Below are 72089 nucleotides of genomic sequence, written 5' to 3'. Positions count from 1 at the left end.
CAACCTTAGCTAACACTATCACACGGGTGCGATGCAGGGAGATAGGCTGGCGTGGTTGCGAAGGTGGATGAGGACCTAAATGCAGGGAGGCGTCGGGACAAGGAATGAGTGAAGCGATCCTTGTTTATTACAACAAAGGGCTGGCAGGAACAAAAGCAGGGAAAAACAGGACAGCAAAAAACTTAAACGAAAGGCGCAGGGAAAACAGAAAACAACCACTAACGGGCAGGTAGACGGGCAACCCGGGACTAGACGGGACTGACAGACAACGGGTAAAACACGACGATGAGACGACAATAATCCAACACGGGCTGTAACGAAAACTCGGCTTAAATACACACAAACTAATTAGACAGATGCGCGACAGCTGGGAAGGGAGCAACAGGCCGGGGAAGCGGCTTGATGGACACGCGAGGAGCAGGTAACGCGGACAGGTGGACCAAAACAAAACGAACGCAGGGAGATACGAGATGAGTAGAAGCGGGAACTATATAAACAGGAACGAACAGAACCCCTCAAAATAAACCCACAACCCAAAATCCAACAAACCATGACAAACACGAGCTGTAAAAGGCATTGATGCCTACGTCTTACTACTCTCTTTCGTCCCTCTAAGGGAGTTATTGTAAGTAAGAATGTGGCCAATATAAAAATGCACATCAGTGCGTCAACAATCGGCTTATGTGGCTGACAGATCGATCTTCCCATGAATGTATAAAGTCATTCTTGGGAGAAAAGAGGCTATGGGCAGATGGATATTACTAAAGGTGCCCAACGGGGGTTATTAGTATTGGGTATACGCAATGTGTACTCTAAATAAAAGTGATTATACGCTGTATCCCGTCGCATACAATCCATTACGCCACTGTGCTAGCACAGTTAGCTTCCCGTAATGTGGGATGAAAAAACTGGTTGCGTACATAGCTACATAAGTTTCAAGCTGAGATGACTTGTTTTTGGTTGCATTCAAATCAGACAGAGTTACAATACCAATACGGAGGTATTAGCAGCTCCACAGTCCACCGATAAATTACAATATTAATTAGCCATGTGCTTATTGATTTCCTGGAGAACAGTGGGCGTTCCCAACACGGCAAGAAATTACCATATTAATTAGCCATGTGCGCATTGATTGAGCATTGTAGCAACAATGGAAAGCCTGCGGTAAATGTGACAAGTGGCTTTTGAAAATGGACGGATGGAAGGAAGCGTTTCATCTGCTGTTCTTTTCCCTGCTTTATTTTCGTAGTACTTTTAGTGGCAAGTGGCTTTTGAAAATGGACGGATGGAAGGAAGCGTTTCATCTGTTGTTCTTTTCCCTGCTTTATTTTCGTAGTACTTTTAGTAAGTACAGTGCAGTCGGCATCCGGTTTACGAGCATGGGCCGCGGAGGCCCTTGTCCCCAAATTAAGTACAAACCTTTCGCCTTACAAACAATTCGACATGCCGGCCTTTGTGTACATACATATATTTTTGCTTTTCGCTTGGCTACGTCAACATAATGAGCAGTTGACACTTGTCATGGCAACGTGAATGTTATTGCTCTTACAATGTCACAGTCACTGTCTCAGTCACGGTCTCACTCACGGAGATGCTATTGGCCGTCAATCACAGAAATGCCGATATGCTATTGGCCGAACGCCTTTATCTAGCTTGATGGCACAGCTGGTCGGGATGGAAAGACGGAGAGAAAATGAGTGAAAAACGGAAAGAAGGAATGTTGTGAAGACTTTGCAAACTTTATCTGTTAGACATGGCTTCTAAAATTGCAAGTGGCGGTAAAGGAAGAAGTAAGAGGATGATGACAATAGAAACCAAGCAGGAGTTAATAAAAAAAATACGAAGGAGGCGCATGCATAGTTAACCTTGCTCGTGAGTATGGACGGAACCGCTCGGCAATCTTCTAAGGGCAAGACTTTCCTTGCCGGGGGACAGACCTCGCTCGACAACAAAATGGAGAGGCTTCTTCTATTATAGTTTAAAGAGAAGGAAATCGCCGGTGATATGTTTTAGTTTGAGAAAAGTTCTTGTTTAAGAAAATAAATAAATAAATTCTGCGGGTTGGTCTCATCTCACCTCCGTCTCCACTCAACTCAAGTCACGTCACCCCAGAGGAAAATGTCATTTACCCTTTGTTTATCCATATTAATTTAATTAACTGCACAGTAGATTATGGTTCTAATTTTAAGTATGTGTGTAAAATCGTGATGGTTGTTATCTATGATCTCACGTTGATACATCAATGAAATCATCTACTCACGCACAACACTGTAACGCTGATATGCTATTGCTCTTACAATGTCAGAGTCACTGTTTCAGTCACGGTGTCAGTCACGGAGATGCCGATATGCTATTGGTCGAACGCCTTTATCTAGCTTGATGGCACAGCTGGTCGGGATGGAAGGAAGGAGAGAAAATGAGTGAAAAACGGGAGGAAGGAATGTTGTTAAGACTTTGCAAACTTTATCTGTTAGACATGGCATCTAAAATTGCTAGTGGCTGTAAAGGAAGAAGTAAGAGGATGATGACAATTGAAAAAAAGCAAGAGATAATAAAAAAAAATACGAAGGAGGCGCACGCATGGCTCGTGAGTATGGCCGTAACCGCTCGACAATCTTCTAAGGGCAAGACTTTCCTTGCCGGGGGACGGACCTCGATCGACAACAAAATGGAGAGGCTTCTTCTATTATGGATTAAAGAGAAGGAAATCGCCGGTGATATGTTCTAGTTTTGAGAAAAGTTCCCGTTTAAGAAAATAAATAAGTTCTGCGGGTTGGTCTCTGCTCCCCTCCGCCTCAACCCAGCTCAAGTCACGTTGCCCCAAAGGTAAATGTCATTTTTCCTTTGTATATGTTATTTAATTTAACTGTACAGTAGCTTATGTTACTCATTTTTAATATGTGTATTAAGTCATGATGTTTTTACCTAAGGTTTTTGCACGCGTTGCACGCATTCACTAATTAACATAGGCTTGGATTGCTTGTCATACGAGCAGTTCAAGTTACGAGCGTAGCCGCTGAACGGATTAAGTTCGTAATACGGGGGCCCACAGTATTAATATATATATTATATATCCCCTTAGCCATATATATATATATATATATATATATATATATATATATATATATATATCCCCTTAGCCATATATATATATATATATATATATATATATATATATATATATATATATATATATATATATATATATTAAAATACAGTGGGCCCCCGCGTTATATATGAAATGGCATGTTGTAGTGCACTTCATTAAGTGGTTTGTCCAAACGTGTGCATCTCTCATAAAAACATGCAACTGTGTTATGAGTCAAATATTACCAAATCAATTTCTTTGTGACTACAGATTCTGCTATAGGACTGTTCTTCTGATCCTGAGGTATGTACAAATCGCCTACCGATTTACTTAGCCTCATTTAATTTTAAAGAATTGTGGCAATTTTGAGATGACCTGTCATTGAAAAGCTTCTGCTTTATTAAAAGTAGATTTTGCTCCTACGTTGAATGAGTGTTCAGTATTAAGTACAGATCGGTTTGATGACACCTCGTAAAAGTATGAGTGGTCTCTATTGTATTGATTTGGAAACCGTCAATTATGCAAAGCCTTATGAAATAGCCACACTAGGGACATCTTTTGGTCAAATACAGTCATAGCTTCTAGAATCCTCAAAATAAATTCAAAGTATTTTTCTACGTGTCAGAATAATTGTGCATCAAATTATTCTAACAAGACTATGGGGTAGTGGAGTTGACCATCCATTTAGTTATGTATATATTATATATTTTAATAATTGCAGAAAATCTAAAATAAAAATACACATTTTAAAAGTTCTCTTAGTAGCACTTTACATCTGCCACTTTCAATTTTTCTTTTTAACTCTCATCCTTCATGTAATCCCGGAGTACATATAAAACTATTGGAGAAATAGGAAGCCAAGCATGGTTTGAAAGTTTGGCCGCCAAACTTTAAGAAATTAACAGTCAGGAGATGGATGAGTTTAATATCCTGAAACACAGGTGTCGAACAGAGCTTGCTAATGAGCTAATTATTTGAATCAGGTGTGTTGGGGAAAGAAAACCGGAAAACATGCAGGATGCCGGCCCTTGAGGACTGGAGTTTGACATCTATGTCCTGAAAGATGGCAGAACTATCAGTATGTTAAAACAGTACGTCAGATTTACATAAATAAAAACTAATGACAAAACTTTATCTTGTTCATTTGTCAATTCTCGTAAGTGATTTAAATAAACAGTTAAGTGCATGGGACTTGAATAATGGTTGTAACTATTTTTGTTGAATATTCTATTGAAATATCCCACATTTTGGCGGGTTAACAATAAGTCTAAGATATTACCATTCCGGTGTGTTGCTGCTTTTATTATTTGTGTAAAACCAAATGCATCGATTATTGCTTGAAAAGCTACAGTAAGTGGCTCCATTGGGGAGTTCATATGAATATTGAAGTCACCCATAATTAATATATCATCTGTGTGAATTATTAAGTCAGCCATAAGTTCAGGGAATTCATCTAAGAATCCAGAGTATGGACCGGGAAGACAGTAAATAACTACCACATAGAATGGTGGTGAGGAGCTCGATCGCATGACGAGAGCCTCAAATGTCTTGAAAGTGTGACTAGTGCTCGTGCTAAGCCTAAAATCAGATTCTGAAATTAGGGCGACACCCCCCCCCCCTTTTTTTACACGGACGGGCAACATGTGAGCCCACAAAATTTGCGGGTGAGGCCTCATTTAATGATAAGAATTCATTTGGTTTTAGCCAGGTTTTGCAGAGACCAAGTACATTAAGATTTTGATCTGTAATAAGATCATTTACTAGAAGGGCTTTTGAAGGGAGTGACCTAATATTTATGAAGCCGAATTTAAACTGGGAAATTTTTCCTGGACTATTCTGAGTCCTCATGTTGATAGTACTAATACCAACAAGACTTTTATGGCTGGGACTTGCTCTTTATTTTGAGTAATTAAAACCTCGTCGCAATGTTAGTAAAGTAGGAATTCGATTGTTGATGGCTACAGCGCGCATATTAATATTAATATTCCGCCTAGGTACTTTGTCACTAGTCTTACTGATTCAAGAGGCAGGGCTATTTTCCTTAATCAACACCACCTCAGCAGAAATCTTATCATTAGGGCATTCAGCATTAGGTATTGAAACAGTGTGTGGATTGCAGTGACCTAGACTAAATATGCTATGTGTGTTTTAGCAGTCCAGCCTAGTGCCGGTTAACTCTAGCCTTAACGACTCCACACCCGTTCTAGCAGGCTCGCTACTCGCCTGCGACCCGACATGCTCTAGTGTGGGAAGTCATGGAAGGCTCAAACAGTAATCTATGTTGCTAGAAAGAGTGATGGCGCCTTCCCAGTTAGGGTGAAGGCCATCCATCCTCAGCAGGTCGGGCCGGCCCCAGGAAGAGGGCCAATTATCTACTAACTGGAAACCCTGCTCTCTACAGAAACTAGCCATCCACCGGTTAAGCGAGAATAATCTGCTAAACCTCTCATCATTGCCTCTCGCAGGCAGAGGGCCAGAGACAATAACTCGATGCCGACTGATCTTTCTAGCGAGATTACAAGTCCTAGCTATGTCTTCTTTGTAATCTCAGACTGCCTCATTCTAGTATCGTTGGAGCCGACATGTATCACTATGTCCGAGTAACTAGTATTGTTTGCACTAAACTGGTGTCTAGGCCTCTAGCGTGTCAGCTCCCTAAGGTTAGCTTCAATGTCGGGTGCTCTGGCCCCAGGGATACACATTACGGTGGCTGGCATTTTAAGCTTGATGTTACGGGTGATGGAGTCCCCTATAACTAATGTGTGGGAGCCAGTAGACTGAGATGGAGTTTGCCTAGCGAGGGGGCTAAAACGATTATGCGTCCGAACAGGCTCGCCGCGGCTAGCAGGCTTCTTAGGGCTAATGCTAGCCGGACTATTGGGTAGGCTACGACCCGCACTAGCCGACACTAGCGGCATTGCGGGAGGGCTATGGCCCGCATTGTCACTATCAGATGTGTCCGTCTGATCTACGATTATCAGACTACCCTGCTCTAGCTGACGGACACGGCCCTCTAGGAGAGAAAGCCTCTCCATGAGAATAACGCAGGTGTCGCAAGTGACAGATGAGGTGGAGGTGCACGGAGCCATGCTTACCTTAGTACAGCCGAGCGAAATACTTACGCTAGCAGAGCTGCACGAGGACGAACAGAGCTAGGAGCTGTTCAGAGAAACGGCGAATCACTAGCTATCGAAGAATGGAAGCAGTCCTCAAAAATGAAGGATAAAGAAGAAAAAAAAACACCGAACACAGGTCAGACGGGTGGTGGTAAAATAGAAAAATAGAAAAAGAGAAATATCGTTCGTCTCTCCAGCTAAGGCTAAAACAGCGACAGCAGCAAAACACTCCCCCGGAACCGGAAGTAGTCCTGGCCTGGTCGAGTAACAATTCCACAAGTAGTGCACAATTAGTGCATCACATCACTAAACAATGAATATCTGTTCATGTCTTTTTTTCAATGGTTTGCACTTTCAATTTTTGCCAAGCTTGTTTGATCTTGAGATTTGTTTCTATTCATTTAATTTTGTTTTGTTTATTTAAGTCTTTGTGCACCTGTTCACCGGCTATTATATCAATTCTTTTTTTAAGAAATCTTAAAGCGGTTATTATGAGATGACCTTTAGTATTTCCACTGTATGATACACCCTCAGCTAAAACACCGTAATGGACTCTATGACGGAGCACTTCTGATTTAGGTTTAAGGTGGCATTTAAATGTACGGTCACAAAACGAAAACGCATTTAGAAGACAAAAATCAATTGCACACCGTTTCTGCTGTTATCAAGCCTATTCTACCAACCACTTTCCTGATTCTTCTTAGTATTATTTTTCAGCTATTGCCAACATTCAGTTCAGCATCACTCAGTGTTGCATGCATTACATCTTAATGATGCCAGTATGCTTGAGTCCTTTACAGTTAAAAAATGAAAGTGTCATACAGTGGAAACAACTGTTGATGCTTTCAGACCAGATTTGTCTCCATTCACTTATTTTTTTAATTATTACTCTGTGCATCTACTCATATATGCAATATCATTAATTCTTCATCGTAAAAAATTTACAGCAGTTAGGATGATGACTTTCCACTGTATCATACTCCCTCGACTAAAACACTGTAACAGACTAAGATGCAGCACTTATATCGTAGGTGTAAAAATTATAATATTTAAATGTGTAGTCATTCAACAGGAAACTCCTTGAATCTACAGAAAACAAGACACTGCACACCATCACTGTTTTTAAGGATATTCTACCAACCAGTTTCTTTCAAACCTTCTTCGCAATGATTTTTCAGCCTTTATATCAAACATCCAGTTCAGCGTCACTCAGCCCTACTTTGATTAAGGTTTTAAGCAGCCAGCATACTTGAATGCCTCATAGTTAAAAATAAATAAATAAAATGTGTCATCCAGCGGAAACACATTTGCTGCAATAGGACGAAAATTCTTCTTCTTCATTTGTTTATTATTTATCTGCATTTCTTATCTATTCATCAACTATTTTATCCTTGTTTCTTTATGAAGACATTTCAGCACAGTTTGTGTGATGGAATTCTATCTTTCCACTGTATGACACCACCTAAAACACTGTAATGGACTCTATGATGCAGCACTTCTGTTATATGTGCCAGGTGGCATTTCAGTGCATAGTCACAAAACGGGTTATGCGACACTAAAAAACAACAAACATATTGTGCACTTTTTCCCACTGTGTTCAAACATATTCTACCAATCAATATTGCTCCAGTAATTACTCTTCAAATTGCATATACAGCATCCAATTCAACACCATTCAGTATTACATCGATTATGCTGCCAGTATACTTAAGTGTTTTACAGTAAAAAAAAGTGTCATTCAGTGTCATACCTTTGATGTTATACGGCCAGGTTTTTAAATGCTGCGAAGACATTGCGTTCCCTCTGGATTTTTTTTAGGTATCAAATTTCAGGGATGTATTTTCCTTTCTACTTCCACCTGTTGTATTTCAGACAAAATGCTCTGTTACTTTAGTTCAACAGAAAATAGAATCAAAATGAATCACGCCTTTTGAATTCCCCCTTGCCCTCTTCAAACCTGGTACGGCAACCTGTTGCAACACCTGGACTACTCACACTCATCTACTACAAGAACCTTGGATGAAGCAGTCAGTACGACTGGGACCTCGTATCTTTTTCTCTTGAGTACTGAGCAGTGACTGTATGTTGCACTCAAAGCTCTGCAGTCTACTCACATTACAGCGCACAACTCTAGCAACACTTTTGTGAAGTAATGCACTTACAATGTAACTAATTCACATGATACCTCTGGCAATATATGGCACTCTGATAAACAAACTTGTGAACCTGTGTGTAAACATCATTTTGTCTAGTTGGCTTGACAACCTTTTGTTGAAAAAACTCATACTTTGGGTCTGAAATGTGGGGAAACAAGTAAAAAACAAACAAAAAAAAGTACTACAATGACAAAGCAAGAAAAAGAACAGCAGATGAAACGCTTCCATTTTCTCAAGTGCCACAGGCTTCCTATTGTGGCCACTAAGCGCAATCAATGAGCACATAGCTAATTAATATGGTAATTTGTTGACATGTTAGGAACGCCTACTGCTCTCCAGGTAAACAATACGTATTTGGCTAATTAATATTGTGATTTATCGCGTGGCACACACACACGTACACGCACACACCCGAAGGTGACAGGAGGAAGAAAAGTACTGTTTCAGCGACACTTAACTTTGTTTCGGTTTTCCCTAGTGAATGTACCTCTTTGTGAAATTTCCGTTTTAAAATCTGCAAATTACATTGGGGTGACTGGACGACTCAAAATGTATTAAAGCGACACAAAATTTGAAAATATTTCATATAGAAAGCATTGTTGCATATTATAAAATATGTAGTATTAGCTTTATTTTCCGTAACATTTCATTATGTTCTGTAAAAGCTGTTAGAAGTCGGTGGGAGCCTGTGGAAAATCAAACATCTCGGCAAGCTGGCACGTGGGGGATTAAAAAAAAAAAAAAAAACTCAGCTGGAGGAAAAATGACCTAGGAGTAGGGGTCATTGTAAAAAGTGTTTGGTGAAAAACTGCTGGTAGCCAATAAATAATGGGAAATGTCGATTTACTTAATGCTCTCCCAACCCACATATTTCACAATTACAATCTTTCATTGATTGCATTTGCCAGTCTTCTTTTTCTTTTTTTTTCTGGTGGCTGTTGTGGTGGTGTTTTTTTTTAAAATTCTGAATCAATTATTTTAATTCACATTAAACCAGTCCTAAGCACTAGAATATGTTGGTCACTTTTATTTTACATGTGCCCGAAAGAAGTGTTCTTACCGCGTCTTCACTCACAATGAACGTGATTGGCACGTGGAAGCTTCTGCTTGTGCACAGATCTGCTACAGACCTGTTGCGTTTTGTCGCTCAGCACTGACACCGAATGGAACCTAAAAATAATTGCTCTCAACTTCATTGACTTACTCAAACAACATTTTATTTCGTTGCATTAAAAATTGTATTATAATGTTAATATAAAACAATTTAATTGTATAATTAAACTGACTACTACATTGTTATTTAAATAGCTGCTTTGTGGTCTTCCCCTTAGCCATTCAAGTGGAAAGTGTCTTTCATTTTATTGCTACATTTTTAATGAGTTTGTCTGAGGCTTGGTTCTACTTTGTATTGTTTCAGCAACTTTCCACACATTTACAATGTATAAAAGAAAAAAAAAAAACGGGCTCTCACTTGTCTTTCTCTTTCTCTTTCAGAATGTCGATGCTGAAAGCGAAAGTGGTCGCTCTCGACCTAAAGCTACGGCGACATCGTGGAGCCTGTCACCAAACGGCACACTGAAAATGGAGGGCTGCCATAACAACATAGCTGTTGCCCTCTGTGATGGAGAAAACACTTAAAAATTGGTTCTTTTCGAACATTTGGCAGTAAAAGTCACAGAGGGCAACAGCTATGTTTTTTTAAATTGCGCGGTCAGCCAAAGCAGCCCCAACATGCTGCTCTGCAGGCGGGGCACAAAATAATCTGTGGGCTCCAAATAAACCCAACCCCTCAATTGGAGGATGAAGCAAAAACTCTCCTCTACCCCCCATCACTTCCATCATCCCCCCAGGAAGTTACCCATGCGCCAAATCACCTTAAGAAAAGTAAGTACCCCCATTTCAATCTTCCTGTTGCTTTTCACAAGTAAAGTATGATTTTTTAATTTTTTTTTTTTTATCAACCTATTGCAGGATGAGACGGCGACCAAGGTGACTCTGTGGAGGGAGGCCAACATGTATAAATTAGAGTTGGGGGGAACCTATATATCTACTCATCCGACCACAAAGGTCAATGAGTATGGTTTGAGCCTTCACACCACACAGTATACAGAAATTGATATGAGTAGATAACTGGTCCTATTCTGTGTCTCTTCTATTCAAAAGGTGCCTTCCTATTAATAGACCCCATTGTTGAGCTAGATGTGTACTAAGTCCAATAAAGATGGTCTTAAATCACGTGCTTAGATGTTAAGGCATTCAAATTTGTCTAAAATTCACCTTAACCGCTTGTTTTTTTTTTTGCTCATGAATTTGAATTTAATATTTTGATCTCTGGCTGGGACGTGGAGGGGATTGAAGTAGAGTTGCTCCAGGCTGGAGGGAAGACTTTAATGATGTCGGAGGTATGGCAGAAGGCCTTTCAGGAGCCTCCCCAAATCCCCTCTGATGGCCTGCCACTCTACTTAACTTTTTCCAAAGGTCAATGTACAAATGTGACTACGGATGAGTGATTTTTTTGTTTGTTTTTATTTGTTTTTTGGTTAATAAAATTGTCTTCATGTATGTCAATTGTTTGGGAGTGAGTTTGCAGAGAATTATTGTTACATACATAGCACAAAACCACACCGAAAATTTTGCAGGTAAATTTTGAAGGTACAATGTCTAAGTACACAATACTTTCGTTGTATCGTAATGAGCCTTGTGCATCGTTTGAAGTTAGACAGCAAATTCATGCTCTGTAAAGATTACTCTACTACGGCAATTTTAAAATTTCATCATTTGTAAGTATAGAATTATGAAAAGTTTAAAAGCCCATGGTGTAATTCTTCACCCAATGCAGGTTTTTCTTGAGGTTTTTTGATGTCACAGCAAAGAGCTTTAAAAAAAATAATTCCGTAGATTAACGTGAAGTATTTCAAAAGGGACTATTTTCTCAATTCCTAATGCTTAAATATGGGCACTACATTTTTAGTCTTGTGTTTTCTCTTGATCTTTCATTCTCACTCTTTCACTATAGCTAGCTGGCTGTTGGTAGACATGGTGTGTATGTGTGTGTGTGTGTGTGTGTGTGTGTGTGTGTGTGTGTGTGTGTGTATGTTATGCGGAGGAGGCTTTTTGACAATTGATTACATACGCCACAGATTGTCTGGGCCTTCGCACGGGTGACGGCCTTCTTGGACAAGGTATTAAGAACACCCCATATTGTCGCTCCTACGTTTCCAATCTTCTTACAAAGCAGCACCACATGCTTTGACATTTTGTATGGTGTAACTATTGTATTGTATTACTCACAGTTTCTATTATTCAAACCATTCAAACATTCCACATCATTCCACAGTTCAACTTTTTTCATTTTTTCAACTGTATTTTTCACATTCATATTATTTAGCCTATTCAAACTGTTCTTACTTTGTATTCAGTTTTTCTGATTCTTACCATTCATACATTCCACAACATTCCACAGTTCAACTTTTTCAGTTTTTCAACATAGTATTTCTCACATTTATATTATTTGGCCTATTCAAACTGTTCTTATTTTGTATTCATCACAGTTTCTATTATTCAAACCATTCAAACATTCCACATCATTCCACAGTTCAACTTTTTTCAGGTTTTCAACTTTAGATTTTTCACATTCACATTATTTAGCCTATTCAAACTGTCCTTTCTTAGTATTCAGTTTTTAATAATCATACTATTTCAGTTTTTCATCTTTGGATTTTTCACACTTCACGGAGTCACACCATAAAAACATTCCACATCTTTCCACGTTTCAACACCCCAACATTCAGCGGTTTCACCTTCACACGCAATTTCTTCAGGAATTGCACATATTCTAGTTTTTCTTATTATTATTATGTCCGTTTTTAGGTTAGTTTCTACTCTTTCCCACTTAATCCAATTCATTCCATTCACAAGATGGCGGCGCGTGTAGATGCAGCGGCCATTCGCTCTTCCGACAATGCGTTGTTTTGTTCGTTAAACAAGTGTTTGTCTGATAGTTTTTCCGGTCAGTTTACGCCAAAATACGTGTACAGTCAACGGGTCTTCTTACAAATCCGGAGAAGCAACATTTGCCAACTTTTAAACACGGAACTGGAGAACTTGCTAAGGGAATTGGGACTGCTACGCCGGCCTGCTAATTCACCGGACTCGCCTGCTACCCCTCCCCCGGAAAGGAGGCGCCGGAAGCGGTGCGCCAGGACGAGGAAGCGGGGCAAGCGCGGAGGTATTCGAGCTAGGCCAGAGGCTAACCCAACTCGCCCGGCCATACCATCTATCCTTTTGGCGAACGTTTGTTCACTGGACAACAAAATGGACGATATCCGACTTCTTAGATCAGCAAACCGAAAAGTGAGTGACTGTTGTGTATTAGTTTTCACGGAAACCTGGCTAAATAGTAACATTCCGGACTCCGCTATATATCTAGAGCAGCTAACATGCTACAGATCCGACAGGGTTCTCGCAGAGGGGGGGAAGTCGCACGGTGGCGGTGTGTGTGTTTACATCCGCGAAGCATGGTGCCGGGATGCCACTGTAGTATACAAACAATGTTCACCTCTGGCGGAATTCATGATCGTGAAGTGTCGTCCCTTCTACTTGCCAAGGGAGAGAAGTTCAATCCTGCTGGTCGCTACCTATATCCCCCCCAACTAACAACAGCAACAGAAGTGCGACGCTGAACGAGCTGTACCAGGCTGTCAGTGAACAACAAACAGCACAACCAGACGGCTTCATCATCCTCGATGGGAATTTCAACCATTCTGATCTCAAAACTGTTCACCCGATGTTTCATCAACAAATTCACTTTGCAACAAGAGGACATAACATTTTGGACTGTGTTTACACTCAGCACAAAGGAGCGTACAAAGCCACCCCCCTCCCCCACATCGGTGCCTCTGACCACCTCACTATTATGATAATGCCTGCATACAGACCAAGAGTGAGTCATCAAACCTGCACTGAAAGAAGGGTGTGGCCACAGGAGGCAACCTCAGCCCTACAGGACTGCTTTGAGTCAACAGACTGGGACCATTTTAAGGAAGCAGCCACCTACAACGGCATCACAGATATTGAGGAGTACACAGACTCCTCCTACATCATCAAATGCATGGACGACGTGACCCACATCAAGAGGATCACCACACGGGCCAACCAGAAGCCATGGCTAACAGGAGATGTCCACAGGCTGTTGAGGGCCAGAGACAAGGCCTGCAAAGCTGGGGAGAAATCAGCCCTGAGAACAGCGAGAGCCAACCTGTCCCGTGGCATCAGGAAAGCCAAACAAGAATACACAAACAAGATAATGTCTCACTTCAAGGACAGCAAGAACGCACACAGCCTATGGCAGGGCATTCAGGCTATCACAGACTACAAACCTGCACCACAAAGCTGTGAGAACGTCATCACTCTGCTCAACAACCTAAACAGTTTCTTTGCACACTTTGAGGAACAGAACACCACCTTCGCACGACCAGCCTCTGTGCCTGTCTGCTGCCAGCGTGAGGAGGACACTCTCCGCCATCAACACCCAGAAAGCAGCAGGTCCAGACAACATCCCTGGCAGGGTGCTGAAAAACTGTGCAGAGGAGCTGAAAGATGTTTTTACAGACATCTTTAACACCTCCCTGAGGCAAGCCATTGTGCCATCAGGCTTCAAAGCTGCCACCATCATACCAGTGCCAAAGAAATCCTCCCCATCCTGCTTCAACGACTATCGTCCGGTGGTACTGACACCCATCATCATGAAGTGCTTTGAACGACTAGTCCTTTCACACATAAAATCCTGCTCCCCAGCCTGGACCCGTATCAGTTCGCCTACAGGGCAAAGCGATCCACAGACGACGCAATCTGCTCTGCCCTCCACCCACCTGGACAAGAAAGACTCATATGTGAGAATGCTGTTCATAGACTTCAGCTCAGCGTTCAAAACCATAATACCCCAACAACTCACCTGCAAACTGGACAAACTAGGCCTCAGCACCTCACTCTGCAACTGGCTGCTGGATTTCCTCAGCCAGAGGCCTCAGGCGGTGCGAGTTGGCAACAACATCTCAGGCAGGATCACCCTGAGAACGGGGGCCCCACAAGGCTGTGTGCTCAGCCCCCTTCTCTTCACCCTACTAACACACGACTGCACAGCAACCCACAGCTCCAACCACCTCGTGAAGTTTGCTGACGACACAACACTGGTGGGCCTCATCTCCAACGGCGACGAGACCCACTACAGGAAAGAAGTGGAGCTTCTGACCGAATGGTGTAAAGACAACAACCTCCTGCTAAACATCAGCAAGACCAAAGAGATGGTCGTCAGCTTCCAGAGAGGCCGCACCCAACACCCCCCACTGACCATCGATGGTGCTGCAGTGGAGAGGGTGAGCAGCACCAAGTTCCTCTCCTGGACCACCAACACTACATCTCTGGCCAAGAAAGCACAGCGGTGTCTCTACTTCCTGCGCAAACTGAAGCGGGCAAGTGCCGCGCCACCCATCATGACCCCATTCTACAGAGGAACCATCGAAAGCATCCTTACCAGCTGCATCACCGTGTGGGGCAGGAGCTGCACTGACTACAACAGTTTTTCAACTTTGTATTATTCATATTTCTTCACAGATCCACATCATTTCACAGTTACACTTTTTTCAGTTTTTCAACATTGTATTATTCACATTTACATTATTTGGCCCATTCAAACTGTTCTTACTTTATATTATTCACAATTTTCTTGATTCAAACATTCAAACAGTTCTAACATATTGGATAAAGTTTTGTAAGCACGTTGTTCTTACCGTAATGAGTCATTATTAATTAACTTTGTTCACTATAGTTTTCACTTGATAATATGCTACTATGCTAAAGCCACGTGTGCTAATTTGGTGACACGTTTCAACTCATCGCTGCACTGTCCGTTTTTTGTTGGCGTGCACTCTGCACATATTGTGTGCCAAGTTTTGTTTGTTTTAAATATAATTGACTTATTTTCGTTCTTTATTGTTAATTTTAAGTGTCAAGCCTTGACAACTTGTTGATACACTGCTGGATTAAAATAAAATGCAATAAATACACGTTGGACTAAAGATGAGTACAGTGGTACCTCGGTACCCGACCATAATCCGTTCTGAGGTGGTGGTCGAGCACCGATTTGTTCGAACACCGATACCAATTTTCCCATAAGAAATAATGGAAAGTATGTGTGCACAAGTAAATGTGCACAAATAGTACATGATAAAGATAAATAAAGCATTATAAACCATTTTGTATAATTTATTTATGTTTTGGAGAGTGGTTGATGGCATACAGGAATGGATGTGGAGAGAACGGGAGGGAGGGTTACTCCTTGGAAGGGAAATCCCCTTCCATGATGACGCTGGATAACTGCGATGCGAGGTTGGACACTCGTACACCACTTTCATATTTTGCAATAATTTCCTTCTTCAGTTCCTCTTTGCCTTCCCCTTATCACTGTCTTTCTTTGGACCCATTATTAAGGGTTAGGGCAACACAAAAAAGTTTAAATCCGGGAAGAAATACTCAAACAAACTGCGTACGTCTTACTCCGCTGGCGGTCTGAATTGAACTGGCGCTTACCTGCTGGCCAAGAAGGGCCAAGGAGTGCGTTCGGGTCGGCTCGGCGAGTCGAGAATGGAAAATCTGTTCGAGGCCCGATGCATTTTCTACTTGAATTTTTTGGTCGGGCACCGATTTGGTCGAGTATAGAGGCGGTCGAGTACCGAGGTACCACTGTAATTGTGTTCAATAATTGTGAATTCAATCTTGACCAAAATATTCGTTATCATTATTTTGGGCATAATCATGAGTGTTTGATTTCAGATTTAGTGTGAAAATGTGTATTTTATACTGCAAAGGTTTACAAAAGGTGTATAACGGGTAAGCGCTACTGTTGGAGCCAAAAAGCTTTTTGTGTATTCTAATTTGTTTATATTAAGAGAGTTAAACAAATTGTCTGAAGACATACCAATCTATTATGGTGAGTGGAACCATGGTTGCCATGGTTACATAAATACGTGCCGGTTGGTGATTGCAGGCAGGTGCAACAGGGCAAGAGGCAAACAGTTTTCAACCGTGCGTGGACATTAAGGTAGATTTTCAGTTTGGTTTGTAACTCGAATTATTGTTTTATCAGGATATTGAAAGGAATGGTGACAAAATAAACGGATTGGCATATCCAACGCAACGCAAGAGACTATTGATATTATTTGATCGACGCACGCGTCCAAACAAAACCTTACCCAGTTGCCCTGCTGTTCAGCCTATAGGCAAAGGCTGTACAGCTACTAATGTGTAAATCATGTATTTTCATATAGATTGTGTCGTGTTTGTAAAGGAATATGCTGCCTGACTGAAAAGGTCTTCTATGTATCCCAAATCGATTCACTCTTTCTAAATTACTCTTAAGATATATATTTTAGCCGCGCAATTTTTGAGTTCGTGGGTTGTGTTCATCCTTCATATTTGACGGTGAAGTCAATTTGAGATTGCATCAACTGGTCAAAGACACTTAAAAATTTATGAAACTTAAAGGGACATTGTGTAAAATGTAGATTGTTTACTATCATTATGGACAGCAGGAGGTGCTGCAGGTGCTGTATTTACCATTGTCTGTAGCTATAACAAATATGGCTGCCTCCGGAGAAGTGCCACCCCGTCATGAAAATAATTTAATGATAACTAGACCTACGATTATATTTCAAAACTTACTGCTCGTTGTTAAGAACACATGTATTTGCAAGTTATTGTTCCTTTTTGATGAAAAGCAGTCTACATCTTACACACTGTCACTTTAATGCACGTTGTTGTGGAATACGTATTGCTCGTGACCTTAACATGATGATTTTTTTTTTGCTAAATTCCGAGCACCTCGAGTAAAAACATAAATCTGAAATTTGAGTCAAATATTTCAAAATCCATGTCTTTGTCTTTCGTGTATAGAGACCTTGCTCTAGGATTCTGTTTTTCTGACTTGAGGTATGTGCAATTTGCGAAAAGATTTACTTAAAAGGCTTATTTAATTTGGCAGAATTGTACGGTGTTGGTCGTTAAAACTTTGCTCCTTCCTTGACTGCAATACAAAACTCCGCTTTTTCTCCTAGTTACTGTTTGGCGTGAACGCAGCATCACTCAGCCTGTTGTACAGAATGGTTAAGGAAGCGTAGGACATCTCTGTTTTTATTATCGAGCCACGCTCATAACAACACTTGCAGCTCTATTCATTTACACGGTCAAGTCTTAGTTCATTTCTCCCATCACTGCTGGCAACAAATCTGGATAATATTCTTTGCATGTAGCTACACTGCAAAGGCGTTTTCACAATAACTTTCATTACCTAGAGCAGGGGTGTCAAACTCATTTTTGTCGCGGGCCATTTTGTCGCAAGAACTTCCTTCATTGGGCCGATATGTTGAGGAAACCAAGTTGTTTTTAAATGATCTCATAGTATTATTACTGTACACAACGAATTGATGGCTTAGTTGTTTTTAAATCAGAAGTAAAGCATTCTAGTTTGTTCATCGACAACGAATTGATGGCTTAGTTGTTTATAAATCAGAAGTAAAGCATACTAGTTTGTTCATTTATTGTTTATATTACTGTAACAGAACAAACCAAAAAATCTCAAATTTATTTTTCACTTTACACGACAAGCTAGTTTAGCAAGGGTCATGGAAACCTACATGATTTGCTTTCGCGGGCCACATAAAATGACGTGGCGGGCCAGATTTGGCCCCCGGGCCTTGAGTTTGACACCTGTGACCTAGAGTCAGTGAAAAAATACGAGGTTGGACCCTCATGTACTTAATCTTCCGGTTCAGCTCTTCCTTGGGCTTCTGATGTCAGGGCAGGATTTTAAGCAATTTTGATATTACTATTTGTAAATGTCCGATCTACACTGCTCTGACCTACAATGAACAGTAATGTTTATGTCTTATAAGCACATTGTTAACATATTTAGTCATTGTTACTCCAACCTTGTTCGCTATGTTTTTCACGTAAAAGTATGCCCTAGCCACATGTGCAATTTGAATGCTAGCATGCCAAAGCTCTGTGTGTGCAAATTTGATGATGCATTCGACTCGTTGTTGAATGAACTCCATGTCTGAAGCATTTTCTGACAACTGCGGGTAGAAACAGAGGACAGCACATATCTGTCATGCTCATCATGTTTTAGTTTGCCATAGGATTTCAAACATAATAGCCAAACAGCAGTTTTATATGATGGTACATATTTTGCGAAGGGCCTGTTTTATTTAGGGTGGTACTAGTAGCTGATACTACATCTATCCAAACTACTATTTTTGTATTTGTGAAAATAATAAACAAGTAAATGCATCCATAATCATATACAGTATATATATACAAATAAAATGATTATAAATGCATTTACTTTATTATTTTCACAAAGCGGTCCAAAAAAATGTAAATTTCATGATGACGGTTTATTTTTTTTATTCGCTCTTTAAGTAGTTTAGACTCTAAAGATGTGTTCAAATCCTGATGGTGCATATTTTTTGAGTGCATCAGTGCTCAAAACTTAAGACATTAAATGGCGATGTAAGTTTAAGATTGCATTATCTGGTCCAAGACAGATTAAAAATGTACGACTCCTAATAAAATGGCATGTGGTAGTGCATGTCACCAAGTTTTTAGCACAAATGTGTGCATCTCTCGTAAAAATATGCAACTGTGTTTTGAGTAAAATGTTACAAAATCAATTTCTTTGTTCTTTGTGTTTAGAGAATCTGCTGTAGGACTCTGTTCTTCTTATCTGAGGTATGTACAAATTGCTAACCAATTTACTTAACAGCCAGGCTTTATGGGGTAATGGGGTTGACTATACATTTAATGATACACACTCTCTCTCTCACACACACACCCACATATATATATATATATATATATATATATATATATATATATATATATATATATATATATATATATATATTTTTTTTTTAATTGCAGTATATCAACAATATTTACATATTTTAAAAATGCTCTTATTCACACTTTTTACATGTGCCACTTTCTTTTTTTTTCTAAACTCTCATGCTTCAAGTAATCCTGGAGTACATATAACACTATTGGAGAAATAAGATGCCAAAGTGTGGGTTGAATGTTTGGTTACTCCTTTTAGCAGTTGACAGCTTGACACTGCACCAAATATTTGATACAAGATGGTATCAAGACGGTATCTCACTTTTTGCCCTTTAAATCCCATGCATCATCTTTATGTGCAACGAGATTAATTAGAGGGTGGAATGGCGGAGTGGTAGCGCGTTTCCCGATCATGGTGATTATGATGAAGCATGCTTGAGCAAAACTATGGGCCCCATACCCCCCTCACATTTTACAGGGTACAAATTTCAGGAAAAAAATTTATATCAACATGTACTGTATGTTTTGTCAATTCTTAGTTGCCTAGTTTAATGGTGAAATGTTTGGTTTTTGGTAAGTGGTACTGTTTGGCATTGGTACAGACAATCTGAATTATTTATCATTAATTGTAGGAAAATAAAATGTTTTTGAAATTATTGGGGACAACTGAAAATGAACAGTTTTTATTTTTTACCACATAGCTATTGTATAAACGTGAAGGTTTGCTTTGAAGCCGATGTATTTCTGTAATGTCGTCGGGCATGTTATATGTGCAATTGCAAATGCTCTTGCTAAAGAACCTGGATATCTAGTTCTTTGAAAACCTTGCGCAAAAATATCACAGTATCGAAATTACAGCTGTATTTTTTTCTACGCCAATCGTATTTGATTTTTCCGCAAATGTATTGTATATTTAGTACATTGGGTAATATGTACCATGTTTAATACAAAATTAAATGCATAAACACTTTAATATACCTGTGTTTGTTCATACTTTCCCATCAGGTAAGCTGAGAGGCTGCACCGCACTGCCATTAATGTCCACTTGGAGGCATACTCGTTAAAAAAATTGTTCTATAAAATGTGATTTGTTTTCTAAATAAATTGGTTGTCACCTGTAACACTTAAAATTATACAGTATGCCATTTTGTATTTTTGGCTTGATCATAACTTTGTGGTGTGGATCAAATATGATCATTTCTGTTTGAAACAAGGATATCGAGATGATCCTGAGTTTCAAGCTCGGCAGCGCTTTTACATGAACCAAAGATATCGAGATGTTCCTGGGTTTCAAGCTCGGCAGCGCTTTTACGTGAAACAAAGGTATCGAGAGGATCCTGGGTTTTGAGCTCGGCAGCGCTTTTACGTGAAACAAAAATATCGGGATGACCTTGAGTTTTGAGATCGACAGCGCTCTTACATTACAAAAACGTATCGGGATGACCTTGAGTTTTGAGGTAGACAACGCTTTTACATTAAGCAAAGGTATCGAGACGACAATGGATTTAAAGCCCGACAGTGCTCCTACATGACAAACCGTTACCGAAATGATTCTGTATTCAGATCCAAACATAAGGAAATCATGAGACGGGCAATGAAAACAAAGTACGATTCATTGAGAACAAATGTGTTGTGTTGTGCAATTAGAATTTTAAAGAAATACAAAGTGATAAAGCAACTATCAAATGACAGAATCAATTGTGAAATCACTAAAGCTGTCGAGCTCTTCAAGAGGCAAATTACATTTGGACCCACTTTTGTCTGCACTGTCTGTCACGAGCATTATTTGCTTAACAAGTGCGCCTTTGTCAGTGTCGCTCTTTTCAGAAAAACATGTTGAAAGATGCCTCACAGGAAAGTTTGTTCATATTTGTCATCGTTAATGTGATCCATCATGCACGATACCAGAGGAAGGAAAACAAGAGTGGATTTGTCACATTTGCTTCACACATCTCAAAAATGGCAAAATGCCAGCGCTAGAAGTCGCTAGAAATCTCCAACTGGCAGATATTCCGACTGAACTTTGTGGGTTGAACATATTGGAGAGGCATCTCATATCAAAATATGTTGTTTTCGTCAAAAGATATTCCTCTTCGAAAGGGTCAGCAACGAGCCATTCGTGGAAATGTTGTGTGTGTTCCATCGGAAGTACAAGAGACAGTCAACGTCTTGCCACGACCCAGGAGAGAATCCCAAGTTTTGCGAGTGAAACTGAAGCGACGGCTTTGCTACAAGGGTCATCAGGTATTTCAAACTGTCACTTGGCCTAACCTAAAGCGTGCTCTTGTCAAACTGAAGCAGGTCCATCCACAGTACAACGACATAATTATTAGCGACCACCCTGACCTTTGTGACGCACACCGATGATGAGAGTAGCTCCTCTGAAGACGGAATGAATATGAGTGACTTTGATGAGGAAGATCTGGTCCAGTTAAATAGATATGAAAGTGATGCTCTCCGCGAAATAAACAATGACAAAGACAATGGTGAATGTGACAAACCACAGCAACATGCCCAATGTGTGCAAGGAGATGAACCCAGTGGTGTCGTAAAATTTGAATCATGTCTCCAACCTAATAATGTATCGGAGGAAATTATGAGTTTCACTGAGGGAATTTACTCCGTTACTCCTGCAGAAAGAAAAAGCCCGGTAAGCTTTTTCAAAACTCCCAAACTTGAGCCCATGGCTTTTCTGGTCCAGTTCTTGACCGGGGTAAACACTCTTGATGAAGAGAGGGAGATTAAACTCACGCCGAGCAAATATTTCAAAACCCGACTGTCCAAAGTTTTGCCAGAGATGCTAACTACTTGTTCTTTGCTCAGTTTGTGACTGAAAATCCACCAGGCCACATCAAGCATAAGAATATAGCTACGCAAAGGTAAACCTTTTACAAGAGACGGTCGACGAATAAACAATGCTATGTTGCAGGATAAACGGGAAGTTGAAAAACGGATACACAGCAAAGACGCCGTCCGCTTCATGGTGCCGTTAAGGAGCACCCCGACCTATTGGGAGAAATGTCTCAAGGACCTTTTTGCCATGATTCGGCAGCTAGGCACACCTACGTTCTTCTGCATGTTCTCGGCTGCCGAAATGCGAAAAAAGTCATCACTGCCATCAAAGCGCAACAAGGTGAACGGGTGATTTTCGCTGACCTCGACTGGGCCGCAAAATGCGAAATTCTCCGCAGCAATCTGGTGATAACGATGCGCATATTTGACAAACATGTAGAAGTTCTGTTTAGAGACCTGCTCCTTTCTCCGGCGCAACCTATCGGAAAGGTGGTTGATTACTCTTATAGATTGGAGTTTCAGCACAGAGGAAGTCCACACATCCATTGACTCATTTGGGTGGAAGGCGCCCCCTTTTTTGAGGAGGCCTCAGATCAAGAGATCTGCGATTTTGTGTCACGCTACATATCTTTCGAGCTGCCAAATCCAGAAGAGAAACCGGAATTCCATCAGAAAGTCACAGAAGTTCAGATGCACAGTAAGTCTCATTCAAAGACTCACGTCAAAGCACCCGGCGCGCAGTGCCGTTTCGGTTTCCCCAAGCTGCCGTGCGAGAGAACCATGATCATGAGACGTGATGAGTGCGATGGAGAAAATCCAGAGAAGGAGAAGCGGTCGGCGCCAAACCCCATGCTTGTCGGTTTGCAAAATTTGCTGAACGAACCGGAAACGGCCTCTCTGACTTTGCTGCAGCTACTGGCTAAGTGCCAGCTCACCGATGAAGAGTACATGGAAGGCCTGTACTCGACTGCTGCAAAGACCTCTGTCATGCTCAAGTGAGAGCCCAAAGACTGCTGGGTGAACAACTACAACCGACATCTGCTTCTTGCTTGGGATGCGAATATGGACATTCAGTACATTCTGAAGCTGAACACAGCCTGAGCCAGTACCTGAAATCGGTGATCGAGAACTCCCGCTGCGAAAATGTCAACGAGAGCATAGAAATTAAACAAATCGTGCAAGCTTACTCCAAGAAAAGAGAGGTGACCGCGCAAGAGTGCGTCGCGCGCGAATGCGGCCTACACATGAAACAAGCGTCCCGCAGTGTGGTTTTTGTACAAACCAGTGATAATGCACTGAAAATGAGTTATCCCCTCTCATACCTCGAGGGCAAAATGCACGAGTCCGTCGAAGTGTGGATGACCGGCTTGCCGGAAAAGTATAAATGCAGACCTCAAATGGAGGAATTCGAAGCAATGTGCTTGGCTGATTTAGCCTCGATCTGCAGAATCGTGTATGACAAACAAGCGAAAGGCACAAATTTTTTCCCCCTGCTGAACCGGATGGGATACGTCCAAAAAAGTACAGGTAAACATGCTGTTATCAAATACTGTAAATTTTCACAGGAAATAAATCCAGAGGAATATTACTGCTCGTTGCTCAAGCTCTACCTGCCCCATCGTGCCGACAGCCAGTTGAAGTCCAGACACTATCCTACAAACTTGTTGTCTCACGACCATGCATTTGTGCAGTTGCCGGCCGCCGAGCATCCAGAGGCCGTTGTGCAAAGTGTCGACCGGAACAGTGAGAAGTATGAAAAGCACAGCAAAGATGTTGACAACGCCATCCGAGTGGTGGAGGACGGCGGCATCATCTTGAACGAGTGGTGTCAGCTAGCGCTGGAAAGCGAACTGCAAAGACTTGAGTGCATCGTAGAACTGGCCGCAAGAGATGATCCCAGCGACGCCATGGAGGAAAACGTACCAGACTACAACGTCAGGTCCAAGGTATCGGAAATGTCCATCGCGACGGAAGCCGCTCGCATCGATCCGGCCGTTTTGCGAGACATGTATCGGGACCTTAATCGAAAGCAAGCGTGTACCTTCTACCTGGTCAGAGATTGGTGCATACGATGCGTGTGTGGCTTAAAACCACGGCAGTTTTTCTATTAATGGTGGCGCAGGAACGGGAAAGTCACATTTAATCAAATGTATTCATGCAGAGGCTACAAAAATACTGCACAGACTGCCGCGCCTTGCTGAGGAAGCGGACATTTCCAAACAGACGGTAATTCTCGCAGCCTTCACCGGCACTGCGGCCATCAACATTTAAGGTACGACTTTGCACTGCCTACTAAAACTGCCAATAAGCCTCAAACCCCCATATGGCGGCCTGTGCGACAAACTGGACAAAGTGAGAGCGGAGCTATCGCTCGCTGAAATCCTCATCAGACGAGATTTCCATGGTGTCGAAAAACCTCTTTGCATATGTTGACGCCAGGTTGAAGCAAATCAAAGGAATCAATTTACCATTTGGCGGCATGTCCGTTATCGCCGTCGCGATTTCTATCAGCTCCCTCTGGTGAGACAGTCCAAACCTTTGTGTGTTTACGATCCCACTAGAATGGACCTTTGGCGCGACAGCTTCGAAATGATAACGCTGACCGAAATCATGAGGCAGAAGGATGACGTTCCGTTCGCCGAACTGTTGAACCGACTTTGGGTCAAGCAGAAGTCCCATGAGCTTTTGGAAGTGGACAAAGCTTTGCTGGCTACGACCTACACTTCTCCGGAGAACTGCTTGAAGGATGTTCTGCATGTTTTCGCCACCAACAAAAGGTCAATAACCATAACAGTCAGATGCTGAATCTGCTACATGATGAAATTGTGACCATCGACGCAGACAACTACAAGAAAGCCAAAAGGACTGGCAGAATGGCAAGACAAGCCGCCCCCGTACAAGGGGCAAAGAATGAGTTGCCAGACTTGATAAAGGTGGCTGTCGGCGCTCAGGTTATAGTAACCCGCAATATTGATGTGCAAGCAGCTTTGTGCAACGGTTCCTTTGCGAGAGTTGTCAAATTGGTGCATTATGCCGACGGTGCACGCGTTCAGAAACTTGGGCTGGATCTTGAAGCTGCGAAAAAGGCGAGAGCTGCCGATAACACCATATACATCGCCAAGCAAGAGGAGGTTAAAACGACCAGGAGTGGTGCGTTTGCAGTTCCCCATTAAGCTCGCTTTCGCCTGCACGATCCACAAAGTCCAAGGTATGACCACATCCGAAATGGTGGTGTCGCTGGAAGGCATCTTTGAGCACGGCATGGCGTACGTCGCCCTGAGCCGAGTGACTTCTCTCCGCGCGGGCTTCGTGTGCTGCATGTGGACGAGAGAAGGCCAACCCAGAAATAACGGCCGCTCTAGCCGAGATGACAGGCGCATCCTTGGACCACGTGATGCCGCTCCTTCTCGTCATGCCCACGCTAGATCCGACCGACAACCTGGTCTTTGTCCATCACAACACCGAAGGGCTGCTTTGACATCCGCAGAATATCAAATGTCACCAGAAGCTGCACTTTGCTGACATTTTGTGCTTGACAGAAACACACCTCCAGGGGTCAACGGATGCTGGAAATGCCGTCTTGGAAGGCTACACGGCGTTTCACCGGAACCGAAGTGTATCACATTCAAATTGACCCGACTTGGCGACGGCGTAGGTATTTGGGTGAAAGAAAACATTCCGGCACACAAAACGATCTCCATCCAGGGTGTCACCGAATTTGTCGTGGTCAAACTTGAAGCTCCCATCAATGTGTTCATCGCTGCTGTGTACAGGCCAGAGTCTGCACTCTTTTTTGCCAAACTTGGAAAGTTTGTTATACTCTGTGGAAGTGATGGACCATCATCAGATCCTAGTATGCAGAGATTTCAATGAAGATGCATTGTCAGACTCACACAAGCCCATTATGGAACTGTTTGTCTCTAAGGGTTACACACAGCTCATAAATATGAGTACCACTGACAAGCACACACTGCTTGACCTCATTTTTGTCTCCCGACCTCAGTGCACTGTTCATTCAGGTGTCCTGCAAACATACTACAGCTATTACAATCCTGTCTTCTGTGTTTTACACACTGAAAGGTGATTCATGTCCGATTAGCACATTAAGAGTTGTCCCTGATGTGTTATGGAGCCCTAATGTTAACATTTAATTGAAGAAAATCTGGGGTGAGGATGGTCTAGCGTGTGTGTGAGAAGGTGGGTAGGAGGTGAGAGTCAAATTTCGAGACAAAGTAAAAAAAAAAAAATCAATGGAGGATGGGAGTGTCAAGTCGATGAGAGGGAGTGGTGGAATGATATGTTGACATGTGATGGGATGAAATCTGGGTCAAGATGGGTTTAGCATGTGTGTGAGGTGAGCGGAAGGTGAGGAGGTGAGAGACTAAACGCAAAAGAGAAAGTATAAAGATTTTTGAGGACGGAGGGTCAAGTTGATGGGAGGGTTTAGTGGTATTATCACCTTTTGGTTTGTTTGCCAGCATGAGATGAGAGCAGAAAACAGACAAGGTAAGTAGGTCACTATAATATATCCTTTTGTCGATTATAAGTGATATAATTTTACTCCCTCTACTTAAAACAGGTCTGTCATTATGGAGAAATGGTTGTTCATCTCGGAATGGAGTTCATCGGTATGTGTCTACTGATTGATTGTACGTCGGCGACATAATCTTATGTCAAGCCTAAGTGTAGGTATTCTCAACTTTTGGAGCATTCATCCATACCACCATTTATTTTGTTTATATTTTGTAGATCTAAGTGGTCCACATGTTGCCCGTGGCTCCACATGCTCCATTTGTCCAAAGGAGAGCCGGAAGCTCGCCAATGATTTTGAAGACACATTATCATGCTTGTCCAATGACTGTTTCCCTCTGGTTTAAACCAAGTCTGTTTTCTGCTCTCTTCAGACTGTCTTCTTTTATTGGTAGGAAAAGGTAAGTATATCATCATTTGACTTATCATCCTTTGTAAAGTCAGTATAAATAGATTTTGTTCCATATATTTTTAACAGGTTATTTGTTCAGGAGAAAGAGCCGTCTGTACCAGAACAGAAGCCACACATATGACATATGACTTTACCGCCATGCCATTATACGAAATTAAACGTTAAGGATATTGAAATTTATCGTGAGACCATGCCAAGTCTATTTATACGTTTTATATATTTTCACTCAACAGTTCTGTATCCCCTTTTTTTACAGAGTCAAACAATGGGTGCCCAAAAACATACATAGTGGAGCACTGACTTGAATACTAGGGTGACGGACAATCAGGACTTCTCTTCTTTCAGGCGTAAGTTGCTGTGAACTACGTCATTTAACGCTCTCGGTGCTATGAACGATAATACTCCTCTTAAAATAGTAATGATAATAATTATTAAACATGACTTCAAATCAACTGTAGGTTTGCTTGACTTTTACAGCATTTGTCATGACTCTTAATTTGTTTCTTTTTTGTAGACCTGTAATATACGTCAACTAAAACTGAAAATGTGTATATCTTTATCAGCTTTTGTTGTCACCCCCTTCATGTTTTTTGCTCTGTTTTTGTTGTCCACTTGTTGCTTGTGGATCCACATGTTGCATTCATCCAAAGAACAACTGCAACATCACCACCGTGTGCAAGTGTTTGATGACACATCATCAGGCTTGTCCAGTGGCAGTTTCCTTCTGGATGAAACCAAGTCTGTTTTCTCCTTTCCACAGACCATTTTCTTTATATTGGTAGGAAAAGGTAAGTAGCTCATCATTACACCTATCCTCTTTGTATAGGCGTTATAAGTCATTTTTGTCCCATCTATTTTTAACAGGTTCTTTGTTAAGGAGAAAGAGCCAGCAACCAAGCAGGACTTGTCCTCATTATGTTGTAAATTGCTGTAATTTACGTCAATTAAACCTAAAAAATGTGAATATCTTTCTCAGCTTTTGTTTTCATCCCCTTAACGTATTTTGTTTTGTTATTGTAGACCGATGCTGTCCACTTGTTGCCTGTGGCTCCACGTGTCGCATTCATCCAAAGAACAGCAACAAGCTTGCCACTTAGTAGAAGATTTTGATGAGCCATTGTGTTGCTTGGTCAAGGACCTCTCTTCATCTGGAACAAACCAAGTCTGCTTTCTCCTCTCTTCAAGGTAAGCAGCTCATCATTAAACCGATCTGTCTTCCTGAAGCCAGTGAATGTTGTGAATATAATTTCCTTTATATTTTTATCAGGCTCTTTGTTCAGGAGCAAGAGAAGGATTATCCCTGCATTGAAAAGAACAGTCCCAGTGCCCCGATCCAACCTACATGATCTGTATCCATACATACATTTTTACTATCATCAGTGTGCTCTACAAAGTTTGCTGTATGAAATACCTATTCACTCATGCATTTGTTTACATAAATTTGTATGTACCATACTCATGATTATATGTTAAATCTCTGAAATCAAACAAGCATTCATGGAGGCACCTCTACCTCAATTTGTCATGTCTGTGTCAACATTTACCCTAGCAAATCCAATTCATCCATTCATTCATTATCTTTCGGCGCTTATGATCAAGTGGACCACTAGAATGCTGGTGCCTATCCTAACTGTCTTCAGGCAGTGGGTGTGGGACACGCTCAATTGTTTACCAGCCAATCGCAACCCTTGCAAATTATGGAGTGAGAACAAATCTGCTCCAAAATCCAACCACTGCCATTCATATAGACCAGGGGTCAGCAACCCGCGGCTCTCGAGCCGCATGCGGCTCTTTAGCGCTGTCCTAGTGGCTCCTTGGAGCTTTTTTAAAAATGTTTGAAAATGGAAAAAGATGGGGGAGAGAAATATTTTTTTCATTTAAATATGGTGTCTGTAGGGGGACAAACATGACAAAAACGTCCTTTACATTTTCCAGTGCTGTAAAAATGTGTAGAATAAATACTACATTTCAACATTTCTGTCAACGAAGAATTACATCATAGCCCGCGACACGGGTTTCGATCAGCAGGGCGGGATGCTAGGCAAGTGGCCGTTGTAAACAAACCAGCGGCTGTGATGGGCCATGCATCCCCAAGGGAAAAAGAGAAAATTAGCTGAGGAAAACAGAGGATTCAACATTTCTTGGACAGAATTATTTGCATTCATTGTCAATGCGGAAATACTACCCTAATGTTTGCTCTGTAGCAAGAAGTTGTCAAAGAACAAAAAGAGCAATGTGAAACGACATTTTCGGGGAAGGTGTTCTACATTTACAGCCGAGTAGCCAGTTGGCGATGAAAAAAAAAAGTGTGATTGCATCACTTCTGCAGAATATAGAGGAGCGCAAAAATATATCTAAGTGGATTGCATCTCCAAACTCCACGACTGCTGCAAGTTTCGTTGCAACCCGGGACGCAACCCTTGCAAATTGTCACAGATGGTGACATGCAGTCATTCATCAACATATCATAACACTTATTTACAGACTTCAAAAACAAAACTGGAATAAAACAAAAAAATTGACACGCCTCTCTCTGCCAAGACAGTGAAGGAAAGAACGATTAAAATGGCAGGCAACAGCATGATCAACAAATCAAGGACATTAATTCAGCGCCAGCATACTCAATTGTTTGTGATGTGATCGATATTGAACAGACTTTGCATTTATGCAGGTATGTGGCTGATGTTTTATTTTTATAAATGCAGGCTGCATTTTATTGCCCAGATAAGGGGCACGTTATGCATGTTCCATTTTGTTGTTTTTTCGAATCCTCATAAATAAAAACTTCAAAAATCTGCTTTATTTAATTTCATCAAAGCATTGAAACATAATTCATTAATATTGTAATGATTTTAAACTTGAGGTGGCATTGCACAACAGACTAGTCATGTGGAGTGTCATTTTTGACAGGATGCACTGTCGGAAAAATAACCATTTAATCATGAAGCCTCATTATGTATTCATAGTTAACTCAATCATTTTTGATAGTATGCTAATATAGCTATTATAGATTCATTCAGCATGTGTTGCCTTCATTATAAGGCTTTTAATTTATTTGCGGCAGACATATTTGTTTTTGTTTTTTTGGTCCAATATGGCTCTTTCAACATTTTGGGTTGCCGACACCTGATATAGACAATGTTGCATGTAACATATTAATATTCCATAACAAATACAATCTCTCACTCTGACACATGAAGCCACAAGTAGTGAATCACATCAATAAACAATGTATATTTGTTAATGTATCTTTTTTCAATGGTTTGCACTTTCAATTTTTGCCAAGCTTGTTTGATCTTAGAGATTTGTTTCTATTCATTTCATTTTGTTTTGTTTGCTTAAGTCTTCATTCCTATTTTAAGATTTCTTCTTTTTTTAAGAAATCTTAATGCGGTTATTATGAGATGAAATTCTGTCTTTCCACTGTATGATACCCCCTCAGCGAAAACACTGTAATGGACTCTATGATGGAGCACTTCTGATTTAGGTGTAAGGTGGCATTTAAATGTACAGTCACAAAACGAAAACATGTTTAAAAGGAAAAAATCAATTGCACACCCCCTTCTGCTGTTTTCAAGCCTATTCTACCATTTTCCTCTGATCATTCTTAGTATTATTTTTCAGCTATTGCCAACATCCAGTTCAGCATCACTCAGTGTTGCATCCATTACGGCTTAATGATCCCAGTATACTTGAGTCCTTTACAGTTAAAATATGAAAGTGTTATACAGTGGAAACAAATGTGATGCTTTCAGACCAGATTTGTCCCCAGTCACTTCATTTTTTAATTATTACTCTTTGTGCATCTACTCATATACGTACTATCATATCATTAAATCTTCATTGTAAAATAAATTACAGCAGTTAGGATGACTTTCCACTGTATGATACACCCCCGACTAAAACACTGTAATGGTCTAAGATGCAGCACTTATATTTTAGGTGTAAAAATGTTAATATTTAAATGTATAGACATTCAACAGAAAACTTGTTGAAACTACAGAAAACAAGACACTGCACACCGTGTTCCACTGTTTATAAGCCAATTCTACCAACCAGTTTCCTTCACACCTTCTTAGCAATTATTTTTCAGCCTTTATATTAAACATCCTGTTCAGCGTCATTCAGCCCTACTTTAAGGTTTTAAGCGGCCAACATACTCAAATGCCTCATAGTTAAAAATAATTAAAATGTGTCATCCAGCGGAAACACATTTGCTGCTATAGGACGAAAATTCTTCTAGTTCATTTACTTATCTATTATGTATTTAAATTTCTTATATATTCATCAACTATTTTATCCTTGTTCCTTTATTAAGACATTTCAGCACAGTTTGTGTAATGGAATTCTATCTTTCCGCTGAATGACACCTCCTCAAACACTGTAATGGACTCTATGATGCAGCACTTCTGTTTTATGTGCAAGGTGGCATTTCAGTGCATAGTCACAAAACTGGTTATACAACACTTAAAAGCAATAAACATTGTACACTTTTTTCCCACTGTGTTCAAACATATTCTACCAATCAATATTGCTCTAGTAATTACTATACAAATTGCATATACAGCATCCAATTCAACACCATTCAGTGTTACATCGAATATGCTGCCAGCATACTTGAGTCTTTTACAGTAAAAATAACTGTCATATAGTGTAAACACCTTTGATGCAATACGGCCAGGTTTTTAAATGCCGCAGACATTGCGTTCTCTCTGGATTTTCTTAAGGTATCAAATTACAGAGCTGTTTTTTTTTTCCTTTCTGCTTCTACCTGATGTAATTCCGACAAAGTGCTCTGTTACTTTAGTTCAACAGAAAATAGAATCAAAATGAATCACGCCTTTTGAATTCCTCCTTGCCCTCTTCAAATCTGGTACAGCAACCTGTTTAAACACCCGGACTGGTCACACTCATCTACTCCAAGAACCTTGGATAAAGCAGTCAGTCCGACTGCGACCTCGCAGCTCTTCCTCTTGAGTACTGAGCAGTGGCTGTATGTTGCACTCAAAGCTCTGAAGTGTACTCACATTACACAACACAACTCTAGCAACACTTTTGTGAAGTAATGCACTTACAATGTGACTAATTCACATCATACCTCTGACAATATATGGCACTGATAAAATTTGTAAACATCATTTTGTCCCCAGTCGGCTTGATAACCTTTTGTTGAAAAACTCATACTTTGGGTCTGAAATATGGGGATACAATCTTCAGCCCCCCAATAGAATTTGAAGTTTGGCAAACAATGCATGATGCCACTGCTAGTTGACTGTTTGCTTCATCACCACTACTAAATGCTGGGAACTCACTGTTAAGCCATGTCGATGTCCGCCTAGTACGTGTTTAAAAAAAAAAAAGTAATACAAAGGCAAGATAAAAAACAAACAAAATGTGCTTTAATTTGGTCAGTAAGGATCACCTTTGTTCTCTAATTGATAAACTATCTATTACTGCATTCTTCCAAAATAAATAAAAATATACATCTCTACAAAATAGGATTTTAGTATATAACATAATAACAAATATATCAATCCCCTACCAAAGGAATTATGAAATGTGAATGAGTGTGCCTTGACAAGGTTCGGCTATCAATATGGCACACTGCAAAACTTAAACTGTGATGCTGTCTCTTCAACAGCCCAACTCCAACTAGGGTTAGGATCATGGGTCTGAACCCTCCTCCTCTCAGGATGAGGGATTGAGTCCCCTCCCCGAGAACGGAAGGTAGGTACACGGTCCTTCCATCCACAGTCCTTCCCCGCATCCTGGTCCTTCCTCCCTCTATTTGGTTGGCCACGGCGTCCATAGCGGACTTCTGTCCGACCCACATCTATTTATGTTTTAGTTTGATTTTATTGTTCTAATTATTTCTGTATATATATATATATATATATATATATATATATATATATATATATATATGATATCTGTTAATATGTATAATAGACGTACTAATTTATTAATTATTACTAGTAGGAGTACTCTGTTATGTTTTTCAGTAGTGCAGTGTTGCCTTTGATATATATATATATAATGATATTATAAAAGTTGAAATATGTACTTCATTTTTTACTTATATTTTATAGTTGTTTAATAAACATTTTTTTAAAATATTTTTTAAGTGTGACTACTCAAATTATATCTATCTGGAGATTATCAAATGTGTGTGCTAAAACAAAGTTTCGGCTCCCAAAGAGCTGTCCTCAGGTTAATGGCACACCAACAACAATAACTAAACTAACTATCCTTTCTTTGGGCTGTTGCTCCCTCTGTGTCTTCCTCCCTACTGTTGGGTTCTTGCTTGTGCGCCTCTATTTATAGAGGGCAGCTCTTGCAAATGCACACCTCCAATTGGATCACACTTTCTTTTACTTAATATGATGTCCTTCTCTTTTCTTTTTCCATGTTTATTCCCATTATTAAGGTTAATTATATTATGTATAATATTGGTAATCTTGTATTGTTTATCACTATCTTATCTTCTTTGTCCAACTATTGACTCTGATTATAATTAAATACATTTTCCTTAGATCTTAACTTATATATTACAGTCTTGGAATGAATTTGTGTTGTTTAATTAAGTATATAAATAAATATATATTAACGCATAGAGGTTCAATACAAAGTAAAATATATTATGGTTAAATTTAGGGTTAAATATAAGGAGTAACTAGGGTCAAGATTAGGGTTGAAAGTACGAGGTATAGATTAAATTTAGAACGAAGAGCTATGTTTTTATTAAAAATATTATCTAGATTTATTCTATTTTGTGATTAGATTTGGGATTGTATTCAAGAAATAAGTTTGAATTTAGAGGTTGGACATAGGGTTATATTTTAGAAGTTAGGTTAAGTTTAGATGTAGGACATAGGGCTAGTGTTAATTTTGGAGATGTGGAGTCAAATTTAGAAATGGAAGTAGGGTTGGCTTTTAGGAACAGAATTGAGTTATGGTTAAGTTTGGAGTTTTAAGTAGGAGGTTTATGTTAGATGTAAGATTATATTTGTTATTAGGGTTGGGTGTAGATCTAAATTTGAGAGGTAGGGTTAGGTTTAGGAATAGAAAATTGGACTGGGTTAGGGTTAGTGGGTTAGAGTTGTGATAAGGGTTAGGGTTAGGGTAAGCGATAAGAATTGGATTGGAGTCAAATTTAGACGGGAATATGAGTTATGGTGAAACTATAATAATATAAAGTTAGGGTTAGATAACAAATACTCTGTAATAGAATTCGTGTAGGGATAGAGTTTATGAAATAACGTTAAATTTGGAAATGAAAGAATGGATTTATGGTCATGTTAGAATTAATTTTATGGATTCAGGATTAGCTTTTAAATTTAGGATTCAAATTCAAAAGATGGAGTTAAATTTTGGACGTAGAAAATTGAATTTCGGTTAGATTTAGGGCGTTAATTAAGAGGTATGATTAGATGTAAAAGTTAGATGTTGGTCAGAGGTTAAATTTAGAAATAGAAATAAGAGCAGGATTATCGATAGAAAATGGGGTTGAATGGTTGAATTTTTTTAAAAGTAGATTTAAGGATGAGGGTTCAGGTAGAAATATTCCTAGGGTCGGATGTTAGGTTTCAATCAATAAGGTTTAGCTTTTGTTTAATGTCCCTGCTATTGATTTCCCCAGTTCAAACCATTGGGGACCTTAGTCCCAATAGCCATATTCATCTTCTTTCCATAACTTCCCTAGCTTTTCTATCTGTCCAAGTTGGGTTTCATTGAAGGCCTGCTACACGGATCAATTCTACATTTAAAACAAAGTGTTGTACCATAGGTCTTTCCTACTCTTTTTTTTTATTATTAATATCATATCTTTGTTGTATCAATTGTGTCATTAGGGAATTCCCAGTTTCTCCCACATATTTTATCACATAATTTTTCCAAATGATTACGTATACACAGTTTCTGTCTCGGGCTGAAATTTTGTTCCAATTTGATGATGCTTCTGTCATAAATAATAGACAAAATGCAGTTTTGTCAAATGTATACTTAGTGGTTGAGCCTTGGGAAGCAGTAAAGGTGGTAATTTAGCTTGTACTAATAAATCATTTAGGTTTTTATTCCGTCTGTAGGCTGATATTACCTTTAAATTTGGCATCCATCCTGCTTATTGTTGAAAATCTGATTCAATGTTCTTAGTAGAATATTTCCACCGACGAAAAGGTAGTGATGAGTGGGATCCTTGTTTTAGGATTTCTTTCTCGTCTATCTTTGAAGGTTTTCAGGCAGTGTCTCAAAAAGGTTCTTGAGTAGCTTCGTTTTTGCAGAGCTGTAAATAGAGTTTTGGCCGCTGTTAAAAAGTATTCCTATTTAGTACAAGTTCGATGGAAGCTGAATATCTGTGATTTCACTAATCCTCCAAGTGTGGTCTGGGTGGAAGCTCTTCTTATGCATGGGTATCAGTGACTTTGAAGTGTACCTTTATTTGTAATTATGATCTAGGGCAAATTTTTCTCCTTTGTAGGCAGTCGAATCGAAAATAATGTTTCTTGATTAATTTCAGTTTTCAATTGAATTGAGGGGTCAAAACTTATACTGTGACGTCTCTTAAACAGCCCAACTCCAACCTAGGGTTAGGGTAGGATTAGAATTAGGGTTGGGTTAGGTTGAATGAAAATCATCAGCACAAACTTTGAGCAAACTGAATGCATGGGCACACTGGACTAGATGACCCTTCTTGAATCATAAAACATGATATATAGTAATCCAGGCATTATTTAAATACTGTGAGGAAATTTAAACCTTTACCTACATGCCCCCTCCTGCATAGGATTGGATGGGGGGGGTAATCACCTTCATATTGAAATAGACAAGATATGATCATAAAAAAGCGTTGCTGGCACATCATTTTTTCGCTGGGCTACCAGGGGCGTTGATGGTACTTTATATTAGTATAGGCAAGGGTTAGATATATAATTCTCAGGATGAGGTAGTTATCGAACATAAGGACTCTGGGTCGGCGTGAGCATAGCTGCGCCAATCTTCACTATGCCATCCTCCACCATCTAACACATATCCGGCTTGAAAATGCCTTCCGTTGGTCCAATATTCATACCTAAATATTTCCTCGATTCACCTGGTTCCACCATTTGAATCAATTTCCCATCAATGGACCTTGTCCGATCACTGTAAACAATCTGTTCTTCTGTTGGGAACCCATAGCATTTCTTTGGCTGCGGATGGGCACTGACAAAAAAGCGGCCCTTGTCTGGCGAGGTGCTTTTGCCCATGCATGTGGGCCTGACGCACTCGTAGTAGGCCTGCAGCCACTGTGGAAAGAAGATGTTGATTAACTGATAGTCAGGAATGGAGTTTTGCGAGTAGACCGCTTTCACCTGAACCAAGTTCTGATCACATCCTCCTCAAGTGTCAGTGCAAATGTGCCGATTTGCAGGATCTCCGTTTTGTGCTGGCTGACCCCGACAAGAACCTTCCCATCCATGGGTTTGCGTTTTACTCACTCTTGCACCTGTGGGACAGACAGAGGCAAAGTCAAACACGCCCAGCAAAGCGACGGTGTCTAAAAAGCTGTTTGGAGGCTCACTTACCAACATTCCTTCTACCGCTTTGACAGGGGATGCTGTTGTGTACCGTGCACTGAAAAGATGTCTCTGTATGACTTCTTTTTTTGAAAGAGGTCTACACATGACTTCTTTTCGTCTGCGAAGCCCTTTGAGACTTTGGTGAATTAGGGCTATACAAATAAAATTTGATTGATTGATACCGCGCCTGGGTGCTAAATGTGCCTTAGCACTAGCAGGTCTTTGCAGTAGTAGCGGTGAAGGGTTCTCTCCTTGCTCACTTTGGTGCCGTCCAGAAAGTGCCCGTATGTGCGAAGGAATGTCTCCTTGTCCACATGCAGAAGCTCAATTTCTCAATTTCAGATGTCAATTTCTATACACAAATCTGGGGTCGAAACGCGAAGACAGGCAGGAAGGGGGGGGCATTTATTGGTAGGTCAATTTTGGCATGAACCATAGCTATTGGGCAAGAAGATCCTAAGTGCCATGCTGGGGTTAGTAAAAAGGGCTAAAACGTTAATTCAATTAATAGCACAAAACACACTATAGTAAAGAGTCACGCAATAACAAACATATTTATAGATATTCTCATTCAATATAGCCTATTCTGTTCATGCCAATTTCTAGGAGCAAATTTTTCTCCAAAGATGACACTAAGAAATAAATAAATGAATACAAATTAAAACATATCAAATAATTTAGGGCCCTTTCATTATCCCTTGTATTGTTCATTAAGACTATTTGGCTTTAAAGTTCGTAATATATCTATCCATTTCTGCTCAGCTGCTTGTCTCTGCACCCGAGTCTAACAACCGTTCGTCACCAAACCAAGGCTCTGCACGTTATGGGTTCCATGATATTTAAAATGTGTATATAATGTAGAATTGGCATTACCGATTTTCATTTCATAAAATGTTGTTTTATTCTTTATCCAAGCATATTGCCCGATTCACCAATATAAATTTTGTGGCAGAAATGGCAAATTATGGTATACACTACGTAACCAGTTTGAGAATTTATATCAAGTGTTCAAGTTAGCCCGACCTGGTTATGTATTTTGAAGATGAGGTAAATCTGTAAATGATATATCTGCATTCATTTCAACTCTAATAATGTAGCCTTTTTTTTAAACTTACTTTGTACAAAATATCCTTTGAATTGTAATTGTGTCTATCGGCCGTTTTCAAACAATAATTAATATAAAACTCCAAATGATTGGTTGTCTTATTAAATTTATCTTTAAATTAATATTTTTACTTTTAATTTATAAATTAGTAATTTGGTATCATCCGCATATGTTGTGATCAGTGGTATGAGGTTTTTATTTCTTTTTGGTTGTATTATGGAATTATGCAATATTATTCTTAACTTCTTATTTTATTATTTCATAGAAACTTTTTCAAACAGTCTCGGGTCCTCAACACTGAAAATAGTATTAACTGAGATTTGATTAAACTTTTATAAGTGTGTCTGGGATGGTAACCTGTTTTATGTAGTGCATGTCTGTCTTTTTCAAAAAATAATGTTTTTGCTAAATTCCTATAGGCCTCGTCAGATTGTTCTAAAAAATATGCATGTATTGAAAAATTCTATAGAAGATTGTAGATTATGATTCAATCTTATTATGTTGCATATTTGAAAATTTACAAACGTAATTAATTGTGTCTGTGTCCTTTCCCATATCCCGAAGATGTCATCCAGGTATCTGTAATTCAGAGTTGGTTTGATGGTGAGTCCGCGGAATGCCGTTTCCTCCCAGTCTGCCATATATGCTAAATCGGCATACGGTGGTGAGTACTTGTGCCCCATCGTGCAACCACGAAGTTGTAAATAGTGCTTCCTGTTAAAAATGAATAACTTCTTGTAAGTGTAAAATTAAATAATTCACGCAATTATATATCAGGTCTTTCCAAAATAGGGTATTAAAAGTTTTTCGTGTGGCAGTTGGCCAAGTTATTTTCTATAATTGTGTAGAGTGATTTCACATCTATGGATAATAACAACGCCTCTTTGGCCACCAGAAGGTTAGGGTAAGGGGGTTTGGTTTTAGAGTTTGATTTATGGATTAAGATTAGGGTTAGGGTTTAAATTATTTCGGTAAGGGTTAAACTGCCAAGGGTTAGACTGCCATTTTTTCGGCTGGCCGGGGAACCAGGGCCATCGGCGGACTTTGTCATTTTCTCCTCTCGTTCTTGGAACGAGGGGCGGGGCGTCCGCCGAACTTTGCCATTTTTCTGGACGGCCAGGGAACCAGGGCTGTTGGTGGGGCTTTGCCATTTTCATTGCCTGCCGGGTAACCAGGGGCGTCAACGGGACTTTGTCGTTTTTCTGGCAGGCCGTGGAACCAGGGCCGTCGACCGGACTGTGTCATTTTCCCCAGTCTATAGTGGAACCAGGGGTATCAGGGGGATTCTGCTGTTTTTCTGGCTGGGCTACCAGGAGCATCCGCAGGCCTCTGCTGTTTTTTTTTTTTTTTCTGGCCGGGCTACCAGAGGCGTCCCGCTTTTTCCACTACCACAAGTTACCCCTGGTAGCTCCGGCAGGTGGAGTCCGAGGCAGGGTCCTGGTGATAAAAGTTTGGATCGAGGGGTTACATACAATAGATCGCAGCAATAGAGCTGCTCTGCTACACACGAAACCCTGACCCAGAATCAAAGCTCTCTGGGCCAATGTTTCTTTGCCCGCTTGCAAGTCGTTCACATGGTGGACACTGGGACAAAAGACAAAATGAGCAAGAATGCACACTGACAGCTATCAGGTCTTGAAGAAAAGCCCCTCTCCACTCTTTATTTTTGCAAGTTAAAAACAAACTTCTGACAAGAAAACCCTAATGATTGCAAAGCTCACACGTTCCACTTGCAGTCAGGAATTTAACTGCTAAATTGGCTACATGCTTTAGCCCTTGGGAGAATGCATCGCACAGCTTTTACAAAATAAATAAATAAAAAGGTAGTGGGTGTAAGAATTTAACAACATTTTCAAATTTTCCATACGCAACATGGTAGTGTTGGGCCAACTGTCAACAAGGTTGCTCGCGCTGTACAATTTCTAACAATCTAGTACTGCGGAATTGTATTAATAAAATGCTCTATGTGGGTGACTATAAATAATATGTTTGGAGATTATTTTCATTGTCTTCACTGCCACATTTATTTTATTATAACATGTTGATAGGACCAAATTAAAAAAAAAAAAACACTATTTGTAAACTGGAAGTGGGATTTTTTTTTTTCCAAGTATGCCAGACCTTTAACACTGTCAGGCTCAAATTATTATTTTTTTTCTTCAAACTTCTAAGAAAACAAGAAGTTTCCTTAGCTCCGCATAACCAAAGGCAGCCACTAAGCTCACGACGCTGTCCCCTGCTGGTCAATTCCCAGGAAGCCCTCAGCCACAGGACGTATGATACTCCACAAAGGTCACGACGGTGCCCCCCTGCTGGCCCAGGAAGCCCTCAGCCACATGGCAAATAATACTCATATCTGTGCTGCTCAAGTCTTCATTTGTGGAACTTCTCACTGTCAGCGTCTCATCCAGTTCAGTCCTGCAAAATAATGAAAATTCAAGATCTAGCTCCCTTTTGAAAATATTACCAGTTTGTTTTTTTGTTTTTTTTGGGGGGGGGTCTACATACTGGGCCAGCCTTTGCAAGAAGCAGGCTCCTCTTCCAGTATTTTAGCCCCTCAACTTGCTTATTTCTCTTTGGTGCATCGCATCAGAAGCTTCACTGTGACTGCCTATGAAGCAAGAGGAAAAAAAAATGGAGCGCTTCTATTTGTCAGTTTGAACTAGGGCTGCACGATGGTCTCCGAAATAATAATCAAGGTTAGTTTGGTCAATATTGAAATCACAATTATTAATTAATGATTATTCATCATGGTTTAATCAAACATGTCTATCTATTGCCCTATTTTTTAAACAAGTGTTCAACGTTTGATACAGATAATAAACTACAATAAATAAATAATAATTATGGCAAAAACACACAGGGCAACACAGTGAAATTACTTGCTGAGTGCAAACCAATGAAGAAAAAGAAGCCTACTTAGAGCCAAGCATACTATTTACTTTGAAGCAAATTTAATAAATTGGCAGTGCCGGGGTGAAAAAAAAAATAATTGCACTAATCCGTGCGCACGGTTTCGTAATCCGTACCCACGGTTTAGTAATCCGTTTCCTCAATTTATTAATCCGTACACACGGTTTACGAATCCGTGCGCACAGTTTACTAATCCGTACACACGGTTTACGAATCCGTACCCACTGTTTACTAATCCGTTTTCTCAATTTAATAATCCGTACGAACGGGTTAAGAATCCGTACGCATAGTTTATTAATCCGTACACACGGTTTACTGTTCAGTAGTGAGCACGTCTGTTAGCCGCGGATCTGTCAAGGTAAATTCGATGTTTCTATTATGTTTGTATTACTGTATATTGTTATTGGCATGTCGTACAGTGTTCTTTGAACAACGTTTAATTATGTCGTGACTTTCTTGTTTCATCCTTTTTAAACACGATGTCGACCATATTGGCGTATTAGCAGCCAACGGTTACCATAGCCCGCTAAACTTCTTTGCATCTCTCGCGCTTCACGTTTTAACATTTACAGCATTTTTAAAACATTCGATCGCTCGTCGCAAACCGTCACCCTATCATGACAGCCCGTTTCCTCGGCTGGCTTCGACTTTCAGGAGTTGTCGAGTGATCGCCATCCAAGGGGACAATTTCGCTCTGACGTCACAATTGCAGACGAGCAACACGGCTGCGATACATCAAACACGGTAAGTACCTTGTCCGTCTATTTTTATTTTACAATATGTCGTGTTAATGCACTGCTGTGTATGCCTTGGATTGGATGCCTTGTTTGCATCCAAAACTCGCTACTAGGATATTCGGTCCTCATTATTATTTCTATGCTAATATGTACAACGCTGCCCATGGCTAATAAAATGCGTATGTATGTACATGTCCAAACGATGGAAACTTCAATTCACGTTGACAGTCATGCGCTTCTTTCGTCGTGGCACGCTTCTTTTTTGTGAATGTGCAGAATCACGTTTCCAGATGTGTGTAAAGTACTGAATCTTGTCAGTTAACATTTGCAATGACAATGAAACGGTTGGCGTTCTGGGATCCGCTGAGATCCTGTGGTTTTTAAACAGAGCTTGCGTATGTTGAAAGTTGTGAAGCGATAGCAGCTACTATTAAAATTCACATGTATGCATTATGACATCCTTTATTGCTGACAGGGTTTGACCCAATCCTCATTGGAGAAGAGGACATTCCACCCAAAATAGCAAAAGCTACATAAACATCTTTGATCAAGTACTGTAAGTACTCTTATCTGCAGTTGTTTTTTTTTAGTGATAAAATTTTCGTGGTGTTTTTTTTTTTTTTTTTTTTTTTTTTAAAGTCAATACAGTAATGCCAAATCTTGAGGACTTGAACTGTGTCAATGACCAGCTAAATCTGTCTCGGACCATTTTCAATTAAATATGAATAAATTAAACTTTTATGAATTTCACACACTTGTAAAGAAATGTGTTCTCAACGTGTGTTCTAAATACAGTATAACCATAGTTCAAACATTTATTAAACCTATTCCTTTGACATGTCAATAAATATGATCATTTGTATTTAAAAAAGAAAACTACATGATCGTATATTCCACAATGTAAAACATAAAACAGAATTCTGCTCCTCTTTCAGAACTCAAATGATTAACTTCAACTTATAGAGCTTTATTTTCATTTGGGTCTGAACTACAAGCACATTCTGCATGTGCTGAGCTCCAAACACATGATTACTCTTAGTTTGAGGTCCCTTAAGCGAATTCTTAGGAAGCAAGGATTGTTCCGCCGAATCCATTTTGATGACCCAGAGATGCTTGTGGACTTCATCAGGGAGGAGCTACAAGGATCTGGAGCATTGCATGGCTACAGGTGGATGTATGCAAAGTGCAAAGAAAGGGGACTGCATGTACGAAAGGAAGATGTACAACTGCTCCTTTCCGCAAGTGACCCAGAGGGCACCAACTTTAGAAGGAGACGAAGACTGTTCCGCCGCGCATACTTTGCTAGGGGGCCAAATTTTGTATGGCATGTTTACTCCTATGACAAATTAAAGCCATTTGGCATTTGCATCAATGGAGCAATTGATGGATTTTCACGGCGAGTTCTGTGGCTGAATGGATACCACACAAGCAGTGATCCTAAAGTTATTAGTGGTTACTTTCTTGAAACAATTAAGGAATTAGGTGGATGTGCGCACATCATGAGATCTGACATGGGGATGGAAAACAGTGGTGTTCGAGATATGCAGCAATTCATTCGACGAAACCACATTGATGTGCATGCTGGGGACAAGAGCTTTGTTGTTGGAAGAAGCACATCCAATCAGAGGATAGAGAGTTGGTGGGGTTTTCTCCGTAGAGAGAGTATGGAATTCTGGCTGGACCTTTTCCACATACTGAAGGATGAAGGACATTATGACGGAGACCTCTTGGACAAGAATCTCATGTTGTTTTGCTTTCTTGGTTTAATACAGGCAAGTCACAACTTTTCACAGGCACTATGTAGACATGTCAAGCATTTGTGCATTACTCATTGTAGGTTTGATTGCTATTCTATGCTTATTGGAAAGTAAATTAAAATATGTAGTTGAATAACTACCAGTATTCATAACAAAGAGGATTATGTCTGCCCCTCTACACTCAAATAATGTTGAAATCACTTAATGCCAGCATTTTCTTTACCCTTGGCCAAAGATGTCTGAGGACATACTCAAGATTAGATCTGTTGCACACTGAACTGAGATTCAACTGAGAAATAGGTTTCAATTGTTTAGTAACCTATTTAACCAATTACAAAAGTTGTTTTTTGTAACTCCTGTAGGATGACTTGGATGCAGTCAAGGATGTATGGAACGCTCATCTGATTCGTCCATCCAAGAATGAGCATGTCCCTCATGGTCGGCCTGAAGCAATGTTCATGGTCCCTGAGCTTTATGGAACCCAGAACTTTTTGTGCCAGGTGGTTGAGGAGGACTTGGTGACATATGAAGATTACTGTATCCAGTGATGTTGCTTGTGATGCTGATGTCTTCACTTTGTGTACACACATAATGGCACAGAACAATCTCCAAGTCCCAGTGGATAGATATATGGCCATGGACAACTATCTTAAATTGAAAGAGGAGCTCAATACACTTTTAAGCTTGTCGTAGATATTGTTGTTAAAAGGATTCAAATTAATTCTACAATTTTTAGCGTATGTATTAAACTATTCAATGAATTAACTTTGTCTAAAGTCATTTTGTGTGACCTTCTACACACCACAAGTGATGCTCATATGCAAGGTGGAACACCTGTTTTGCAACTGATTTAGCAGCAGGAAAGTAACGTAACACCCCGTCCCACTTGCATTCACCTGAGCAGCAAAAGAAAAAGCAGGTGAACATCCCTGATCCAGAACATATAATTAGAACTATAACCATGTTAAGCCAAGTAATATTCCCACCACCATAATAAATGAGCTTTTCAATTAAATGATCTTGAAATGCTTTGGTAGATTTAGAAAAAGTTTGGGGTTTGAACCTGGATTCTACTCACTAAGGCTGCACTACTGAGCTTCTTCACACTTCCACTATTGAGCTGGCACCTCTTCAATTCACCATTGTCAAGCCACCTCAGCCATCAATGAACAAACTCATCCGCAGACATTATAATATACATATGCTGTGCATAATATTGTATCTAAAAAAAAAAAAACCTAGATTCAAAGAGACTGATGTCATTCTGCAGTTGCACAGCTGGAAATTAACCATAAGCTTTTAAAATATCCTTTGCACTCAAAATTGAAATAAATAAATGTTGGCCAGTGTAATTTCTAGTCAAAAAATGGAATTCAGACATGTTTTTAATTATTTAGACGGCTATCTGACAGGCAGCCCCCATCACCCATTACTGTATATCCACTGCCCTTATTTCACAGCATGTGTAATTCCACTAATATTTTCTGTAAAATTTTGTGAAGTGTACATGCATGCTTGTACACACATGGGAATAGTACATCAAATAATTTAAATTGATGATATATACTGCAAATATATTGCGTAGTTGTATTTATGGCTTCGTCCATCCAAATTAGTTTAGCTTATTTATAATCATGTTTAAAAAAGGCTGCAACCTCCAACAGTCAATAGTATGCATGAAGTATCGTGTCAAGATCTTGAATTGACATTCAAAGCAAAATTTAAGCTTCTTGAAATCAACGTATATACAGGTAATGAAAATAACTGATTGTCTTCTACTTTTTCGGGTAGCAAACTAAATTGCATTAACACTAGTATTTTGGTCCTCTAAAGACTTGTGGATGAAGCAATGGATATGACAGACAGGTGAGGTGTTTACATGAATGCCCACCAGACAGAAACAATGTCAGCAAACTATGTCTGCAGTCAGTCTGTGAAGAGTGAATTTGGCAGAAGAAAAAGAAAAAAATCTATTTGTACACTTTATTTTTAAACAAATATTGTAAATCAAGACATTGTGGTAGAGCCAAGCGGCATAATGCAAGCTGCTTATAATAAAATCAGTTGTGCCGTTTTACAAAAACATGTATAAGAAGTTGTATAAAAATAGTCATCAAAGTTGTGTATTACCACAACAAAAGTGCTCCCTAATTTTTCATGAAAAAAAACAGCAAAAAGTGATTCACTAACTCAGTAACAGTCAACAATCCAACTTTCAGTATAACCACATGTAATGAAGCAGTATTAATTATGGCCATAAATATGACCATTCATTATAAAACCAATGAACACAATGTAGCTGCCAAACTGTGAGACACATCAATATAGAGGTTTTTCAGAGATATGTATTACTATTGAAGTAAACAAATGCAGCTAAAAGAAAATTAGTAGTTATCTGACCAAACTTGAAAGGTGTGGCGGACAAAGGTGGTCAATGCAAACTAAATTATATCCATCAACCACATGTTCGCATCAAGTATCCTTCCAAATTCCTCTGCCAACTCAGGATATGAACCGTAGTTGTTGGCCAATTCCAGAACACAGCCACATGTATGGGACATTGGTCTCCGTGTAAAGGTGTTCTTCGACTCAAAGAACCGTACATGGATGTGCTGAGACAGCAAAAGATCCGCACCTTTGGGAAAACAAAAAGAAGATAGTAGTTCAACATCACTTACGACTGAGCACTCTACACAATACAGCTCATGTCTGTCACCTAAAATCCATGTTAATTAACAACTCTAACAACAATCACTCTGTGTTCTTACCTATAGACCTGTAAGAAAGCAGTAAAAATCATTACTATGCACATGTAAGATATGTTATAATAGGTTACTTTTGGGATTATAAATGTTAGTTTCCCAACACAGAATTCATACATTCAATGAATTATTGCCCCTCTCCAAAAGGTTGAGTATGCCAACCTTTCCTGATTTTGGTTAGACGAGGTCATAGGGTCAAGGATGAAAGTAAAAGTGCTTTGTTTGGATCATGCAAAAATTACATTAAATTGAAAATATGTGACATGTTACCAGTACAGAATCGAAGAAACTTCCTCATGTGACATTCACTGCAACTCCTGATTAATTTTTTTCAGTAATTCAAAACACTGCATTTCTTTCATGGTGAGGCTCTCATGCTGCAAAATGGCAATGACTCTTCTTGGTGTCAGGGTAAGGCCAGCATAGACTTCATCCAGGCCTCCCAGTGGTAATTTCAGTTCCTTCAATATTCCAGACCAGCAGTCTGCAATAAATGCAGGATCTTGAAGAAGTTCTTTATGTGCCACCTCAACTAAGGTTTTCTTCACATTGTCTTTGTGGACAAGAACTTTAACTTTGTGAGTGTCAAGGAAATCAATCCACTCCTCAGATCCAGCAATAGAGGTAAAATCATTCATTGCTTTTCCAGCCTCTTCTTTTTCTTCGCATGGAATTGTGTCTAAAAATGCTGAGAGCAGGTCATTCTCAATCAGCTGAACACCTAAACAATGTAAAATGAATGGCTTGGCTAACGCTATGGGAAAATATTTAACCATGTTGTATCCCATGACCATGACTTTCGCTATGTCAAACCATTCTTCCTGCATGTCATGTCGTGTCATGGGTATCTTCAGTGTTCTTCCATGGGTACATTTACTGAAGAATGTCTCCCAGTACTCGCTCAATGCGTCGCGCAACACACCCCCATTATCTTCTGCTTTTTCCACTGAACCATTGGGCTGGTACATTTCAATCTCCACCAGAAAATGATCAGGAGTTACAGTGCCATTGTGAAAGGCTGCATTTAACTCATTGAAAACATTTCCCCTATGCAGTTTAAGTTTTGTGGCTTTAAGTGGATGAGATTCTTGGATTGGGGCTTGGTTATCCACCAACAGCTCCATAGAGATGGAATCATCTAGGGTGCCATCACCATCATAAGTGACATCATCAGCAAAGGTATGTCTGAAGACAATATCCTCTTCAACAATGACAAGCTCTTCACCAGTATCATTTTCTAAGAGTCCTCCTACTGCTCCTAAGATTTCACTGTCCAAGGGAGGGACATTGGTTATTTCCTCCAAAGCAGGCAGTCTCACAGAAAAGTGTCTTGTGCGTCATCAAGCACTTCTCCAGAGGCATCGGCATCGACTCTTTTGCATGACAAGTAAAGCCATAATGTTTTCATCTTTCTCTTTTCATATTCCTCAGCTAATGTCATTTGTGGTGAAATGATCTCTTCTGCGAAGTCTCGCATTGAAAATTCAAAATCGCTTAACCTACCCAGTTTTGACTTTCCATCTGGAAAAAAAGAGTGCTTTGCCTGTTTCCATTCATTCTGACATTGTTGCATTCTTCAGAGCCTTTAAATGTCTTGTGCCTCCGCCTCTTCTCTGTCTCACCTGCACAATTCGGTCTGGAGTTTCTTCAAACAGGCCCATTTGATAGTGGCGATGTTCTTTCATGGCATTAGCATTGCCGGACAATTTTGTCACCCGCTCATCCCTATGGTTTTTGTTGAATCCCCGCCTTTGATTAATTTTTTAAATCAAAGATTCAGTTGCTTTGGATATATTTGTGCTGGTTCCTTCTAATACTGCCACTTCTCTTCTACAGTACTGCTGTACAGCTAATCAGTCTCCAGTTTTGGGAACATAATGGGTAAGCTCCTGATCTGTCATTGCATTGACAGCATAGCAATCAATCTGATAAACAAAGAGACATTATCGGATATATTTGACATACAGTAATATTAAACACTGCAATATAGTTGACAGTCATAAACTGCCAAAAGTAAATCTTTAAGTATGCAAACCCACCTGGCCAGATGAAGCTTGTTTACAGTAGTTACTGACATTGCAAACAAATTAAATGAGCCAGGTGAAGCCAAGCACAGATGCAACAAAAAATTCCATATTTTGTCATCATTTTACCTCATGAGGATCATGATTCCACTTATTGCAAAACAGAAATTTGATAAATACCAGCCATATTAAATACTTAAAAGTACCAGTCAAATGTTTGGAAACACCTTCAAATTCAAGCGCTCTAATATTAAGAGGTTCAAGTCAAGTCAAGTTTATTGTCAATTTCTTCACATGTGCTTAACATAAAAAGGAATCGAAATAGCGTTTCTCACTATCTTCTGCGTTTTACATGTACAATAACAAAGTGCAAGTGCGCAAGATGAGACAAACCTAAAAACTAGATACTTATCTATAGTAATGTAAAGTGCAGTATGTTTGATCTACTTTGCCTAGTGTTGCTAAACTACTAAACAACTAACAACTAAAACTGAAAACTGAATACAAAAAAACAGGTATGGCAAGAGTATCCCAAGACAAGACATAAGTAGCAGCATATGACAGGACAATCCAACAGTACGAGACAAAGCAGGACAACTCTGGCTGTGGTTGTCCCAGTTGTGTGCATTTGAGGTAGTTGTTATAGTTCTAAGTGTAATCGCTAGTGCAATAGAAGTATAATTATAAATAAACATGGCAGCATCAAGTCTGTGCAAATTTTGCAAGTGCATGAGTAAAGTTTGAGTTTAGGTGGGGGGGGCCAGCTAGGTGTTTCTTCTGGCTGGGGCTGAATGTGAGAGAGCGGAGTGGAGAGAGAGAGAGTTCAGCAGTTTCACGGATGGGAGGGGGGAGGGGGGGGGGGGGGGGGTTCAGCAGTCTCACGGCCTGGTGGATGAAGCTGTTCCTGAGTCGGGTGGTGCGGGAGCGGAGGCTCCTGTACCTCTTTCCGGAGGGCAGGAGGCTGAAGAGACTGTGTGCAGGGTGGCTTGTATCGGTGACAATCGTGACGGCTTTGCGGCCAAGGTGGGTGGTGTACAGGTCTTGCAGGGAGGGGAGCGGAGTACCAATAATCCTCTCAGCTGTCCTCACGATGCGTTGTAGAGCCTTCCTGTTGTAGTCGGTGCAGCTCCCGCCCCACACAGTGATGCAGCTGGTGAGGATGCTTTCGATGGTTCCTCTGTAGAATGTGGTCATGATGGGCGGCGCGGCACTTGCCCGCTTCAGTTTGCGCAGGAAGTAGAGACGCCGTTGTGCTTTCTTGGCCAGAGATGCAGTGTTGGTGGTCCAGGAGAGGTCATCGCTGATGTGCACCCCCAGGAACTTGGTGCTGCTCACCCTCTCCACTGCAGCACCATCGATAGTCAGCGGGGGGTGTTGGGTGCGGCCTCTCTGGAAGCTGACGAGGTTAAAACATACTTGAAAATTCACAGCTGGGAACTCAAAGTTATTCCAAGTCCATTTTTGGAAATGATTTCTTGCATGATACATTTCTATGAATTTACAATGTAGGGAAATAAACCATTTGAAATTGAGGGTCTTTGCACATGTTTGAGTGGTATTGAGATTTCACATCTAAAACCATTTAATTGATGTTATGAACTTCATAATCTCCAGAACTACAATTACATTAAGTAAATCAACCACCAATTTAACTTTAAAGAAGGTGCTCACTATTTTTCGAAATCACCAGGAGCCACAGTAGAGGGATGAGAGATTGACTCATGGCCCTGAGTTGCAGATGAAATGACACATGCTGTTACAAGAGGTACATACCTTCTTCTCAATAAAGGTGGCAATGACATTAGCATTTAACCTTCTTTGGTCTTGCAGAAATTTGTGAAAATTTGAATCCATCCTGTAAAAAAGGAGAATTTGCTTACATTTGACCACAACAGGACACTATTGCTTCGTTACACACTTAAATTTGGAAATACTGTATGCTTATGCACATTTACAAAAATTGTGCCATACTGACATAATTGATCACATTTAAATGTGAATTTTAATAGTAGCTGCTATCGCTTCACAACTTTCAACATACGCAAACTCTGTGTAAAAACCACAGGATCCCAGCAGATCCCAGAACGCCAACCGTTTCATTGTCATTGCAAATGTTAACTGACAAGATTCAGTACTTTACCCACATTTGGAAACGTGATTCTGCATATTCACAAAAGAGAAGCGTGCCACGACTAAAGAAGCGCATGACTGTCAACGTGAATTGAAGTTTCCATCGTTTGGACATGTATACATACGCATTTTATTAGCCATGGGCAGCGTTGTACATATTAGCATAGAAATAATAATGAGGAGCGAATATCCTAGTAGCGAGTTTTGGATGCAAACAAGGCATCCAATCCAAGGCATACACAGCAGTGCATTAACACGACATATTGTAAAATAAAAATAGACGGACAAGGTACTTACTGTGTTTGATCCATCGCAGCCGTGTTGCTCGTCTGCAATTGTGACGTCAGAGCGAAATTGTCCCCTTGGATGGCGATCACTCCACAACTCCTGAAAGTCGAAGCCAGCCGAGGAAACGGGCTGTCATGATAGGGTGACGGTTTGCGACGAGCGATCGAATGTTTTAAAAATGCTGTAAATGTTAAAACGTGAAGCGCGAGAGATGAAATGAAGTTTAGCGGGCTATGGTAACCGTTGGCTGCTAATACGCCAATATGCTCGACATCGTGTTTTAAAAGGATGAAACAAGAAAGTCATGACATAATTAAACGTTGTTCAAAGAACACTGTACGACATGCCAATAACAATATACAGTAATACAAACATAATAGAAACATCGAATTTACCTTGACAGATCCGCGGCTAACAGACGTGCTCACTACTGAACAGTAAACCGTGTGTACGGATTAATAAACTATGCGTACGGATTCTTAACCCGTTCGTACGGATTCGTAAATTGAGGAAACGGATTGGTAAACAGTGAGTACGGATTCGTAAACCGTGTGTACGGATTAGTAAACTGTGCGCACGGATTCGTAAACCGTGTGTACGGATTATTAAATTGAGGAAACGGATTACTAAACCGTGGGTACGGATTACTAAACCGTGCGCACGGATTAGTGCAATTGTTATTTTTTTCACCCTGGCATCAGGGGGGCTCCGTGCATTTTCGTTCATTTCAAGTTGAATTTATTCAAAATTTGCCAATTGGATTTTTCAAAATGAGTCTCAAATGACAGCTAGCATTGTTTATACTACATGTAAGAATCAGGTCAGAAACTGCCTACTCATGCAAACGTGTGGAAAACAATGCCCCTTAGTGGTAAAATGGCAAAGTGCTTGGAAATGCAGGATGGCTCGCAGGATGCAAAGAAAAGACTTTAAAGTTACAAGAAATTAAAAGACAACTGCAATGAGTACGCAACATACACCAAGGTCTACAGGGAGCAGGTGGAACGGAATATGAAGAAGGATTTTGAGGAGCTTCATCGCTTCCTGTGGGTTGAGGAGGAGGCCAGGTTATCTGCTGTGAAGGAGGAAGAGCAGAAAATTCTGAGGATGAAGGAGATTGAGGCTCTCAGCAGACATGGTTGCTCTCTCAGACGCCATCAGAAGCACAGAGGAGCAGCTGACCTCTGACCCTGTTTCCTTCATGAAGAACTTCAAGACCACGATGAACAGAATCCAGTAGCTGCCCAACAAGCCCGAGCTGCTCCTGGGAGCTCTGCTGGACAAAGCCCGACACGTGGGGAACCTCGAGTTCAACATGTGGCAACAAATGAAGGAGGAGATGGTCTTCTACAGTCCTGTCATTCTTGACTCAAACACAGCCGGTCCAGAACTCAGTCTATCTGAAGATCTGACCGGCATGAGTTGTGGAAAGCAGCAGCGTCCAAACAATCTAGAAACGTTCAAATGGAATCATTTGTTGGGTTCTGCTTTGGACCCGGGAACGCACAAATAGGATGTCGAGGTCGGAGACGCTTGCTGGGAATTGGGGGCTGTGTGTGGGGACGCTTGTATGGTACATGACTCCATCTTGAGAATTACATTTCATGGTGGTATTTCACAAACCCTTCTGGCCCATTTAAACCCTGGAATCTGCCTGTGAAGCTGCAGAGAACCTGAGTTCAAGTGACCACAAATGAAAGACCAGTTTTATTCTCCGAATCACTTTCTAACACTCACTTGTGCAAATCAGAATCACTTACTAACACTCACTTGTGCAAATCAGACCCTTCTTTTTGGCCATGTTTGCCCGACAACAAGAAAATGTCTCCTTTTTTCCAGACAAGTGATAAAATTCCTCTAAAAATAATTCCACTTGCCCCTCATGTGATGCCTCAAACTCAGTGATGATGTTGCAGATGTTTTCCTGCAATCTGCTGCTTTAGTTGAGATGTTTCCTTCCAATGGGATAGTTGACTTGGACCAGCAACTCAAAAACATTTAACTCAATGTGAGCACATTTTCATTTCATTTGTCAGAATATAAATAATGAAAGGGCCTTGACGTATATTAAATGCTGTTATTCAAAATAAAATGTAAGATTTATGCCATGTTGTCATTTTTGTTTTCTTTCACACATTTTAGAAAGACTCACCACAAAATGTCCCTCTTTAGTTTACCTCCATTTTTAAATGAAGCGCTGGACATGTTAAATGTAATTTCACATTCACCCACAAGAGGGTAGCAGAACTCTGTCCAAAGCCATAACTCGTAATTGCTACGTTCCCTTGCATAACAGTACTTTATTTGCTCTTAACAGCAAATACTGTTACGCAAAATAAAATGTAATATTAATGACATGTTGTCATTTTAAGTTAGATTTCACACATTTTTGGAAATCCCCGCCATAAATGTTACCTCTTTTGTTTACCCTCTGTCCATTTTTAAGATGCCCTGTGAGGTACATGTCAGATGCCGTTTCGGATTTGCCCATAGGAGAGTGGCAGAGCTGTCCGGAGAAATGACTCTTGATTGCAAGGTTCCTTTGAATAACATTATTTAATTTGCTGTTAACAATAAATACTGCTGTTAAATAAAATGTAATATTAATGTCGTGTTGTCATTTTTAACTTTACTTTCACACTCGCCACAAAATTTGCCTTGTTTGTTCAGACCCTTTATTTTGAGGAAATCAAACGCAATTTTGCATTAACCACAGGTGGGCAGCATAGCTGTGTCCAAAGAATGACTCCTAATTGCAACGTTCCAGTTCCGCAAAACATTCAACGGAACCAGTGGACATCTGATACTGTAGTATCCCAGAGTAACTTATGAAAACAGGTGTGTACCAGCTGGACCTCATGTTTTATTTTCAGGAGTCACGGAGAAACTCACTTTTTTCCATCTTAACAAAGGAAACACAACATTTGGCAGAGGGGAAGAAGGATCATGCAATTTGTGTAACAGGGCAGTCTTGGGGCTGGTCTAAGAACAGCGTCTGGAACATGTGGTTGTAAAAGTCCGGATGGTAGAGACAGGCCCGGGTGCAGTCTGGGCTGAAGTTGAACTCCAGAATCTGAGGAGTCATGACACGCTCACCTGCAGTGAATTTCAAACAAGTTCAGGTATTGATTTCATTACATTTCGCCGACTGTGCAGTCCTTCCGTACCGACAGTCAGTCCATTACTGACAGCCGCCCGTTCGGACGAATTTGAGAAAGACGGCAAACGGAAGGAGTGATTATGGCAGGACTTAATTTTCAGTTACTAAATAGGTGAAAAAACGTTCCTTGAAGAATATTCTCGATTCTTTTCACTTTTTATCACCAACAAAAGTAGAAAGATAGAATTGAATACTTGCCATTGTCTTCCGTTCTCCACCTCAGCATGAGGTCTACAGCATAGATTGCTCGGGAAGATGGGTATGGACAAATACCATAAGGGGCAGGTCGAGAAGAAGCGGCCAGGAAGAGCCGCTTGAACGTATCGAACAATGGTGACTGACAAAGGAAAAAAAAAAAAAAGGATTCTGTATTAGGGCCAAAAATCAATTCACTTAAAAGGGACACTGTAAGATTTAGACCGTTCTTCATTGAAAAGGAATAAATTACATGATTATAAATGTCGAAAACTTGCAAATAAATGTGTTTTTAACATCCAACAGTATATTTTAAATATAATCGTAGGTCTAGTTATTGGGGGGGCGGCCGTTCTCCGGAGGCTGCCATGTCTGTTATAGCTACGGACAATGGTAAATGCAGACAACGGTATTTGTGTATTTTCGTCTCTATCTGCAGGCGTTTTTAGGTAATTACACTTACAGTATTTTCAGTTGCCGTCCCTGCAATATAACGCCATATTGGTCGGCGTCTCCTCACGGAGATGGTGGTCTGCTATTAGTCGGCCTCACTTGTTTAAAAATGGCAGAACGGTAAAGCTGTGTTCGATTGTGAGAGGTTACAAAACCGTATTTATAGTGCATTTTATTGCTCAATTTACAGTTGAAAGGGTTAGACATGGGTCCCAAGATTCCTAGTGATGCTAAAGAGAGAAGTAATAAGATGATTTATAAGGAAACGAAGCTGGAGATAACCCTATTCCCTATTTTTAGGGAATATGGGCATAACAAGCAGCACTCAAAGGTAAATTAATCCTTTCTATATTTTTCTATATTTGTTATGAGATTAATTTGTCCTGCCGTTGGGCTCGTAAGCCAATTTCACTTTATGGCAGGCAGTCCAAACCTATGTTAAATAGCTAATGCGTTTAGAACCCCAGGTAAAAACATCAAAATTGTATATACATATTAAAAATCGGTACCAAAATAGTATAGTAAGTGCTACGTTATATAATATACATGTATACAATCACAAAACATCATAAATAAAACATACAGAAAGGATTTATTTACCTTTGAGTGCAGTTTATTATGCCCATATTCCCGAGTAAGGGTAGCTTAAGCTAGGCTAGCTTCGTATTTCTTGTCTCCAGCTTTGTTTCCACATAAATCATCTTTTTACTTCTCTCTTTAACATTACTAGCAATCTTGGACCCCTTGGCTAACCCAGTCAAGTTTGAATTCAGCAGTAAAATGCACTATAAATACGGTTTTATAACCACTCGCGATAGAACAAAGCTTTACCATTCTGCCATTTTGAAACGAGTGAGGCCGACCAATAGCAGACCAGAATTGTAGTGACGCGTTGCAGGGACGGCAACTGAAAGTAGATGTAATTACCTAAAAACGCCAGCAGATGAAGGCGAAACAACACAAATACAGCCAAGCTCCTAGGGTCATGACAGTTGTTTTGGTCGCAAAACCAGGAAAATACCATAAAGAGGGGACGAAAAAACTCAGTATTCCACATTGCAACATGAACAAAACGTAAGCCAGGGACGCTGTAACACGCGGATAATGCACAATTCATTTCGTGCACCAATAAAAAAAATCCATATTTTATTTTATACTAAAGAAGGGTTCGGTGAATGAGCATATGAAACTGGTGAGGTTCGGTGCCTCCAACAACGTTAAGAACCACTTAGAGTCCAGAAGATTGAAGTCACTCACCTCCACTTCCTTCCATGTATATTGCGGGTACTGTTTTTCAAACATCATGATGAATTCATCATAGTGAACCTGGTGACAGAGATCTCTGGTTCCATTTGATAGCAACTTATTTTATATCATTTCATACACACATTTAACTCATTCACTGTCAGCCCAATCAAAACGGATTTTTCACAAATATAGCTTTCAATGAAAAACAAGTAATACTTTTGAAGTCTATAGCCGTCACTGGTAGTGATTGAGTTGAACTCGTCAGGGAGTGACTTTGTTCAAAATCAATTCAAATGTACCTGCTTTAACTTCACGCCCTCTGTATAGTTCATGACGGTAAAATGTTTTTGGTAATCATCAAAATGGTCCAGGGAGAAAGGTCTGAAGAGGAAAAAAAAAAGAGAGAAAAATGTACAAAAGGCATGACAAATTTCACTGGTCACTTCGCATATACGAGACGCCATGTTGCTCCGCCCCTGCACCTAATGCTTTTTTTTTTTTTTTTTAAATTCCTTATGTCTGAAAAGTAATATACATGTGTTTAAATTGAATTTGTTGCTGAATAAAACGGGCACTTATGTTTGGCTTAAACGTTTTTTTTTTGTTTTGTTTCTGCAAACATTTGCAATGGGGGTCCTTGGAAAATTGGGGTCCCCAACTCCAAAAAGTTTGAGAACCCCAGCTATATACGGTGTAATTTACATTTTGTGTGTGTGTTTTTTGTTTAATATTAACCCTTGTGCACACACTTTGCAAACTATACACATTGCATTTTTCCCCCAAATTTTGTAAATGCTTTTAAAAGTGTAATAGTCATTTCAGAACATTTTTTTTCCTTCAACCACTCAAATTGTTGTTCTATGGCATCAGTTCTATTCATACATATGGAGAATAAATTTATTAACGCCCACAAAAAAATTGAAAAATGTTATAATCTGGCTTTGTAATCTGTGACGTAATGCTTTAAATGGTCTCTACCGCCACCTACTGTTTTGAAGTGAAAGACAAGTCAAAAAAAGAATTTGTTTGCTGACATTTTGACCGCCACTCAATGGAATGTTGCAAAAATCGCAGTAAAATATTCGTAATAAATCCTATTAAAATGCATCTCAAAAATTGTAATTATAATGGTTTTATATGGTCCAAAATTTAGACAATGAATATTTTTGTACACAAAATCTCGTATGTCCACCTGCAATCACATAAAAATTGTTGCATTTTGAAATTTGACATGCTTTAATTATCTGCTGGAATTTTCAGCTCCCTGGTGTTTGTTTTCCATTGATTCTTTTATGATATATATATATTATATATATATATATATATATATATATATATATATATATATATATATATATATATATATATATAAAGGAATTTCCATAATTTGAGAGATAAGTGTTAAGGTGTCTAATAATAGCCGGCATATTCAATTCCATGGTCGTACGTTTATGTCTTTACAGAGTGCAAACATTTAATGCCATGTACAAATGTTTTCTTTTTTTATTCCCCCAAATTGGAGTTCGGTCATTGCTGGAACATTCAATTCCACACCACTGGTGTGGTGAAATAAACGTGATGCATTTTCACAAAAAAGGCGAATATTGCAGATAGTTCTTTTGAGTTATTCATGAAAATACAAAAATAAAATTTTTTGACTGATGTCTTTTGGAGATCTACAAAAAAAAAAAACTACCACAACCTCTTCACGGTCTTGACTTTCATTTCCAAGTAGCTAAAAGGATCAAATTGTTATCTAAATGTATGAAAATAAGGGATCAGTAGAAGATAAGAAGGGTTTTTTAAGAAAAATAGGACTTTCAACTTGGCTACATTCAAAATACTGTAATTTTGTCAGGTTTTGAGCTACCTTCAAATATCACTTTAATGGGAAGTATGTGTAAAATTTGAATATATATCAATATCTCATGTTTCATTTTTGGACATTTAAGGCCGATTTTGTGAAAATGCACAATATATATTACTTTATACATTCATACATTGAATAATCATGCAATACCTATTTGCGAAGCGCAACCAGAAGACGTTGTAGACATAGAGACGCAGAGGGTTCACGGAGCGTAGCATCAGCATATAACGGATGTCAAACTTGACCAGGCCAACGTCCTCCCTCTGGAATAGCACTGGGTCCTCCAGGTATTTACACACAACCTTGAAGCACCACAAAGACCTTTGATATACTCTCTCGACCAGAGGTGTCAACCCAGTTCCATAATGATAGTCAACTGTAAATACATTGTTAGAAATAAAATAAATCAAAATACTGTCAAATAACTTAATTTTTGAAAAATTGAAATGTTCTATCTTCTTTTCATTTGTTCCTAAAATACCTATTTTGTATTCAACACATAGGATGAAAAATAAAATTTAAAAAATACAACAAAACGCCAATATTCAGGGAAGGAAAATGCCCTGATCAAATTTTGCAGTTGTACTACTTTGCAAGGAGTGCAATCAAGTTCTAATGCTGTTATGTCTAATTTTGGACACTGGGTGGCACAAACGTAATGATATAGATCAGGATCTGCTCTCAACTGAAACCACACTTGTCCTTCCTCACTACAAAATGTGATCTCAAGAGCGGCCAGAGGCGGCGCCAAAAAACTTAGGTCAAGCCAAACAAAGCACAAACAAATGAACCAATTAAAAAAAAAAAAGAAGAAGAATCAGTTCCAAACGATCAATATTTTGGCTGCAGTACCAGTTGATCCACGGCCCTTCACCGGGCTGCGGACCGGCGGGTGGGGACCTCTGCTATACATGACAGAGGTCGTTGGAAGCTCATGACGAATGATGTCCCAATGATGTGTGCTAACTGCTGAGCTGTAAATTAAGTGAATTTAAAAAGAAATACAAGACTGATTCTTTGTAATACCGTAAGAACTAAAGCCGAATTGTCTGACAATGGCCCAGATGGTCTATTGTGAAGCTCCTTGAGGACACTGAGCAACGGAGCAAATCATTTAGGACACACAAGGGCGTTACAGTATTATTGACAGCGGATTAATGGGTTCAATCCTCCTCACTTTTGTAATAGTTGACAAAATAACCTTGCGGGCCAGATTAAACCTTCTCAAGGGCCCGATCTGGCCCGTGGACCATACATTTAACACCTTTGCTCTAGACAAACAAGTACAGGTGCTGTGGGTTAGTAGTGTAATGGTACTCCAGTAATCCCTCGCTGTATCGCGGTTCATCTTTCACAGGTTCGCTGCTTCACGGACTTTTTTTTACAGTGTGGATATACAGTGGGCCCCGTGTTACGAACTTAATCCGTTCAGCGGCTACGCTCGTAACTTGAACTGCTCGTATGACGGGTAGTCCAAACCTATGTTAATTAGTGAATGCGTGCAACGCGTGCAAAAACCTTAGGTAAAAACATCATGACTTTATACACATATTAAAAATGAGTAACATAATCTACTGTACAGTTAAATTAAATAACATATACAAAGGAAAAATGACATTTACCTTTGGGCGACGTGACTTGAGCTTGGTGGAGGCGGAGGGGAGCAGAGACCAACCCGCAGAATTTATTTATTTATTTTCTTAAACGGGAACTTTTCTCAAACTAGAACATATCACCGGCGATTTCCTTCTCTTTAATCCATAATAGAAGAAGCCTCTCCATTTTGTTGTCGATCGAGGTCCGTCCCCCGGCAAGGAAAGACTTGCCCTTAGAAGATTGCCGAGCGGTTACGGCCATACTCACGAGCAAGGTTAACTTTGCATGCGCCTCCTTCGGATTTTTTTATTATCTCCTGCTTGGTTTCTATTGTCATCATCCTCTTCCTTTACCGCCACTTGCAATTTTAGAAGCCATGTCTAACAGATAAAGTTTGCAAAGTTATCACAACATTCCTTCCTTCCGTTTTTCACTCATTTTCTCTCCTTCCTTCCATCCCGACCAGCTGTGCCATCAAGCTAGATAAAGGCGTTCGGCCAATAGCATATCGGCATTTCTGTAATTGACGTGACGCCGGCCAATAGCATCTCCGTGAGTGAGACCGGACTGTGACCTAATCGGCCAATAGCATATTGGCATCTCCGTGACTGACTCCGTGACTAACACCGTGACTAAGACAGTGACTGTGACAATGTAAGACAATAGCGTTCAACGAAACCGCGACGAGCGTCAACTTCTAGCAAATCAAAATAAAATGTACGAACACAATGGCCGACATGTTGGATTGTTTGTAAGACGGAAGGTTTGTGCGTAAGTTGGGGACAAAAATCTCCGCGGACCACACTCGAAAGTCGAAATGTTCGTAAAAGAGGGTGTTCGTAAGTCGGGGGCCGACTGTGTGTATACATACATATATATATATACATATATATACATATATATATATATATATATATATTTTTTTTTTTTTTTTAACAGCGCATTGTGCTCTGAATTCTGAATGGCTCAGGGGCTTTACTGTTGTCTCAAAATAAAATATTGACCCCGTACTGTATTGTTTTTTTCACTTCTCAATTTATTACAAAAGGCAAGCGGATCCAAAAGCTTGCTTTCTTCTCCTGTGTCTCTCCTCCACCTGCCGTGGGTGAACGTGCAAGTAAGCACATTGATTGACAGCTTGGGCTCTGGGAGCCTATCACGTGACTCGTAGGCGTGCTGAGAGCAAACACACACTATGTAGACAGACAGCAACGGAGAAATGCACAGCTTTGGAAATCTGACTTTTATTTTTTTTATAATAAATTGAAATTTCAAGTGTATTGTTATGATATAAGAGGCTTCACTTTAATTCGATGTCTGGGCATATCCGTTTATAAAAATCTTCTTGCTCAGAAAAAGAAAGAGCCCAACAATTACTCATAACAATGTGCGGTTCAGTACGAAAAGGCATAGCTGGGACTGTGAAATACGTGAGTGACAATGTTTCCAACTTTGTATTACTATATTAAAATGATTGTTTTAAACAAATTTGGGGCTTTAAAACAGGTTTTGATTTTTGGTTTTATTCTATAGTTTAGTATTGCATTGTAAAATAATAAAAAAAAATAAAGCTGGCTACTTCACGAATTTCATTTTGCGCATGTTATTTTTGGAACGTAACCCCCGCGATAAACGAGGGATTACTGTATTTGAAAATTCCTAGTGTCACTAATAAAACATGACTCCAGAAAACAAGCTTTGGTTGTGCCGTGTTAAATATAAATGCACATCTACAGCACTAGGGGCTGCTCTCACTGTCAAAGTCTGTGAGGGAGTTATAAACAGGCATGCACATAAGTGGTACGCAGGTACACATGCGTGATAGAAATCCGTGATGCGTAACGTCGCCTGCTTCACTTTATGCATTTGCGTACCCTAACTTTCACCAATGACAACAACCAAGCCTGAACTGAAGTTTTTCTTTCTTGAAAAGTGTCTCCAAGATGTGATGTGGCTTAAAGCACATGGTATGTTTGATACAAGGTCGAACATTTTCAGTCATCTTTGTCTGATAAGTAGGAAAAGAACACGTGAATGCAGCTCAGTTTATGGCTAACAATCAAGCTTATCTAGAAGAGACAGTTAATCGCTAGGTGGAGAGACAAACTGTAGGAACAACGCAGGCTATGTGTAATTGTTTTCTCCTTGCCTTTTATAAAGCTAAGCATGCGCGTCCCATGTCATCTTATTCTGAGATTATTTATTTGTTTACTGAAGCGGCATGGACTGACAGCGCAAGATGGTGCAAATGAGATCGTTTACGTTATCACTCTGCAGTGATGGAGAATCTGACTTCCTTGGACTAATTAAACTGGGTCCTGAACGAAACACGCAATACATAACTGATGGACTTACGAAACGTTTCTCGGATGCGGGCTTGAATAACGTGACATCGCTGAGTGCACACACACAGTACGCTTAATGTGGGAGCGACACTGAGAATGACATTGAGGAAGACTTTTTGATGTAAGAACCAAACACTACGTCCTGGTATACTGTACATGCATCCATGTGAGTAACCCATGAAAAAAATATGTGCAGCTTTAAGGCTTAAAGCTTTTTTCTTTTGTTAAGGTTAAAATAAACGATAATAGAAAATAAATGGTCAGGAAATATACATATTATAACTGGCGTTGAAGACTTCCTTTCTTCACTGCATTGTAACAGCTTGGGGTTTGCGCAAACAATACCTTTGGTGTACTTTCACGCTGTCGGATTATGTAGTTCAGATTGTTGGTGATGTGTATGTCCAGTCCACGGGCCAGATTCCACGGCTTACATATCCAGTGGTTATCTTGGCCTCTAAAATCAAAAACAAAACTTCAGAAAAACACATACAAAACAAACAAGAAAAAAAATGTGGATGATACAGAAAGAAATCACCTCTGTTGTCTCTCTTGATAGTGCCTTATGAATTGTGGAAGTTCCGTCTGGAGGTTGAAGGTTTTCGGTATCACATTAGAACCGTGCTTCACTCTCCGGGCCACGGCAGCAAGGCAGTCCTTCACAGTGATGAGGTTCTCACAAGGAAATTGGTTAAGCATGACGTTAGGTCGTTCCACGCTGAGCTTTCTGCCAAAGTAAGACAACAATTTTTTCAATGGTAAATAATCTCGCCTCAGAAAATAAAATAAAGTTAATGCCAAGTGTCTGAGTGTCAAGAAAAGCCCTCGAGAAGAGAGACACATTATTATTATTATTATTATTATTATTATTAATGAAGTATTCAAATGATCTTAATTCACGATGCTCTCGGTTTTAGTATGGACTCGGACGTTGGTTCAGTCTGTCCGCTTCTTTTATTGAAAATAATGCCGTAACAACTTCAGCTAACACGAGCTGCTGTTAGCTGCAACAGGCACTTGATGCTCACAGGCAATTGACGTCAATGGTCAGTTATCACTGCGGTGCTCAACTGGCATAATATGTAGGCACTAGTCAAGGGTGGCAAATACCTTCCATGAAAAAAGGAATTTGACAAGAATTTTTTGATTTATTAGTCTGATTACTATTTTAAAAGATGAGAATTCTTCTCCATGGCCCTGAGCGTTAAGGTAATTATTGTAAGTAAGAATATGGCCAATATAAAAATGCACATCTGTCCATCAAAACTTGGCTCATGTGGCTTACACATCAATCTTCCTTGAATGGTGTCCAATAAAAAAAAAAAAATAGTACTTAAAAAAAATAATAATAATTTGCCGTTGATAGGATGCACCCATACTTTTGGCCATCATTTCTCCGGGGGAAAAAAGGGTGTCTTATATTTGGGGGATTACGGTAATACTAGAACAAATCAGAGGAATTCAAATTCACTGTGTCATGTTGGTGTGTAACTCTTCTCCCAACCTGTAGTCTTTGATGTGGTTGTAGCCCCAAATGATATCTGCCTCTTCCTCATTATCTGTCAGCTGGAAACGTGGATGCGTCAAGTTGTCATTCACTTGCGACAATTCAGAGTATACCCTGGAAAAATTGTTGAAAACAATGGGAAATCAATTCATTAACATTTGATGTGAAGGTGTGAATTAGCAAGAAAAAAGCTCGTCCTAATAACGCATACTTGAGGATTCTGTCCTTTGGTATTGTGGAGGGATGGATTTCCACAGGAAGTTGCTCTTTGTTTTCTTTAATAACAGCCTAGATAGAAAACAGACACCCAAGGATAACCCATGTGTTAAATAATAGAATGGGAATTTGAGGAAACAAAAAAAATTAAGAATTCAAACAAGATCTGGCCACAATCAAGACTAAATCAATAACCCACTTCGTAGTATGAATCTGCTGGCTCTGTGGTTTTTGGACAAACCCCTTGGAGATCAGCAGGTATCCATGGTAACAGACGGCACTTTCTAACCTGAGGGTCTGACTCACCATATGCAAAGTCACGGGTGACTTCATCTGTGAAATTAAATAATTCCAAATGAGTAATGTGCCAATGATGAGAATTCTCATCAAATACCTTTCCAAACATTGAAACAGGAGGAGCTATTTAGTGTGTCAGGTAGTGACAATGACTTTTCGATAAATGACTGTATTTCTCCGAGTGCAAGTCAATAACCGCACGGATTTGTTACTTGAAAAACAATGTAGAAATACCAATAAAAATAGAGGGATTTTGTCATTTTAATAACACACACTATGTGTTTTCATTGGAAAGCTATGATCTATGTCAGTGGTTCTCAAATGGGGGTACTTGAAGGAACTCCAGGGGGCACTCGAGATTTTAAATTAAACAAACATGCAAAAATCCTTAAAACACATTTTATGTACAGTAGGTTATTCAATTTAATTATTTTTAAAAGCCAGATTCTACTCCTTACTAGAATGGTTTGACAAAACTTGTCATGTGCCACCTCTCATTACCTGTCAAGTAAATGATGGATTTTTGTAAAACACATCTTGACTATCATCCGAAAAGGTGAATATTTTTCTGTGGACAAATATTTATTTATAATCATTTCTTTTTGAGAAGAATTCTGACACTGATGTTGATTATTGAATAATTACTTATTTTTGTGAACATATCTCTTCTGTTATCCCAAAAGAGGATGCTTTATATTTAATATTAGATTGTGGACAAATGTGTACAGTGGACCCCCGTGTTACAGCGTCCCTGGCTTGCGTTTTTTCATGTTGCGGTGCAGGATACTACGTTTTTCGTGCCCTCTTTACGACATTTTCCCAGCTTAGCGCCAAAAAACAACTGTCATGACTCTAGGGCAACTCCATGCAACGCGTCACTACAATGCTGGTCTGCTATTGGTCAGTGTCTGGTCACGGAGATGCAGGTCTGCTATTGGTCGGCCTCACTCGTTTCAAAATGGCGGATTGGTAAAGCTTTGTTCGTTCATGAGTGGTTATAAAACGATATTTTTAGTTCATTTTACTGCTTAATTCAAACTTGAATGGGTTAGCCATGGGTCCCAAGATTGCTCGTGATGTTAAAGAGAGAAGATGATTTATATGGAAACAAAGCGGATCAAGAATTACAACGCTAGCCTAGCCTAGGCTATCCTTACTAGGGAATATGGGCATAACAAGCGCCACTCAAAAATAAATAAATAATTTCTATATTTTTTATTTATGATGTTTACTGAATTTATACATTTATACATAGCAGCACTTACTATACTATTTTGGTACCAATTTTTAATATGTATGTACAATTTTGATGTTTTTACCTGGGGTTCTAAATGCATTAGCTATTTACCATAGGTTTGGATTGCCCGCCGTACGATGAATTTGCCTTACGAGCCCAACCGCGGAACTGATTAATCGCGTAACACGGGGGCCCACTGTATTTATAATTATTTCTTTTTGAGAACAGGTCTGACACTTTATGTTTAATAATTTTTATGGACAAATATTTATCAATAATTAAGTTATTTCTTTTTGATAACAGATTCAGCCATCCATCCATCTTCTACAACTGTGTTCCGGGGTCAGGTTGCGGGGGCAGCAGCTTGAGCAAAGAAGCCAAGACTTCCCTCTCCCCAGCCACTTCATCCAGCTCCTCCGGAAGGATCTCCAGGCGCTCCCAGACCAGTCGAGAGACATAGTCCCTCCAGCGTGTCCTGGGTCGTCCCCGGGGCCTCCTTCCTGTGGCATCTGGGGAACATCCTAACCAGATGCCTGAACCACCTCAACTGGCTCCTCTCAACGCGGAGGAGCAGCGGCTCGATGCTGAGCCCCTCCCGGATGACCGAGCTTCTCACCCTATCTCTAAGGGAGAGCCCGGAAAAACACTGCGGAGGAAATTCATTTCAACGGCTTGTATCCAGGATCTTGTTCTTACAGTCACGACCCACAACTCGTGGCCATAGGTGAGGGCATGAACATAGATCGACTGGTAAACAGAGAGCTTCACCTTTCGGCTCAGCTCTTTCTTCACCATGACAGACCAGGTGCAAAGTGCGGATCACAGAAGATGCTCCCGAAGCACCCCCCACAGAGATCCCTGAGGGACACGGTCGAACGCCTTCTCCAAGTCCACAAAGCACATGTAGACTGGTTGGGCGAACTCCCATTCACCCTCGAGGACCCTGCCGAGGGTGTAGAGCTAGTCCACTGTTCCACGGCCGGACGAACACCACACTGCTCTTCCTGAATCCGAGACTCGACTTCCTGACGAACCCTCCTCTCCAGCACCCCTGAATAGACCTTACCGGCTGAGGAGTGTGATTCCTCTGTAGTTTGAACACACCCTCCGGTCCCCCTTCTTAAAAAGGGGGAGCACCTGTCAATCCAGGGGCACTGTCCCCGATGTCCACGCGATGTTGCAGAGGCGTGTCAGCCAAGACAGCCCTACAGCATCCAGAGCCTTCAGGAACTCCGGGCGGATCTCATCCTCCCCCACCATCGGAGCCAACACACCACCAGGTGGTGATCAGTTGACAGCTATGCCCCTCTCTTCACCCGAGTGTCCAAAACATGCGGCGGCAAATCCTATGATACAACCACAAGTCAGTCATCGAATTGCGGCCTAGGATGTCTTGGTGCCAAGTGCACATATGGACACCCCTATGTTTGAACATGGTGTTCGTTATGGACAATCCGTGATGAGCACAGAAGTCCAATAACAAAGCACCACTCGGGTTCAGATCAGGGGGGCCGTTCCTCCCAATCACATCCCTCCAGGTCTCACTGTCATTGCCCACGTGAGCATTGAAGTCCCCCAGCAGAACGACTGAAGGGAGCGCTCTCCAGCACACTCTCCAGGGACTCCAAAAAGGGTGGGTATTCTGAACTGCTGTTTGGTGCATAGGCACAAAGAACAGTCAAGAATGACCACACCTGCTCTGCGCCTCTCACCGCGGGCAACTGCAGAGTGGAAGAGAGTCCAACTCCACCCGAGAGGACTGGTACCAGAGCCCAAGCTGTGTGTGGCAGGTCCGACTATCCGGCCGGGCCCCAAGGGTGCAGGCAAGGCCACCAGGCGCTCGCCAACAAACCCCACCTGCAAGCCTGGCTCCAGAGGGGGGCCCCGGTGACCCATGTCCAGGCGAGGGAAACGCAAATCCATTTATTTTTTTCATCATATGGGGTCTATGAGCCATGTTTAGTGTGAAACCTCACCTAGGAACTGTTTGTCATGGGTGACCCTCCCAGGGGCATAAAGCTCCCAACAACTTAGCTCCTAGGATCACTGATAACGGATCTCTTCTATAATTTAAAAGAGGACAATTTATGTTGATTATATTTTATGAAGTTTTAAGAGATCTAAAGTTTAATAAATCAGACACTGGTGGCATGTTTGAAGTCTTTTTTTAAGCCAAAAATGCTTTGCACTTGTTAAAGAGTACTTTGCTGAAAACATTAATTTCACAGGGGGTACATCACTGAAAAAAGGCTGAGAACTACTGATCTATGTAACCACTAAAGTCAGAAGTTGGCTTAACGTGTTTGTGTAAAATTCATCCAAATTGCAGTAAAACAAAAAAAAAAGGGGGGGGGGGGGGGTCGACTTATAAGCGAGGTTGACTTGTACTCTGAGAAATACAGTAAATGAACATACAACATAGCTATTGATGCTGTTTTGGGAGTAGGAGGTGTTTTCCGCCCCAAGAAATCTGACAGGGCACCAGCAATTGGAATGATGTGGAATATTGCATGTTGTGCACAGATGTGCGTGTGCTATCACCTCCCTCCTGCAAGTCTCTGAGAGGCCAGAGTACAGTGAAGGCAGCTTGGGCCTCAGCAAAAAAGAAAGGAGCCATGGCGCAGCTGGGTTGGTCAGAGTGACGCACTTGAGAACCAAATTCATCCATGATGTACCACACTGGAATCTTCTCCTCCGCACACTGAACACCGCCACAGGAATAGGAATTTGGAAAAGAAAGAAGTGCAGAATTACCATTGAAATTATTGTCATGTATTTATTGCATCAACCATGTAAAAAAATGCCGAGTAAAATTATTTGAAAATTTGGTATCATTAACTTGAGCTTTTGCGTAAGCGGTAGAATGCAGAATCGGTGGTTTAATTGTGTTGTCTTTGTATTGAGACGCCTGCTTCTCAAATAGTGGGACGGGCTCCCCTGGGGGAGGGGGGGTGGGGCACAAGGTGACACAAGGAGGGGAGCAGATGACCCCAGGAAAAATATTTTCAGGCACTTTGATACATTTGGCTATTTTCAGTTTTAGACTAAGCTGTAATCCGTATAGATGCCAACAAAATAATTCACAGTTGTTGATTTATATTGCTTTTTTCTTTTGTTAATGTTAGAAATGATGCAGGCTTAGATATACTTATACAATTTTAATACATAATAATCTTATTTGAGGTCGGAGCGTCGAGTGGAGGGGGTGCACGGAAAGTTTTCTCTTAAGAAGCACTGATTTAGACAATTTTAACAAGTAAAAGTAAATAATTTGTCTAGAATTACCTTTGACTATCTTTTTTAATTATTTTGATAAATACCTAAGATTGAACATCTGGACTTTTAAATATGTCAAATAATATCTTTTTTTTATATTACCGTACTATGTTTATATTTTATGCATAAAGTCATTTTAAACCGTGTAGATGACATATTACTTATTTTGCATTTCAATTCATGTTATTCAAACACAGATATGGGGGAAAATTTTTCAAATTATGCGGTTATAAATTCACCCCCCAAATATGGGGATTGAAAATGAGGGGAAAAACACGACTAGACTAAAACTAAACTAGTGTTCCGTTGAAAGTAGTCAGAAAAACAATTATGAAATTGTCTTTTCAAAACATAATAGATTGATAAAAATGAGATACGTGGAAAACAGCTTCCCCCCAGCATATTATAAGCCTACAAGTGCCACACCAGGCTTTTCATGCCCCCTGCCAGGCTAAGCTTAATAAGATTTCTGGTGCAAACCCTGGAAAAGAAAACCTTTTTGAAAATTATTTCATTTAACAATAATAATAATAGTAGTAATAATAATTATAAATAAATAAGAAAAATAAATAAATAAATGAATACTAAATTATTTAATAATATTTATTTTTAAATGATAAACATTTTTAAATAAATGAAACAATCAGGAGTGACAGGCAGTACACTGTAAAGCGTGTCATTTTCTATATTGTATACCCCTTGCGAAAGTTGATAGGTCTGGTTGTACAGCCACATGTGTTCCATCACCAGCTCTACGCCGTCGGAATCACTTTTCTTCCCACACAAGTCCAACCCCATGAGAGAAGCCATTCTGGGCAACAGGCCAGGAATCTGCTCGAGATGCTGGCGAGCATGATCAATACGGTATGTCCAAGCGTGGTCAACCAGGAAAATACTGCAGAGCCAGGTGCGCATGGGTTAATTCATTTGTGTTTTCATGAAAAAAAAAAAAAAAATCTAAATTCTCTAGTCCCCAAAGTAAGTTCTGCAATGCAACCATGATAAACCCTGCTTATTCTCATGCCTGGATTTACGATGTTTTAGAGGCACAACCAATTGTGTATCGAATAAAGTTGCTATCACTGAAAAAAATTTGCCCGTTTTAGGCAAGTTGATCTGCTCTTATGAACTTTAGAAATCGAAGAATTTTGACTGTTTTGAAGCAGAAACTGAACATTTTGGAAAGTTTCAGAGACGTAATGAATGTAAATGATTAATTCATTAAAAAAAATACTAATTACTGATTTTTAAATTCAACCCCTGGGTGTGAGGATTTTTCACTAACCTGGCTGTATTGTCACCCAACTTTGGCTGACTTTGAAAGGTTCATAACAATGTCAAATATTTAATCATATATTTACTTTAAACTACTCAAAATGTTCAGCGAATGGGGTTTTGCAGTAGTAGCAGGATGCTGAAACTTGCATGTTTTACAGGTTTCTCTCTCCAACACATCTGATTCAAATGATTGGCTAATTAAAGAAGCTTGAAACTGATCCTACTCATTTGAATCAGCTGTGTTTAAGAGAGAAGATTAAAAATCATGCAGGATACCTGCCCTCGAGGACTGGAGTTTGACATCCGTGGGTTATTAGCTATTTTATTTTGTGGCCATATTACCAAGCCCAACAAAAAAATAAAATCAAAATAAGACATTTCAGCCATACTTTGTTGATTGTGAAGCTTGCAGTCCACTCTTGCAGGTAACAATGACTTTGGAGCTCATCATTGTTTCAGGTTTGTCCTCGTCTTTGTACCCGCCATTCTTTCCACCATCATCATTTTCTTGAATGTGCATAATTCCAAACACTTCCCCAGCATCAAACATCTGTCAAAAAGAGAATGGATGGTGTTACTGTGAACAATTCACTAAAAAAAAGCACTTTGTTATGTTTTATTGTATAGTAACTGTTGGCAACGTTTAGTGCAGCAATCTAACATAACTTAGCCGCTAGGTAGCAGCGCTTGACTGTCTCCAAAAGCAGTCAAGTTATTTTTCACAGGCAGTTGAATAGACTTACACTGTTGCTACTGATCAATTTTGAACATACCAGGCAGAGGCAAACGTGTCACTGGAAAAAAAAAAATACATGAAGAAGGCAGTCTAAAATCTCAGTTTCTTTTTTTTATTTTGGTTTTCCATAAAAAGACAGTTTGTAAACACTGCAAATAAATTATTATGGTAACTACTGCAGCGAACACGAGCCAAAATCAATGACTGCGATCAGAGTAATCAATTACTTTTGGTTCTTAAACTGGGTTACCTAAAGCAAAGGTCACCAACCTCTGGTCCGTGGCCTGGTAAGGGTCCGTGCATCAACTGGTAACGGCCGCATAGGCCTCACCCGAAAAAATCGTTTTGGAACTGATACAGTTCATTGATTCGTGCTTTGCTTGGCTCGATCTTTGTTTTTTGGCGTTGCCTCTGGTCGCTGTTGACATTACATTTTGTAGTGAGGAAGGACAGTGTGGCTTCATTTGAGAGCAGTTGTCTTTGACTCACATGTTGTCTCTTTTTCAGGAGATAAAATAATTACTTTAGTATTATATTCAGCATACACATTTTTTTCATCACTCCTTTAGCCAACTCTTGAAAAAAATGATCATGTAAAATTGACTTTTAAAGAATGAATGGTTTAAATATTATAACCACATAAATTTAATCGTTATTAGTTTCAAAAGCACTCTTTTATTCTGTCAATTCTAAGGTGATTTCCCCCATTACCCGCAGTATAATTGGTCCTGTATAGAAAATGTGTCACCCGTGAGGAAGAAAAAAAAAAGGTGTGCAGCAGGTGTTAAGCAACACCGTAGTTTTCTTCATTAGCCGTTTTTTGATTTACATTTGCAAAGCAAATTCGGTTTAACTTTGCTCATTTACAATGATATTAAACGCCGACTACAACAGTAGAACGGTAACTATTGAACGTTGACGTTTCCACGTGTGCATTACGGGAGCTAGGAAAACTTTACAAAACTGACCTCGTGGGTTAGTTTATGGTGGAGGCTGCTCCAGTAGATTTCGGGTATCCCAGACCCCTGCAATGCGTTGCGGTGTAAAACCATAAATGCCTTAAATTCTTCAACTTCGTCCATTTTTAATGGTTCGGCAGCAGCGGTTGACATTTTTGCATCGATGTAATGTTTTCACAGGAGGTCCCGGAAGTGAGGAGGGAAAGCTTAGAGAACACGCCCCTTTGAGTTGGAGGGGGTTTGCATATTGTGCTGCTTACGCTTGTGCACAACGCCACAGAGCCACTGCGAAGCAGATTTGTAAAACATCCCAGGAGTAAACCCTAATTTCATTTTGTTTTCTGTATTTTTGGTACGTCTTCCAGCAATGACACACAGTTTAACCCTATAAAATAGTCAAAAGTCCATGCATTACCGTTCATTTGAATCGTCGCTCCTAACAATATGACCACCATGTTGACATGATGATCAGCTTTGTGCTACATCACCTGACTTTCGAGCGAGCTCTGCCCTACTCACTATCGTTCACACTTATTTGTTACTTAAAATAACAATGGCACTCCGGATTACGACGTCGTGGTAACTCTTTATAAGCAGGGCACATAGTCGTAACCAAAAGGCGGCACAAACCTTGAGCCGGGGTTACCCATCATGCATTGCGTGACAACTACGGGAAGTACAGCTGAAAATACATTAACCACACTTCAGGGTTCTGGTTCTGGTTTATAAACGTGCGGACTTAGAGGCCATCTTATCTGGGAGTCTAGTTTGTTGATTCATCGTTATAAGAAGATGAATATCTGTCTTCGAAGTTTATTTCCTGAAATACATAAAAAAAACACGTTGGTGTCTTAAGGGAGCTTCATCTCGTTCATATGAGCTGAGCTGACAATTTTATCTTCACTTAATAATAATAATATTAGTTAAGGCACTTGGCCACTTAAGATGAACGAATTCTAGGTTTCTTAATGTCGTGCCGTCAGTGCAGCTAAATACAACAATTGGTCAGCAGGATTCTCAATGGTTGTGAAAGCAGGAAGTGCTTCTCGTTGGGGTTGTTAGAAATTGTGCATTTTGCTGCACCATTACTAGGAAGCAAGCCCAAATGAATTAATAATCATTCACTTACCCAAGAAGTGCTTTTTTTTCCTCTTCGTAATCCTCTTAGAGGATTATCGTTAAAAAATTGCACAAGAAGTACCAAATTAGTATTTCTCTACATTCAGAGTTTAGTAAGATCAGGTTCCGTTTTTTCTTAATACTCTTTTTTGCACGGTTTTTGCAAGATTTATGTTATTGTAAATTTGCTTTTGTCATTAGATCAGTGGTTCTTAACCTGGTTTTGATCGAACGCGAGGGGTTCGGTGGAGCCTCCGCCGCAGAGGTCCACCCCACAGTTTAGTCTGCAGTTAGTGGGCACAGTCATTGAAAGCGCCCTGCTCTGAGATTTCCTACCATGCA

General features: G+C 40.0%; 1 protein-coding gene, 1 long non-coding RNA gene and 3 pseudogenes across 5 annotated transcripts; 2 read left to right on the top strand and 3 right to left on the bottom strand.

Annotated features, from left to right (window-relative positions):
* Positions 1–39296: 39296 nt before the first annotated feature.
* LOC148405830 (uncharacterized) lies at positions 39297–41274 on the bottom strand. Its single transcript, XR_015864216.1, has 3 exons — positions 41169–41274; positions 40153–40255; positions 39297–40062 (listed from the first exon to the last, which is right to left on the bottom strand). It is a non-coding gene; the product is annotated as an uncharacterized LOC148405830 (long non-coding RNA).
* Positions 40664–43816, top strand: LOC148405829 (uncharacterized; annotated as a pseudogene). The gene is made up of 5 exons (XR_015864215.1): positions 40664–40915; positions 41212–41301; positions 41770–41850; positions 42424–43066; positions 43414–43816. The product of XR_015864215.1 is annotated as an uncharacterized LOC148405829 (transcript).
* Positions 43817–45302: 1486 nt separating this feature from the next.
* LOC148405828 (uncharacterized) lies at positions 45303–50525 on the bottom strand (annotated as a pseudogene).
* On the top strand, positions 50310–52358 carry LOC148405827 (E3 ubiquitin-protein ligase TRIM35-like; annotated as a pseudogene).
* Positions 52359–53098: 740 nt separating this feature from the next.
* ttll12 (tubulin tyrosine ligase-like family, member 12) lies at positions 53099–71297 on the bottom strand. 3 transcript variants are annotated; one of them, XM_088406549.1, is made up of 14 exons: positions 71259–71297; positions 69323–69483; positions 68352–68550; positions 66921–67080; positions 63045–63178; positions 62841–62917; positions 62627–62743; positions 61661–61849; positions 61468–61579; positions 57332–57483; positions 55611–55692; positions 55321–55389; positions 53614–53752; positions 53099–53351 (listed from the first exon to the last, which is right to left on the bottom strand). In XM_088406549.1, the coding sequence occupies exons 2-14, from the start codon at positions 69481–69483 to the stop codon at positions 53200–53202; spliced, it is 1743 nt and encodes a 580-aa protein (XP_088262675.1). In that variant the 5' UTR covers positions 71259–71297; the 3' UTR covers positions 53099–53199. The 3 variants fall into 3 exon arrangements, with proteins under 3 accessions (XP_088262675.1, XP_088262678.1, XP_088262674.1); XM_088406552.1 differs by lacking the exon at positions 71259–71297 and adding an exon at positions 71044–71247; XM_088406548.1 differs by lacking the exon at positions 71259–71297 and adding an exon at positions 70638–71023.
* Between the last annotated feature and the right edge of the window lie 792 nt (positions 71298–72089).

The sequence above is a fragment of the Hippichthys cyanospilos genome, chromosome 22, assembly GCF_059441005.1.
Source record: "Hippichthys cyanospilos isolate Australia breed blue-spotted pipefish chromosome 22, RoL_Hcya_1.0, whole genome shotgun sequence".
NCBI lineage: Eukaryota > Metazoa > Chordata > Actinopteri > Syngnathiformes > Syngnathidae > Hippichthys > Hippichthys cyanospilos.
The sequence above is the reverse complement of the archived record's forward strand: the minus strand, read 5'-3'. Positions and strand labels throughout refer to the sequence as shown.

Coding starts and splice junctions, on each gene's coding strand:
- ttll12 (XM_088406548.1), bottom strand. CDS start 70,781: ATGTCAACCGCTGCTGCCGAACCATTAAAAATGGACGAAGTTGAAGAA. Junction 69,484..70,637: donor ACCATAAACTAACCCACGAG/GTCAGTTTTGTA, acceptor TCTTTTTGACAG/ATGTTTGATGCTGGGGAAGT. Junction 62,918..63,044: donor CAGCAGATTCATACTACGAA/GTGGGTTATTGA, acceptor TTTTCTATCTAG/GCTGTTATTAAAGAAAACAA.